Consider the following 72,089-nt stretch of genomic DNA (forward strand, 5'->3'; position numbering starts at 1 on the left):
ATGGGCCATACAATTGAATATCTAAACCTAAAAGTCAAACCCACTACATCATTCATGTGCTCCACGTTAGAAATTTTGGTATAAATTAAAATCTTTGTTACAGAGCGTACAACAAGATTCTCTATAATTCCAACCATTAAAGTATTGGGTTTTTTTCATAAATTTTGCTTAATCATTACATATTTGAGAAAAAGGATGAGGGTTGAACCCTAGAATTTGATACCAAGATTTAACAACTTTATTACTCCAACTCCAGTTGTGATTATTTCCGCAAATGGATTCATTTAGTTGTTAAAAGATAACCATTTTTTTAAAGTGAAATTTCATTCCAATAGAAGTGCATACAAGCCCAGGCCCAAAAAGAAAACCACGAAAAATACAACCAAAAGACCCAAGGGCTCAAAGAGAGGACAAATCCTAGCCTTCACTGACCCACCCAGCCACCGCTGTGAACGATAGAGGAGAGCTAAGGTAGCCCAGGAACCCACCGCCGGTATGCTCCCCACTAACGGAGAGGCTATGCTGTGGGAAAGCCTAAAAACGAAGCTTTTACGCCTCCGTGGACCCAGTGGAAACTCTCGAAAGAGAGCGACCCACTACCACCGAGAACGTCATTAACCACCAAACAACTCAAATCTGGTGCGATGAAATCAGGAACTATCAAGCACAAGCCATCGGAGGTTAAAGCAGCAACGACGCTCCAACAGCGCAAAAGCGCCTTACCCGCAGCGAGAGAGATAAGAAAACAAGACCGAGGCGACCCTCCGTTGGAGAAAGGAGACAAGCTCCAAGGAAAAGGTGAAAAAGATCCATGGTGACGTCGAGAAACCGACCGCCCATCATTTCGTCGTTCAAAGGCCAAAAGGAGATGGGGGATGTTCTCGAGGTTATTATGCCAAAGGACGAAAGGAAATAGAAATAGATAAGTTAGAGCAGTCCGCATTGGTCGCGCCGGAAGCGGACGGAAACCCATCTTTCTTAGAGAGAAGGCAGAGGGAAAAGTTCTTGAGAGATTTGAAAGTAACTCTAAAAATTGCAAAACTTTTACACAAACTATGAAGGCAACATCCAATTCTTCATTCTATGTCATAAAATTTTGTCTAATCCCACCTGAAATTATCGATCTTTCCTTTTGATCTACCCTTAAAACTCTAAGGATGATTTGGACATGGATGAATTCAATTTCAAGCTTCGTGCAACTGAAGACCATATATATATATATATATATATATACTTTTACCGATTATCATGCATGTATGCATGTTATGGCTGTGGAGATACATCGGAGGAGTCAATGGACCTCACGTGTTGCAAAAGAAGGTGAATAAACTGTCATTCAGTTTAAGAGTATTCTATTCTTAATGTTTCTAATCACAAAGGGGAATGATGGGTCACAAATGGTAATGCCGCTAGGCACACACTTGCAGAGTCATATACAAATACAATACATATAAGCCTTAATACATTGGGTCTGGATTGAATTTTACCGATTCCCTATAAATTAGCTCCTTGATGTTTTCTTCAGTAAAAGATGGTTGCTCGAAATCAAAACTGAAAGGCATTGGGCAAACTGGCTCCTCATTGATATCATGAAGTGGTGCCAAGTAAGGGTGGCATAGAGCCTCATCCACTGCAACAAAACAATAAATAGTAGTTAGCAAGTGAACGGACCGATGGATCACAGAATAGCAAGTTGTGGCTAAAACAAAAGTTTAGACTTGTCTGAATCTAATATTTGTCAGAATGTTATTGCTGTGGAGTAGCAGTAAAGAAATTAGCAACCAATTTTACCTGTAATGCGCCTATGGGGATCAAAGATGAGCATCTTTTCTAGCAGATCAATGGCACCAGGTGACATGTTAGGAAATCTAGAAGAGAAATTTTGCCTTGGGTATTGTGGAAGCTGTCTAACATATCTTCGTGCATTGTCACTTCCAAGGAACCCAAGGCTGGAATCATCAGGAGAACCTATAAGCTGTTCCAAGGAGAAAGGGAATTGTTTACAACTTAGCAGGCTTGTTAAACTTCCATCAAGAGGAAAAACTATGTGTTCAGTTTTCGGGAGATAGGAACAATATCGCAGGCATTTTTTAGGAGACGATTGTTCATGAAATACGAGCACTATTAAAAGAACAAGCACATTAAGATCACATACAAATGCAGAACCAATATCAAGTTTACATAATCAAAAACAGCTAAGGTAAAAGATGGATGATAGATGAGGTTAAAAGCAAGTCCTGAGCCAATGGATGATCTCTTCGTTAGAATTCAAGGTTATGCAATTTTGCTGAGAAAGCAAAATACATCAGAAGAGCCTCACCATCCAAGGGCCATAATGTTAACAAATAACGTCAGGTCTACAAGAACAACTAAGGTGTTAAAGAACATCTAAAGGGTTTTCAGGTACTTTTCCTGTGAGAAAAATCTGGATAACGTACCTCTGTGATAAGCCTCAACTGATGCACGTAGTCTTTGCCAGGGAAGAGGGGTTGTCTACTCATGATTTCGCCAAGCATGCAGCCCACCGACCAAATATCAATTGCAGCGGTGTATTCAGAACAATTCAGAAGCAATTCCGGTGCCCGGTACCAACGAGTAACAACATATTCTGTCAAATCAGTTTCAGATATTGTCCTTGCAAGCCCAAAGTCTCCAATTTTAAGGTCACAATTCGCGTTTAAAAATAAATTGCTAGGCTTTAAATCGCGATGCAAAACATTTGCTGAATGTACATATTTGAGCCCTCGAAGAATCTGATATAGAAAGTACTGCAAGAGTAGCACTGCATAATCAACAATAGTTCCAGCACAGAAACAGGAATCATACCATGTTCCTAGCTAAATATGACAACGAACAGTAGGAACATCCCAGTATATTTCATATGAGGGGAAGAATTTGATACCAACCCGACAATGATCATCTGTCAATGGTTGATTGGATCTTATAATTTGATGAAGATCAGTGTCCATCAGTTCATAAACGAGGTAAACATCATTAAAGTTCTCCCACTGTGGAGGCCGTACGATGTCCTTGATGGCAACCACCTGAAGAAAAACAAACAATCAGCATTAACTACTTAGTAATTTGAAGTAGGCATTCCTAGTTAGATTGAAGGTTTACGCACGACATCATAAGATTGGCCCTAGCTTAATGGTTAAAAGTTAGTAGGCTACAAAGATGATCTTTCCCAAGGAACTCAAATAAACTTAAAGGTTAGCCAAATTCCTATAATTAGACAAAATTAGGACAACAAATGTGGGTATTGTTTTTGTCTCCTTTTTTAAGGATGGTCAAAGGCTTACTTGATGGGAAGAAAGGACCTGTTTCATTTCTGCTAATCGTTTAGATGGCAACAGCAACCGGACCCCTGAAGCATGCAAGGAGCCTAACAACTAGGGGGTCTATTGATCTAAACAACATTATCGAAACATCCATCAAAGAGGTGAAAATGCAGAGTGTCGAGCTAGCAGGAACTTACATTCTCGTGATCCATGTGACGAAGAAGCTTGATCTCTCGCAATGTCCTTTTGGCATCGATCCGGTTGTCAAATGCATTACCGATTTTCTTGATAGCAACCTCCTCCTGTGTCTCTGAATTCACAGCAGCACTAACAGAAATGGGGGAGCAAATCATATCTCAGCTTCACATCATGAATAACATAATAAATACACCGGTGAGCCTAATAAACAGAATGGTCACTTTCGTTCAATATCCTCAACCAGGAAGTTCGGCCCGGAGCCATTCACTTCAATTAGACCCTAAAATTGGCAACCTTAATTTCCTTTAAAAGCAATTACACTGCAAAATTCAGCTAAAGATATGCTAAATGAGAGCCACACTAAAAGTGTCACTCTCAATCCTGTCAATCATCAAAATTCACCATGAAAAAGGAAAAAAAAATTATCAATCTACAAATACAAGCCTTAATATTTACTAAAATCCCACAAAAAAGAAACTAAAAAACTGTCATGTAGAACATCGTGATTGGGACAAACCAAAACTGGAAATCAATCAAAACAGGGAGTTTTAAGGGAAACAAAATTCGAAAAAAAAATAAAGGGAGTAAAAAGCGGAAAAAAACTTACCAGACAATACCATAAGCACCTCGGCCGATGGGGCGAAGAGGAGGAACATATTTTGAGGGAACTTCGAAGAGGTTACCATAAACGTTGTACTGAACATAGCGTCCACCATGAGTTGGTATACCTTTGATGCTTTGATCCCCTGACCCCATTGACATGTTTCCTGGATATAACCCGAACCCAACTCAGAACCCGAATTGAAAGAAAGATTTTTCTGGTGTAATGTTAATAACAGCTGAAATTCAGAGACAGGAAAAAGTGAAGAAATGAGGGTTACAATTTGGGAGAGCGCGTGGGTAGGTATGAACTCTTTCTTTATATATATATATTGGAAGATGAGTGTGAACCTTTTGAACTAGAAAAGCTCGAGAGTTCCGTGAAGATTCCCACTTGTTTTGTTCTTTTCTTTTATAAAACTTGGCTTTATTTTTCTATCCTGATGGCTTTTTCCAGGGAAAAAGGGTTTACAGTTCAAAGAAATTGCCTGTCGGAAGTCGTTTCTGGAAAAAAAGGATGACTTTTCTGTTTCATGTAGTCAAAGTTATTGTTATTCTCCTGTCCGTACTGTTGGTTAAGCTTAACCAATCAAGAAGAACTGAGATTTATGTTAGAAACTAGATGAAGAAGATATTTTCCATTTGCGGCTGCAGGCACATTCTCCACTTCTTTCATCTCTCACATTTTAATCTTATACTTATTTCTTAATTTATCATTTTCATTTTATTTTATTTAAAAAATTATTCTTTAACTTAAATGGTAGCTTTTTAATTCAAAAATAATCTGGTCTTTTCTATAAATTAATAACAAAATAAATAAATAAAAATTGATATAATTCAAAGTCTAATTCGAAGACAACTATTGCACTGGGTCCAGTCCCACCGTTTAATCCGGAAGATGGACACGTGATGGCGGCGCCACTAACAGTTGCAGGCATGTGAAGCTAATTGAATCCCAGAACTGCCAATGTACTGTTGAATTCTGATCTTACAGACATTTGGAGATTACCCTGAATTCTAATTTAGATGAATCTTTAAGATCCAATTTGCATTGTGTTTCAAAGTCAAAACTATTATCAAGCTCATCAGAATCATAGTCAGACAAATATTTGTTCAAGTCTTGCAAATCAATAGTCAAACTTCCCTTTTTACATATTTAGTAATACACCAGCACAAACTTATATCAAATTTTAAGTTAATTTTCTTTCCCAATAATGGATTTAAAATTTTATCTAAATTCGGTTCAAATAAAAAATATTAAACCTAAACTTGATTTAGTTAGCCTATATTAAATTTTTTATATAAAAATAAATTTAAAAAATATAATATACCAAACAGACTAAAAATATTGAAATAAATGTTTCCTACAAATGAAAAATATATTTAAACAAAAGTCTTTATACTGAACAATACTAATATAATTGTAACAAAATTAACAATAGAACAAGAGTTATACAATATTCAAACAATAATAATAACTTATTAGCAATATAATAGAGAAATGGTAGTAAAATAATAGCAGAAATAAAAAATTAAACAAATCGAGTCGAGGCCAGGCAAATAATCTTACCTGAGACTTGGCCCATTTAGAAAACGAATTTCTTTTTTTTGTCTAAACCCATTTTTCATATCTATATTTTTATCTAAACACTTTTATCTAAACACTTTCACTTTTTGAGCAGATGTTGGGTTCTAAATAGATGACCATGAATCCTAACATGCTTAGTAATCGAAAGATGCAATTTCTCAGCATTTATGAAGAGTGGATCGAATGTCATTCGGACTCCGAATCTTTTAACTCGAGGCAAATGGCATCTACCCGTTGCATTAAGACAATAACCAACTAGGCAATTTCTATTACGCATCGGGTCATGATTAACCACAAAAAATATCTTCTCGGTTCACCTGCCATAGCCACAATATTTTCTAGATCCAACATTGTTAGCCCAAGTGATAGGATGCTCACCTTCAAATGCCTATATGTTATAGGACATAAGTTTAGTCAAAGTTCACTTATTCAGGCACTCCATTGGATGTTCCCGTTCTATGAAATCGACATCTTTTTAAGCGTTTGAGCTCTTGACAAAAATGAGAAACAAAATCCTCAATCGAAAAATAATATTGAACAAAATGAGTGTCCGATCGCTAACAAACATCATTTGTCAGTTTCAACTTTCAACAAATCTAATAAATTTTGAAATACCAAGGACTTACTGACTATGCAGATGGCAATTCAAGAAATGTAAAAAATGCATATGTAAGAAGAGATGGAGTTCTTATTACTCACCATGTAAACAAATTAATCACAAAACAGCTCTCTGTGGTTGTTAAGACCAGTTTCCTACTATTATGGTTCAGTAATGGAGATAATGCAGGCATGGTAATTGTATAAACAAGTTAAACTCAGTATTGTAACACACCTTACAACTCACAAGACATGTACCGCCATAACCCGAACAAGGTAAAGGTTATGCAAGTCTACTTCTGAGATAACATAAGGTCTCAACCTAAACCATCTGTATAAGACAAGATTAGCTTCAACTTGAATACATTCATGATTCATCTCAGAGCTTGCTCTTCTACTTTTCTTCCTAGCATTGAATTTGGGACACCAACGCTTGTTCTTAGATTACAAAGCAAAGCATAACCCCCAGTCGAAACTATTTTGAAATAACCAGCTACTGCCTTTAAAAGATTATCCAGCCCTTGTGATAGTTCCTCTGCGGTCCTTCTCAAATCCCATACTGAATTCTGGAACCACTCCCCTTCATTAGAACCGAACCCATCTTGGAGCAAAGGATACAATGTCTTGACACATGCATCAACGGCATCCAGTTCTCTTAGACCTGTAAATTTTCCGCAAGAAAACATTTTTCTAACCTCTGAATTCACTGTAGTTTGCACATCGAAAAATACCGATGCCCATGGTAGTGTACTAAGAACAGAAAAATCTAACAAATTTGGGGCAGAACCAGATAAAGCTGCAGCAAAGACGCTACAGATATATACAATAGCCACCTTAGCTCCATACATTGCACGCACCAAAACCTTTCCTTTAGCAGAGTTCTTAACCTTGGGCAAGTTTAAGGATTCCACAAGACTGTGCAGGATTGGGTGACAAGTTTCAAGTCTAGGATTTTTTGTGCCTATATGCTGTCTCCAGCTATCAAGCGAGGAACAGGCCTGCATGAACCGCTCTGGGGAGTGAGATTCCAACTTATGCAAGACACGCTGAAGTAAGAGATGGCTTTGGTTGAGCCTTCTAATCTCGGAGGTAAAAGCAAGACTAATATCAAGCAACTTCACACTTATGTCCAGGTAGACATCTAACCACTTGTCATCCCAATCAGTCAAAGGGATTTCCAGATCAGCTATCAGGTTGTTTATGTCACGGTGAATCTCAGTGACTCCGTCGCTAGTTTCATCCATGACAAGCTTAGGATGTCATCCTTGTCTTTTGGCACAAGTTTTTGCAGCCTCTTTGACAAGTTGACCTCAAATGCGTTCATTAAAGAAAGCAGATTTGGAGACAACTGAGAACCCTTTGGTAAAGGATTTCCAAAATGGAAGAATGGGCGATGTGGTTCCTGAGGACGGCTCATGTTTAAGTATTTACTGCAAAATCCAGAAGCGAAGAACAAAATTCAATCACCATCATCTTGATGGATTATTACAAACAGAAACACCCAGAAAAGCTTTTAAATTCACCATCTCCGTAATAATAGAAAACCATTAACCCCACGACCCACCATCACTCTCATAAGCCATTGAATAAGCTGATTTTCTGGACTTGAACAAATGATTGAAAGCAGTGGAGAACATTTATTCACTCTGAAATCAAGGCAAATACATAGAAAATAAATCAAGGAGTGGCGAAAGAACAGCAATCAAGGTAAAGTAACCGGTACCTCCTTGATTGCATTAATTTCATCTCTGGTTAAACACTCTTACCTCGGTTCTAATTCTACACGGCTCCTCCTTGAACATTATTAGTCCAAGCTAGGCACAGAGAAACAGTCGAATCACTCAAAAGAAACATTTAAACGAATCAAATCTTTAAACACTATATTTAACATCCAAAATCGAGAACAGATAAACTAGAGCCAGATCTGATTAATATGAAGAAACTCTAACACAAAGGCATCTAGAAATATAAAGTTAAGACAAAACCAAAAAGAAAACTTACCCTAATTATAGATCCTTACACCAAACTACTACTGCATAAACAAAAACTCTTCACAGATTGGTTAGGGTTTTGTTAAGACTGATATTAGTGTGAAGTTGCTTGATATTAGTGTTGCTTTAACAACCCTACCAAATTAGCTTGTTCCTCTTGTCAAATATTAGTATAGAAATGGAAAGTGGAAACCATTGGGTTACTCGACACCAAAGTTGTCTGTCTACAAATACGTGTATAAAGAGTAATTCACTGTAAATGAACCCGTACAAAACATTATTTGAGTATACAATACTAATATAAAAGTCTAGTTATACAATGCAAAAGCAAGTTCCAACGTGAACGGAATAAGAAGTCTCCCAATATCATGATATCATTTCATTCAAAATCGAAAACTTCAAAGAAAAATGAATCATTTATGTAAAGAAACATGAACACATTAAGGGGCTAAAAAGAAGTCCTTGCTTGATCTAATTTATTCAAAATCAGTCTCTCTTTTAAATTAAGTAAATCAAATTAAGACTCTTGAAAATTAACTTTATTTGTTTCAATCTCTTCTCCAATTATAATCTAATGAAAAATAAATAAAATATGAAAAGCCCCTAAATAAGGCATAAATGGTGATATCTCATTGCTCGTGATTCATTAATATAATACCCATTCGTATTTAAACTCATCCCAATCTGATGAGCATGAGGATAGTTTAAGTGGTTCTTCAGCTGTTTTTTTCCCTCTTAAAGGCAGTAAGAGGCGAGCTCCATAAGATTTCATAAAGATCTGCAATTCCATGGATGACAACATTTACAAAAAATCATTATCAAATTACACAGCAGATGATAACAAGACACAAAGCTTGTTCTGTTCCTTTTAAATAAGAACAAGCTTGGTCGCTTGGTTTCCATATCTATGCTTTTACTCCACGGGCTGGCCACGGTGTTGGTGGCCGGCTAATCATTTCTCCCAGAATCCATCTACCAAAGTCTCCTCCAAAATCACTTTCAATTACTGACTCCCTGCTGCAATTTATTGTAAGGCATTGGCAAGAAAACAACCAATCACACAGCATAAATGAAAAATAAGTCCTCAGCTTTGGTGAAGGATGGTGCTTGCTACAAAATTTACTCAACATAAGCACAAGTAACTAAAATATTAAATAAGGGGTAACACTAATGACTCATCTCCATCACTATCTTTCTTCTGTCCCATATCTTCCTACTTCTAAGTTTGATGACGTCAATTGCTTGTCTTACTGGACTCTATCCATGGAGATGCATAGTTTCGGAGTAAGCTGATACGCCGGTTGTATAGGATCAATTTCTTCCAGGGTTCACGTTAGCATATCATCTCGATAGCACCAGGTAGAATAGACAACTTCCTAGGAAGAAATCCTAGATGTTCCCCATCAGACTGAATGAAAATGTTTCCACCCCCTGAAATCTCATCTACTTCAATCGTATATACACTGCAACAATAGAAAACAGCTCCAGTTGTAAGCATGCATATATTGAGATACTATGGATAAGAAAACTAAATGACATCATGCTCCAGGTAAAATGCAACAGATGGCATACAGATTCTGCTTTTGGTAACACGATAATTCACAGAAATAAAACATAATCAATAACCACAAGAAGCTTTAAACACCTCGCAAAGATTCAAGGACAACAAGAATTTTGGATGGTTAATAGTTTTTAAAATTTTCATGACAGTGGAAAACCATATAAGAAGAAATGCTGTGTTTAAAGAGTTTAGGGTTATGAGCACTTTTTGCCCCTTTGAAAAAGAAGCCACCTAAATCATTAAAGAAGACAAGAAAACCTACAAAAGGGAGAGGGCAAGCAGAAAGGATACCAAAACAATGCTGCAAGACTAAAAAGAGATGGTGCTTACTTTCTTGAGGTCACATTATTCAGTGACAAATGTGTGCCGTTGTAGAGCTTGTGCAGTTTTAGAATGAAGTCATACCACTTGAAGTCCTGAAGAATGACAACCTGCAAAGTGAAGTGCAAAACTTAAACAAACCATCAGCGCACTTCAGAATTAACAAATACTAGTAATCATGTAGTGAGATGAATAGAGAAACTATTCCACCTCAAGACTTCCACTGTGAGGATCAGCATTTGGTGTAATTTTCATGCCACCACCAAAGTACTTTGCATTTCCAACACAGAGGGCCGTCACTTGAGACAATGTTTGCCACTCACCCTCATTCACCTGCATGTAAAATTACTTTCATGGTCAAAAGTCTAAACACCGTCATGTGAAAATAAGCATGACTAGGGCTAAAGCATAGGCTAATGTACTGGTCAATAAAATAACTTTTAGAAATGGAATACACTGCTAAACCCTAAAAATGCATACCTTGATTCTAAGGTCCTGATTATGGTGGCCAATAAAGGCTTGTAAAGCGCCAATAACATAGCACAAGTTTCCAAATTTCTTGTATCTTGAAGCATAATAACCTGCCTTAGCACTCCTGTAAATTTCCACAAAAGACACTGCAGTGAGGCTTGTGAAATGAGCTTATGTTTTATCAAGATTTAATTCTAAAAATGGCCAAGTAAACCTTACAGATGAATATCAGCAACATTAATGAAATAATGAGATCCTTCCCCTTCTCTGCTAATGACACCGACATCAATTTGTGATCTCACCCCTAGAATACAGCAGCATCAGCAAATCCTAGAATCAAAAGGATCTACATCTTGTATTTACTAAAAGTAACAAGGGAGGCAAGGAACCGGAAAGGGAATAAAATACCTCTAGCAATCCGGTCTATGGCTTCACGGGGATCATTTTTCCTGGGAAAAGCATAACAATAAACACTTGAGAGAAAGCAATAATATCATAAAATCTTATAACAAATGAATCTAGACTGGATTAGCACAAACTAACCAGCCCAATGTTCGGGCAAAATCTGACCCCGTCCCCAAGGGAATGAGCTGCAAGAAGGGCCAACCTTGTTATATATTCCTAGGGGGGGGAAATCAAACAATTCTACTATAGCGCAAGCAAAGACAAATGAGTAAGACGTATATATAAATCCAAGGCTTTCATTCAATCAGAGACTAACAACAATACTTACAAAATGAAAGAGGGGAAGAAAAGAAAGAGCTTGATGGGAATTCTTACACCAAGAGCGGTTGAATGAACTGCCTCTGTATTCCAATTAGCAACAGGTTTCCCATCCCAAAAGAACCCATTAACAACCTGCTTATCACAGTTCAATTTATCATCTGCTCTTCCAAATTCAGAACAGTATTTGATTATATACTGAAAATGAAAATAAGAAAGAAAATTCTGCACCTCGTGAAGCGTTCCATCACCTCCAACTGCAATGACGGCATCAGCACCCTCCCTTATTGCCTGCAAACCATTACCCACTTATAACTTACAAGTACATATAGTCATTCGTAACTTCAAGTTTTCCATAGGCATCTTAGACCAAATTCAGTTTCATTGTCTAAATTGGGAAAAATAAAATAAAATGTAAACGAAGCCCTTAATTCTTACCTCCCTAGTAATGTCAATTGCATGAGAAGGACCCGAAGTCAAAGATTCACATATCTGAGACAAATGCAAGAGATTTTCTTATTAATTGAGCAATGATTAATGGAAAAAAAAAGGGAAAAAAGAACACTCACATTACAATCACTGCCGAGGCGAGATTGAAGATAAGGAAGCAGTTTCTTCCACTCTTTACCGGTTCTCCCGTTAGCACCTGCTCCTCCAAATCCCCTTGTTAAAACAAGGGTAATAAATCCGGGTGGCAAAGACATTTTTAAGAGTAAAAGGGAAGAAAGGAATAAGAACCTCGAGGATTGACGATGAAGACTAGATCACGGCGGCGGATAGGAGAAGAGGAGGATACGCCGCGGAAGACAGAGCGGTCAGAGGAGAGATCAGAAGCCATGGGGTTGTTGGTCTCGGCTCTCAAAACGGAAGGTTTGGCAATCGAAAACCGTACCCAACCAACAGGCGTCAGTAAGTGAGTATAATAGCAAACCATTACCATATTTTGCTTCGAGTGGAGTTAATAATTATATTGGCCGTCTGGGTTTTAAGCATCGAACAAGGAATCTTTTAAACATGCGGGTGTTTCCCTGATTGGAAGCCGCGACTGCAACTGGTGTTAAATTATAATTAGCGGTAACTTTTAAGATGAACAGTTTCTTCGGGTGAAGAGATAAAATAAAAAATGTAGTTGAATGAAACAGGGCCCACTCTCCTTGGTTTCCTCGCTGTAATCCTTAGTCGTTCATTGCTGCTGCAGAGCTCAGAGAGTCCTTACCCGCCGCTAACAAGCGATTCTAATTCAGATGGTTTTAATTCTACTTCTTTAGTAGAATTTACCTCTCACATCAGGCTTTGAATTCATATTATTTTCAAATTTAACACATTTTTATGTTAGATGAATAATTAATGGAATCGAATTACAATTTTATACAAATTTATTAGTTATTGCGGCTACTTTCTCTTTTGGGTAAAAAACATAATATTCAAATTTCTTAGTTTTTTAATAATAAAAAAACGTTAATTACTTATTTAAAAACTAACCGTATGTTTTAAATTTTCATCTTATTTCTCATTCTCTTTCAACTATAACTGTTGCCCAAAAAAAAATGTATCTTTATGAAATTGCAAATTTAAAAATTCATTAATTTATTTTTTTATCATTAGAAGTTTAAAAACCATGTATATTATTTTTCGCATCTTTCGATTTGTTGAATTAAACAATTGGAAACTAAAGAAACAAATAATTACACAAAGATCCTAAAGAAATAAAACATAGGATTATTCTCCATCACTGGAACCCCAGATTTGATATTAACAGCTCTGCAGCTCTGCTATTATAATCCATAATCCATAATACCCCAAAATGATGGATTCAGCTATACGTGATCCAATTTAGTTATAACTTGAAAGAGTAAAACAACCTCGAGAACAATGTTTTTGGTACTGCAGAGCAGTGTACCCACAATGGTGGCAAACAAAAAAAAAAGACACCCGAAACTAACTTTATTACACTATCAAAACCCCAAGAAGGAATTCTGAAAAAAAATATATACAGCCAAAACTCAGAAAAGCAGCACTCAAAACCCTATACACACGGTAGCCTCTAACAGGTTGACTTTTGTATGATATACACACGGTACATAAGAGATGACATCAGTGTATTTACAAGCTATGATATTAAGTTGCCAAGTCCTGGGAACATCATACCTATGTTACACATACATACAAATCTAACCGCAATTAGCAAGTTAACGCGTTCGATTTCTTTTTTATCTGCAACATGTGGCATTCAATCAGGTCATGGAATGAGCAATGAGTCAACGATGAAAAGAAAAGGGAGTGCACTGTTTTGGGAACACTGGATTGTACCTTATCATGCTGTTGGAACTGCACTTGCTGATTTCCGAGTGTGAACATCATTGTATGGACTACCGAGTTTGATACCCTCGGACCCTGCATCATATGTTGAAAGCAACCTTCTCTGCATTGATTTCGTTATTAGTTAGAAAAGAATGAAACCTATATATTGAGGTGATAGATGTTGGGCTTAATCTTTCGGCAATAACCAGTTTCCATTTTCTTTTGCAGAGTATGGCTAAGCCAGAGGTGGCAGTAATGACAACATCCTTGGCTCAAAAAGTGAAGCCAGAATGAGAGAGAAGTCAAACAAGTGTGGATAAGAAATATAACACTCAAGAGGACGATGGTGATTTATGATCAAAATATATCCATAAGAAATGATGTTTTGATAAATTACTTCTGATAAGTCTTGAACTCTTTTGGAATTAAAGTCAGACTTCTGATAAGTCTTGAACTCTTTCGGAATTAATTCAATGAAGTATAGACCTCCAATGTGGAGAAGAACAGAGTAGATATGCAAAACTCTAAAGCAATATCACAGGATGGCATTATAAGAAACTAAAACAAAGATAAGAAATAACAGTAATCAATTCAGATTCAAACATGAAAAATTGAATCATAATATAAAATATAGTATGTATGAGCCAACAGTGGATATAAAAACATGCTCAAGACAAGGAACAAGAATTTACATGATCCTCAAAATCAGGGCTCGCCAAATTGACGGAGAGATTTCTCATTAACAATAATACCTGCAAAGAGGCAAATAAAGCAGCTTGAGTTGACCATAGGATTTTAAGTAAACATATGACACTCCAATCTCCTCCACACACACACCCCAATTGAAATAAAATAAAATTATTAATATCATTTGGATGACATACAGTTTCCAAATTTATTGGGTCCATCTGCTTCAACTTCTGCAAGTGCCCACTTGTACCAGGATCAAAGACACTGCCAATGAAGCTGTACACCTCAGCAAAATCTGGCAAAACTGCACAGTATAGAAAGCACACTTATCATCAATGGGACAAAGGAAACTTAAGGATGTGATGATAGGAACTACTCAAGAAGACACTTATTATCACGTGTTCTTGATAATCCAGTGCTCAATCAACAACAAAAAAAGAAAATAAATAATTCCCATTCAAGCATTTTGCTGTTTAAACTAGGCAATTCAAAGGCCACAAGTAACATGTTTATTTTCAGTACTGTAAATATGGGAAAAACTAAAAACAGCAGCAACAGAATTCAGAATAACCTAGTAGGTCATAACATCATCAACGTTTACAGCAAAAAGAAAAGCAGAAGGGAAGAATACAATCCAAAAAATCCCAGAGTCAAATAAGTTGTTTCTTCATCATAAGGCAGCTAGAATTCTTCATGTAAGCCTATGAGACAAGATGATCATTTTCTTGCAAATGGAGAAACATGAATATTTTTCTAACAATAAACAAACCTTAAATTGATGGGAAAATAAGTAAGTGGATATGTCAAACAAATCAGACTTATCTTTTGATGACAAGCACTTAATTCAGTAATCACAAGTAGGCATTAAAATCCTAGTTGAGGCAAGTCATAGTAGATGATTAAAAATGCTATATGAAGCTTCAGCATAGATGCCATTATTTTTTAGAAATTGCATGAATGAAGAAACATATTTCCTCTGGACATGTGATATGGAAACATGGTCCAATAGTGCTATCATCAAGCTCAAAGTAGAAATAATATGCTAACCTCTAGATTGCTTCCACTGATCTCCTCTATCAATTGTTTCACCAAATGACCAAGTTCTGGGAGTACTTTCACTACTGCTACTGTAACAAGAATTATGCACAATAGTTGGTCCAGCTAACACTGCATCATCTACAAAATACATGACCACATGTTATACTTTTAATATTTGAGAAGAAATATGAGGTAAAAACAGTGCAGAAACAATTAAAAACCTTTAGTCACTTGAGACACAGTGACAGGCGGCACAGAGTTGTAACTCCAGGAAGACAAAGATGCAGTGGCAACTGGATTTCCAGGTGTTGATGATGAATCTCGTCTGTATGTATAACCAGGTTCATGCAAAGCAGATGAAGATTGATATGGTCCAGCAACTTGGGGTACAACAGAAGCTATACAGAAGCAAAAATAACCAAGGGTCAATTCAAGATCAAGAACTACCCAGAAAAAAGATATAGATGATACTGAAATGTTGGCCATACTGACCAGTTTTGGGAGCTTTTTGCGGGTATGGATGAGCTGCTTTCCTTTTTGGTCGAGGGGGAGGTACATGTTCACTTGTCCCATTTTTCTGAACCTTTAGAAAATACTTCTGTGCATGACTACGGATCTGCCAAGAACATCCATTAAACAATCAGAGAAACATGTTGAAGACAACATATAGCCTAGTAGTTACAGAAAGAAATCAAGACATCTTCTAAATTACCTGGATCACTGTCTTTGACCCGACAAAAGCTTCAATCTTTTTCCAATCACGATCAAATCTAAAACGAGTAATGTGAAAAAAAAAAAACACATCAGCACCAAGAGATAAAAAGTAAGCATCTAAAATGTAAAGCAAAAAACTTGCTCAGTGTAAAAGTATCTTGGGGGCTAGTATTAATTTAAATTGTATGCACTCAATTAACTTAATCCCACACACTTGGATTTAAAGATTTTAAATCAATATCCTATTCCAGTTACTTATCAACCAAACAAGATCATTTCTTGCAGGGAAAAAACCAGATGATTTGCAAATGAATAATAGCAGTGCAAACTGGGATATAAATTACGATCATGGACCTATTTACGGTATGGTCACGCCCAGCTAAACTCAAAAAATGTACCATATGATCACTAAAACATTACAAGTAAACATTATAACTACATAGTCACCTTTAATTAACAACTCCCAATTTAAAACCCTAATTCCGAGGTACCTAATAATACAATTAAATCAAATCGAAAAAAAAAAGAATAGACTGTGTCCCCCTTCACTCGATTCAATTTCAAAACCAACCAAAAAGTAGATTAATCAATCACAAAAATCCGTAGGCTTCAGCAAGAAAAATAAAAAATTAAAATTAAAAAAAAAGTAACAAATTTACTTACAATTGAAGAGCTTCGAGAAACTTCTCGTGCTCCTGCTCAGTCCAGCTCTCTCTAGACTTGGTAATAGTGTAAGGCTTTCGGATTTTCTTACTGGGATCCTCCGGATACACTGTAGTATTACCAGCACCGGAGGTGGCAGGAGGAGGTGGAACATGAAGCGGCGGCGCCACCTTATTGGCAGGCGGGGCTGAATTAACACCAGGAAGACCCATATTCATCGGATCGAAGAAGTAAAAACCTTGAGCTGGGTTGGGGTTCACGGACACCATAAGCTTGAAAACTTCCGAAAGAGCAATTCGCAATCTTTAGCTTAGCTTCTCTCTTTGATTTCAATTTGAGTCTTTAGTTTCGAATTTTTGTTTTTGTTTTTCAGTTAGGTTTTTTGGAAAGTCAGACAACAGTGGGAAACGAAATGCGGTGAGGAACTGACAAGCTCGTGGTTTTTTATATATAGGAAAATCAAATCTCTGGATTTTACCTAAAGAAGGGGTGAGAAGTGACCGTACAAATGGAGAAATATTAACCATAGGATTGATGGAAGTGGACAAGTGGCGGATTCTGGCAATTTGTTTATTTTTAATAAAAGAAGGGGTTTTACTGAGTAAGGCAGTTAGGATACTCCACCGCCATTAAAGGGGCAAGTTTTACCGGTTTGGTATTGCCCGTACACCTTGGATTTAGCTGTTTAGGTATTTTCTGACTGAAAAAAGAAAGTGAAATTTGGTACTTGTGTCCTGTACTTGGATTATTAAATAAAGTTAATTTTTTTAAAAACAAATCAATAAAAAATAAAATATATTTTGTCAAATGTAATATAATGAATGATTGGAAATTAAATAAATTGTTTATTATTAGTAATATTTTTCTTATGTTTTATTGATACGAATGTTAGAGTATTTATACATGCTATTATAAGTATAATTACAGCTCATAGTAAGGTCCCACTATTTTGTTTTGATTCTATTGCCTTCGATATTAACATTCTCTGTCCTTAGTACTGACATTTTTTGCAAACCCCAGGTCTGTTGAACACGTGTCTATAAAGTACATGGTCCTTTCTGCTTTGGGGACTGGCGCTCTAGGCGGGGTTCATACTTACTCGACAGATGTCTGGATAGCCTACGGAATATGTAACCCTTTTAGTGAGTTATTTGGGCATATGCGAAGTGAGATTGCGCTCTTCCCTAGGTTCCTGCGACTATAACTTTACCTTGCGAGCTAGATCCATTGGCTAGTCCTATGACCTTGCCCTGTGGGCTCACGCAAGGTTCTCCCGAGCTAGGTCTATAGCCTTGCCTTGCGAGCTGGTTTACCTTGTTGTCTACTCATGGTTGGGTCGTGGGTAGGAGGCTCGGATCTTTTTTAAGACTCGGGTCTCAGGTTATTGACGTATAACAATCTACTCTCCCTCAAGTAGGCCTAAGGGGTGTCATAAAATGGCACTCCTTAGGTCCATCACATCATGATTAAATGCAACTTGTTGGGTACGCTGCAAACTGTGATACATAATGGTTGTTCAACCACGTGCGCAAGTGGTTCTCGCGTATGCGTATCTGATTGTTGAATATTGAATCGTTTACGTTTGTTCGCATCTGGGCTATCATACGAATTGTCTAAAAGGCGGGAATGGGACTTCTTCTTTAAAAGGATATATTTTTGAATCCTAAATCCTCCACTCTTTGCGTTTTCTACAATCAAAACAGAGGTAATTTTTAGAAATTTTACTTTTTCTTTTAAAAATTATGTTTCCTTCTTTTATCGATAGCATGGTGAGGATAAGAGAAGCTGGTAACCGCATTGTCCTAGTCCGTCGGTCTACTCCAACTCTGGTGACAGAGAAATCTTATGCATGCACCACTAAACAGGATGAGCTAGAACGAGTCCTGTCGGTGCGAAGAATAAAACTTCCCAATTTCGCGTATGAGTTTTCCTTTCCAAATGGGTCACATTGGCTGTGTGAGGCCACCAATGATAGCTAGGATTAGTCGGATGAATAGTTATAAACTTTCCTTTGGAAATGAGCTATCCGGCGAACATTGGAGGTTAGGTTTCATTTAACGTTGCACTCTTTCTTCTATAGCCTTCTAAATGACTACAACATTGCTCTCGGCCAACTTTCAGGCTTTTCCTGGTGGCTTGCCATAACGTATTTCCTTGACTGTAGTCAGTGTGGCGAGATACCTATACTCGCTGTTTTTCAGCATTTGTATCAATTGAAGGGTCATGGTTCGAAGGATTTATTAGGGTTCTACTATTTTTCTCCTCGTAAGAGAGTGCAAACAATTATTCGAAATCATTTTTCTAACCTTCATCTGAACCAAAGAAAGTACGTCCGAGTTCGCAATATACTTGGCAAGGACTTTGGATTTCTTATAAGATAATCCTCACCTAGTAAGGATATGTGTACATTTCAACGAAGCCTTACTACAGATGAAGTTGTTACCCAGTTTCGGAAGTTTCACATTGGTAGCTCGCGGACTCTAGAGACTCTCATTACTGTGAGGGATCTCTTTAGATATTGTTTGGAGGGTTTTAGCCCTAGCAGATGAAGGCCTGGTGATAAACAAGAGGTCGCTCAGTCAATTGGCGCGTTGCCTGAGAGGGTTACCTGGCCTCATGACTTTTTCGATCAATTGACCCAGATACTGTTACGTCACATGGCAAAGCCCTTTAACTTCATCTACCACTTTTGTTAGATGAAGCTTCGTCCGTTTACTTTTACTAAGTTTACCTAAGTTTACGCAAAAGGGGTTGTTGGGTCAGATATTAATTTATTAATTGCTCCCACTGATCACAAGGTTATTGTTGGTGCAAGAATTGATCAAGGGTCCAAATATACTTCAAGTGGGACTGATAGCCTTTCTCTTGAACTTGACGAGGTAATGGACATCGATTCCTTAGTCGGTGATACTTGCAAGAAGCATAAGACCACCTCAGGGGCTATGCGTATTAGCTATGCAAGTAAAGAGGAAAGGAATATTGCACAACTAGAGCGTCGTAGTAAAAAAAAGAACAGATCTTGTTGGGGTTATTGAAGAAGCTTTGAGTCCTAAACGTTTTCTACCGGTAAACTTACCATCTTTTACTCCCCCCATTAGTTCACTGATTATTGATGCTGATGTTACCCCTTCACCTACTGCTCGTATTTCTCCTCTTATGCACGTCGTTAGAGGAACGCCAATTAGGGGTAATGAAGGTTCATTTCCTTGGCATGGGGACTTGAGCGCGCATGAGTACCCTTATAACCTTGATGTAGCAGCCCTCAGATGGCAAGCCTCAATTCTAAAAGCTATTAGGCCAAGCAATACGCAACTACCTTCAGCCTCAAGCCTATGTTCCTTTCTACATTTTTTACTTTCTGAGGCCAATGTGGTTGGACTAAGGTATGAAGAAGCCCATCAAAAAGAGCTCGCGAATTTTAAGACAGAGTCAACGAAAGTTAGCAAGCAGCATCGTAAGATGATGAAGGAAAATAAAGTCATCCTTAAGCAAAACGAATATCTCACAGAGTGTCTGGCCATAGTAGAGACTAAAGCAAATAGGTTAGAGCGTGAGGTGGTTGTTGGAAAGAAAAGTAAAGAGGCTCTACAAGCTGAGTTGGACAGGCTTACAAAAGAGCATGTAGCCGAAACGGATAGGATTATTTGTGAGTGTCAAGATCAAGTGGAAGGCACAATCAGGGAACATTGATGTGTCTCACGTGACTAACTAAAAATACAACAAAAGCAAGTGTACCTATCGATAAATAGTATAGCTATGGTGAGTAAAGATATCGTATCCATGAAGACTAAAAGTATTAGTAATTACTATTTTTCTATTATTAGTCAACAATTTAGAGTGATGGGTTTTAAACTAAAATTACTAAACTAATTTAACTAAGAACTCAATAGAGAATAAATCAGAAAAATAATCGAATTATAACCAATGAGAGAGACAGTACCTAATAAAAATCCACCTAGACTTCATATATTATTATGAATCTAAATTAAACGATTTATTCTGTTGGTATCTTGATCCGTAGAAATCCCTAAATTATGCTAATATCTCTTTTGAGAACAAAAGCAACTGACTCTAAGTTGATTAATTGAAATCTCTTTCTAATTAAAACCCCTATCATCGCATTAACTCGATTTATGGATTCCCTTATTAGATTTGACTCTAATCTGGTAGATTTATGTCGTCCTATTTCTAGGATTGCATGCAACTCCACTCAATTATGCTAGATCTACTCTTAAATAAGGAATTTTCTTCCATTGAATTAAGCACATTAAACATGAATTAATATCCCAAAAATATTAAAATAAGAAATAAGCACACATAATTGAGAACAAAAATCAAGTATTTATTGCATAAAATAGAAATCAAATATTAGAATTCATTATAGGTTTCATCTTTCCTATGTATCAAAGGAATTAGTTCATAATTCTGAATAAAACATCTCAAAGTAAAAAAAACCACAAGAAACAAAGAAACTAAAAAAACTTCAAAAGAAATTAAAAGGAGGTGTTCGATCTTGATTGGGATCTACTTCAGAGTTAGCTCCAATGGTGTTCTTCAAGTTGTTTTTTTTCAATATTCTCTGATGGCTCCCTTATTTTTTTCTTCTATTTGGTATTTATAGACTTTAAAATGCTCAAAAAGCCTAAAAATTGTGTCATTTGGCGTGTTTGGGAAGCGAGTTACAAAATCGGCACGGGTTAACACGTGGCCATATGTCTAGCCCATGTAGAAAGGCCTAGCTCGTGTGGCTCTTGAAATCAGCTCTATTTGTTTGATTTTGGCTCACTTTTTGCTCCCAAATACTCTTTTAAGTATAGAAACATAAATTTAAAGGATTAAGAGCATCAAAAATCACTAATTTGTATAATTAATCATCCAAAAACGCATTAAGAACGAGATTAAAATATATTACTTTTATAATTTATCAAACATCTTTGGGTCTTTGAGAATTTTAAGAAAAAGACAGTTGAGAATGTCTTAAGTTCTATTTCGAAGTTGAAGATAAACATTCTTCTCCACGCCGCAGTCGTTGCTGGTCCCTTTGATGTTTGCAAGATGGATTTTGATGCTCTCGAAGAGGTGGATATAAGCTCGCTGGGCTTTGATGTGTTATGTCCCTCAGGTGTCGTATGAGACTCTTTTGTGTCAACTTGGAGGAGTTTTCTAGATTTTTATATTGAGGAGGATCCTGTTAAAGATGTGGTTCCCTCTGCTGCGAACAATGATGTTACTCCTTATAATACTGTCTGTCGAGGCGTAGATAGGGATAACATGCCTTGATTTTTTGAATACTCTATACTTTGTTTATTTTCTAATGAGAACATGTTTTATTTTGTAGTCATTGTTTTTGTGCCTTTGCAACTTTAATTATTTTTATCGCACAATTTTTTCAGTATTTATGAAGAACCTTCGAAGATCGTTAATTATGACCTTTAACAATAATTTTGAAAGTTAACATAGCTGGGGGTGTGAATCCACGAGCTGTTTTATACTTAAGAAAATTTTGAAAGATAACAAACTGAGAGTTTTGCTATTGTTAACTGTCTTGGAGGTTACGACTCTTCGTCTGCGAACCTTAATATTATAGCTAGGAGATTTGCTCTTGCTAACTATTTTGGAGGTTACGGCTCTTTGCCTGCGAACCTTAATGTTACAATTGGGAGCTTTGCTCTCACTAATTGTTTTGAAGGTTGTAGCTCTTCGCTTGCGAACCTTAATACGATAGTTGGAGCTTTGCTCTCGCTAACTGTTTGGAGGTTGCGGCTCTTCGCCTGCAAACCTTAATATTACAGCTGGGAGCTTTGCTCTCACTAATTGTTTTGGAGGTTGCGACTCTTCACCTGCAAACCTTAATGTTACAATTAGGAGCTTTGCTCTCGCTAACTGTTTTAGAGGTTGCGGCTCCTTGCCTACGAACCTTAATATCATACGAACATTGTTGGGGAAATTTTTTCATTCATAGGGTAAGGAGTTATACATAGTATTTTTTGATATGTCAGGCATTCCAAGTTCACGCTACAGCTGTGCCTTCTATTCTTGCTAGTTTATACGCTTCGTAACTTATTTTTTTCTATCACTTTATATGGCCCTTCTCATTTTAGGGTCATTTTTCCTCGTTAAGAAGTAGGTAGGCTCTCAGTATTTCTTAAGACAAGGTCGTCCACTTGAAACTGTTTGTTTCTGACCTTGGAATTATAGTAGTGAGCTACCTGTTGGGCACACGTTGTGTTTCTAACTTCAATTGCGTCTCCAAGTTCATCAATCAGGTTGAGGTTAAGTTTGAGAGCCTCCTGATTAGCTTCTTCATTGAAGTGTTATATTCTATGCGACCTTAGACCAACTTTTGCAGGGATTACAGCTTCCACACCGTAGACCAGAGAGAAAGTTGTTTCTAATGTTACAGTGTGGACTGTAGTTCATAGAGCCCATAAAATTCTCGATAACTCTTTTAACCAAGAGTTCTTAGCCTCACCCGTTTTTTTCTTGAGGGCCGTTAGAATTTTTTTGTTTATTGCTTCCATTTATTTGTTGGTTTGTGGCATTTTTATTGAGCTTTAAGGCAAAACTATTTGGAGGTCAGTATAGAATATTTTGAATTTTCCCTAAAATTATATGCCATGGTCCGTGATGATCGTACGAGGTATCTTGAAGACTCCATTTGTTTTTATGTGATGGTTGCCCAGCTTCTGTTTCAATTCATTTGGTGAAGTAGTCTACAGCCACTACTATGAATTTTTCTGTGTTATGGCTACAGGGAATAGACCAAGGATATCAACCCTCAAGTTGCGAATGGCCATGAACTTGTCATAACTTAGAGGGGCTCCGCTAGTTGTTGCTGGACTTTGGCATTCCTTTGGCAGGAATCGCACGTATGAACTAACTTGTGGCCATTCTCATAGACTTCAGGCCAATAATCTACCTCCTAAGTGATCGCCACAAATTCCTTCATAGATTTCTCTCATAACATAATCTTCTTCAGATGGCAATAAACACCGCAATAATGGATGCGAAAACCCTTTTCTATACAGTACACCCTCCAAAAGGGTGCATCTATTAATCGTAAGATAAAACATGCTGTCTTAATTCATCACATAATAAGCTTGCAGCATTCAAATATGCAATTCATATATTAGGAGTTTAGCAAATATTTATGGTTTGTGATGATGGCATACCTCGCAACCTTGCAAGGTAATTTTGTAAGTTCTTTCATGTCTTGGTTGTCTTGCTTGCTTTAGAGTGTACAGATTATTGGTGTCATCCAGGTCTTCTTCTGAGCCATGCAAAGTACTTAAGGTGCGTCACAACTTGAGGTTTCCCTATGCCCTAGCAGGATTTTTCCTCTTTGTTCGATGATGATAGAGAATGCTAATTTCAACAAAGCATCAGCACGTGTGTTGTCATTTCTCGGAAGATGCTTAATTTGGGCTCTGTTGAATCCTTTGAACAGCTGAGTTGCCATTTTATAATATTTTTTCAGCACTGCTTCATTCACGTCGTATTCTCCATTCATCTGCTTTGCCACAAATTGTGAATTTTTGTGGACAATTAGATCATTTGCTCCTAGTTGGCATGCTAATTGCAATCTTGATACCAATGCCTCATACTTAGTAAGTTATTCGAGGTTTGCAACCTAAATGACAATCCATACTGCCACTAGTTGCCATTGGGGTCGATTATCAGTATTCCTACCCCTGATCCTATTTTGGTTGCGGAACCATCAATGTAAACTAGCTAACATTTTGGATTTTCAGTTGCTTGTGTACTTTCTGATGAGTGGTTAGTTATTAAACGACTTTCAACAAATGAAAGAGCAATTATAGTATAAAATGTGAAACATGTGATGCCTCATCATAAAATATAACTCATTGAATCATTAGCATGTCATGCTTTGTTATAAATGCAATAGATCAAGTTGTTAACATTCATCAAAGTTCACATAGTTTACAATTTTTACAAGGCATATATTATCTAGAATATCAAATCTTAACCCACGTTACCTACGGCTTCGACAGTTCTTCCAAAGAAATACTTTACTATGAAATCAGCCAGCACTTGTCCTTTTATTGTGGTTCACGGGGTGAAGTCAATTTCATATTTAGCGAGCTCAGTACTCCATTTTGTTACATTTCCTGAAGTATCTGCCTTAGATAGTGTAACAACCTGATTTAGACCCTAGTCGGAATAGTGGGTTTGGGACCACAATCCAACATTGAAAAATTTATTTTATTATTATTTTAATATTTACAGTATGATATTAGAATTGTGTGAAAATTTCATGAAGAAATTTTACCGTTTAAATGGTTAATTCGGTAAAAAGAACTAAATCGCGTAAAGCGTAAAAGTTGCATGCTATTAGTTAAAGGTGTTAATTGGCCTTGGATTTTTAATATGATGGCTTTAATTGGTAAATAGCCCATTTATGAGATATTGGAGGTTAGTGGAGTGGCATTTGGTGTATTTATTAATGTTTTTAAAGGGTAAAAAAGGTAAATAGGTTATTAAAGTTAGAAATAAATAAAATAAAAGCTAAAATCATGTTATATTCTTTCATCTTCCACCGAATGAAATGAAAAGAAACAGCCATGAAAGCATTTGAGGGTTCGGCCCTTGTTTTTTTAAATTGAGGTATGTTTCGAGCTGGGTTTTTGATGATTTTTATATTTTTGTGATCGTTACTTCGTGTTCTAGCTAGCCCGTACTCTAATTTTTGTATTTTTTGATGAATTTGTGAGTTTCCATTGATGAATATTCATGTTTTTTTGATGATTGATGATGAAATATGGAAGTTAGATGATAGTTTTACATATTTTACAAAGTGATTTTAAGTAAAAATGCAAATTATGGGCTAATTTGTGAAATTATGAAATTATGTGGTTAAAAGTATGAATAAAGTGAAAAGTATGGCTGATTTGAGATTGGGTAAAATTCGGCCAAGCATGGCTGTAGTCAAATTTTGATTATTTTTGTGTTTTGTGAAATAGGGACTAAATTGCAAAAATGTAAAATATCAGGGGTAAAAGTGTAATTACCCCATTTATGTGTTTTTGGATGAATTTGAGTAAATATGTTATTAAATAAGTTAAATTTTTATTGAATTAGATTAAAAAATGAGGAAATTGGATTTGGATCAGAAAAAGTGAAAAATTATCGAATAGTCATTTCGGTCCGTTCGTGTTAGTACGAGGTAAGTTCATAAGTAAATAATTATTGTTAAATTAAAATATATGTGCATTATATGTGCTGAATTGAGTTGCTAAGAAATATAATTGTGAAGTTGAAATATGTAAAATGTGAATTGAATTTGAGGCACTGAGTGTGCGATAAATGAAATAGCTACGGCTATTAAAATGGCACTGAGTGTGCAAGATTATAACAGCATTGGTTAAGAAAAGGGCACTATGTGTGTGATACCGATGTAAGTTCGGTTTAATGTATTGGCACTAAGTGTGCGATACAATTATAGTTTCAGCTAATTAATTGGCACTAAGTGTGCGAGTTCGTTGAATGTTCAAGGACGATCGAATGAATTAGTGTTTCAAGCATTGGAGTGATAAATGTGATAGATAAGAACATAATGGTACATGTATGTACGGAACCTATGTGGTTGATGATGTTAAGTATGAAGTAGATGAAAAATTATGTAAATGAATGATGAAATGAGTTGGATTTGATAGCATTATTAATGCTATTTAAAAGATTATAGATGTGGAATAAAAGTAAGACATGGCTTTGATGTATGAATGCTTGGTTCGAAAACTTGGACAGATAATGAAATCAAAATGGTTGAGTTGACTATATGAGTCATGTATGTAAATTTGGTTTATGTGAATAAGAAAATTATGGATTTTCGAGTTTGGAAGTGTTTATAAAGAAGTTGGTATAACTTTATGTATGATTTGTAATAAATGACCATGGTTTGGTCGGCGATGAAATGAATATGTGTGAGTTTGATTTATATGAATGAGCTAACAGTTGTTAGTCGAGTTTGAAAGTGGGGGTATACATTCATTATTAAATCAGTTAAGTGAATTATTTAATGTGGTTTCATGAATTTAAGAGTACAATGAATGTATATTTGATTGAGATTTGTTAATTTCGGTTTAGCGATATTGGTCTATAAATATCATTGAAATGATTTAATTGCTTATGACTTACTAAGCTTTCAAAGCTTACTCTGTGTATTATCCTATGTCTATAGAGTTTCAGAGACTTGCTCGGTTTGAAAGTTGGAGGAGACATCATCACACTATTCGATTATCGCTTCGGTAAATAAAAGCTTTAAGTTTTGGTAATGTGGCATGTATAGGCTAGTTTTGAGATGGTTCATTTTGACTTGTGTATTTATAGGTAGCCATACGAAAATGGCTTGCTAAAGATGTTAATGTTTGTGTATATTTGGGCATGATATGAGTTCATTTTGGGAAGTATGTTTTATGGTATGTATGTATGGTATAATCTTGGTATAAGATTAATATGGTAATTTGATATGTTGATCATGTATGAGTAAATGAATTTGGCATGTGATATTGGTATGTTTTGGTATAGAAAGTGAACATGAAATTGATTGATGATATTATGGATTGATTGATACATGTTTAGAGTTGAACTTGACTGAAAATGTAGTATATTGATGCTTGAATGATGCTTGTAGGGAAGACTTAAATTGAGTGGCAAATTGGCTTTTCAAATGGCCTATTTTTGTCTATACGGGCAGAGATACGGGCGTGTGTCTCAGCCGTGTACGGCACACAGTCATGTTACATGGCCATGTGTCCCCTTGGGTAGTCCTACAATTTAAAGTCAGTCTTAAGCACGGGCTTGATACACAGACGTGTGGTCAATCGTGTGACTTAAGTCAATTTCGACCACGGCCAAGGCATACGAGCGTGTCTTGTGGCCGTGTGGACAAGTTAGTATGTATGCCTTGTTTCACCACGGCTTAGACACATGGACGTGTTTAATGCCGTGTGAGGCACACAGCCTATTCACACGGGCGTATGACCTTTGAAAAGTTGAAAATTTTTCTAAGTTCAGAAACTTTCATATGTTACTAATTTGGTTCTAAATACCTTGTATGCTCGATTTAAATTCATATTGAATATAAATGACTTATAATTATTGAAATTAGATGATATTTGGTTTATGACAGTTCTGATCTGAGTTACAAGTCCGGTAATGCCCTTTAACATATTCGGACGATGGTTACGGGTTAGGGGTGTTACAGATAGTACTTCTTTCATAGGCTGATTGGTGACCACAAGAACTGGATGAGCTTGAAAGTAAGGTCGTAATTTGCAAGCTACAACAACCAGAGCATAGATGCAATCTTCTATTTTTAGTACATTAGTTCGCCATTTTGGAGTACTTAGCTAACATAGTATACCGGGAACTGGTGGACACTTTCTGACTTAACCAATACGACTGCAGTTGTCTCTTCTGAGGTAACTAAGTATAGGTATAGTGTTTCTCTTATCTGAGACGATTTCAATAGTAGAGGGGAGTGAGGTATAGTTGTAGTTACTCGAAGGCTGCTTGGCACTCTTCTGTCCATGAGAAAGAGGTTATTAAAGTTTTGAATAATGGGAGGCACTTGTCTGCCATTCTCGAGATAAATTGTTCAGTGCTACTACTATTCTCGTAAGACATTGTATATCTTTTATTATCTGCGGAAGGGATATTTCCATGATTTCTTGGATTTTCTCTAGGTTTACCTCTATTCCCTTTTCTGAAATCATAAAGCCTAAGAACCTACCAGCTCGCACCCTAAAAGTAAACTTCATCGAATTCGATTTCATGCCATGAGTTCTTAGGATTGGGAATGTTTCTTATAAGATTCGCACATGCTCGCTCATGAACATGCTTTTCAATAACATATGTATGTTCATGATTGCACTATGGGCCCTAAATCTTCCCAAGAACATTTGACCTAACTGTGAGAAGTTTCAGATCGAACCTTGTAGAAGGGAGAAGTACCAGTCTTTGACACTTCTTTTAATTGTTGTGGAAAAAGATTTACACTTCGCTGTGTCCGATGCTCCTAGCATGTTCATATAGTCGTTGTACTGCATCAGATGAGCTCAAAGGTCTTTTCTTCCCTTGAACATATCTTTCGGGACACTGAAGTTGCGTAATAAGCCTATTGCCACGATTTTAGTGGCCAGTGAGTTATTAAAACAGAATAACCAGTCCATGTCTTGTGATTCAGTATGTAACATTTGCATGTCCCTCCTCAGCTCATCCATCTTGCTTCGCCATTATTTCGCTGGGGCTTTGTCCTATGTGTTTACATTGCCCCGGGGATCGGAGTTATCAATATGCATATTTCTTTGCAACTCTTTGTTCTGTTTCAACAACTCTTACTAGAAGGCCTGTTACTCTATGAATTGTGCCTCCTGAAAGACCACCTATTCCCTCATGAGCCTTACTTGCTCCTAGATGGCAAGAACTGTTGGGGGTGCCTCTTAGATGAGAGGAAATGGCGGCCCTTGGCTGATAGAAAGGTTCAAATCCAAAGGTATGGAGGTTTCTTGATAAATTGCATTATCAAAGTTTTTCGGTCTGTTAGCGAACTAACTGACGAATAAGTTTGTTTCGTCATGCTAAGTACCGGAACCTAACGCTCTGGCCTGTCTTAATAATGAATTGATAAGGGGATTTTCATTCGGGTGAGTCATTTGTTTCTAGAAATGAAGAAACTTAATCAAATTCGAAAAAATCTGATGATCAGAAATCTGTCTAAGTTTACCGCACCAATTGTTGAGTAATATTTTTCTTATGTCTTGATAGGAATGTTGAAGTATTTATATATACGGTTATAAGTATTATTACAGCTCATATCAGGGCTTCACTACCTTGTCTTGATTATATTTTGATAGCATGTTAATTTGCATGACATTTTGTGTTTAATTCGATTTATTTTTTGGATTGATCCTTGATAAATTAGTGTTTTTATGTTTTAATCTTGTTAGGGATGCAATTGAGATGCTAAAAGACAAAAACGAGCAGAAAATGACCAAATTGAAACACAATCAATGAAATGAGGCTGAATAAAAAATGTGGAGAAAGCCAATGACTCATCAGATTTTTTTTTACTTTGTAAAAGCCAAAAATAGAAAAAAGAATCTTATTTTATTTTTATTTAATTTTATGTTAAAGTGATTAAGGCCAAAATTAGTAAATTCTATGTATATAAATAGGGCCTTAATACACTTAGGAAAGACACATCTAATTCTACATTCTGATTTCAATTTGGAATTGAATAGAATTATTTTCTTTTTTCTTTCGAATTGGACGTGAATATCTTGTTGTTTCCATTGACATTTCTTTGTTCTTTCAAAATTGGTCTAATTGATTTCCAAGTACCTTTCTTTCCCATTATTCACCATCATCATCAAATCACATTTCAAAATCTATAAAGCATGAATAATTTCATGCTTCACTAAATTCCATCTTAGTTTTAGGCTGGTGTTCTCTCCGGTCGGAAATCGTGAGATACTTATTCGTGCTAAAAATTCTTCTAATCTGTATTCACATTTTTCATAAGTATCGGGATTGACAACTCATCCTTTAAAGTTAACTCGATTTCAAGTTAAAAAGTGCATGTTAGGTTGGAGTCGTGTTTGCTGACAGTTGGAGAAACAAGTTGGTTGTGCTGTATTCAGATCTCCGAGAACAAATCAAGGAAAAAGTGATCGGGTTTAAACGACCCACGCGAATGAGACCGTTAATTCGAGTTGGGTTCTTTAGAGCGCAAGGCTGCCAGAATCTTGAATCGGGAACATATGTATCCCGATAAGATAATCGGTAATGATTGGTTTGCAGCTACAAGAGGAAGAATTGGTGGTTAAGATGTTCTTAACTGCTATAACCAGCTTATCGTTTGGAGGAGAAGATTAATTTTTGAGGATCGATTCTTAATCCGGAATCTACTAAGTCTAAGTTTAAGGCTTATTATCTCTGTTTACAAAAACCCAAATTTATTTCCCGATTTAAATTTATTTCCAATATTATTTATTTATTTATTTACGCTAATTCGATTATTTACTTTCTAAACATTTTCAAAACTCCCTGATTTATTTGTTTATTTTTTTGTGCAAGTCCGTTTGGAGTCGTGGGCACGACTTTTGACACGACAAAAATTTTGGTTACAAGTTAAACACGAAAGTTGATTATAACATCTAATTCCTGTGGACTCGACCCTACTACCACTATTTACTACTATTTAGAGTTATTTTGTAGGAATTATTTTTGGTGGTTTTGACGCCCATCATATTTCCTCTGGTATTGACATTCTTTGCGAACCCCAGGTTTGGGCACGTATCTACTGAGTACGCGATCTTTTCTGCTTTTGGGACTGGCGCTCTGGGCAAACTTCATACTTACTGGACACAAGTCTGGATGGCCTACGACATACGTGGCCCTTTCAGTGAGTCCTTTGGGCGTATGCGAAGTGAGACTGCCATCTTCCCTAGGTTCCTGCGAGCTGGGTTTGCAACTTTACCTTGCGAGCTGGATCCGCGGACTAATGTTACGAGCTTCCGCAAGGTTCTCGTTAGGTGGGTCTATAGCCTTGTCTTGAAAGCTGGTTCACCTTATTATTTACTCGTGGTCGGGTCGTGGATTGGAGGCTCGGATTCTTTCTAGAACCCGAGCCTCTAGTTATTGACGTATAACATTTATAAATGTCAATAAAAAGATGAAATTAATTAGAAATTATTTAATAAAAAAGTAATAGAAAATTAAAGCACGATATTCCGAGTCAAAGTAAAAAATTAAAAACCCCAACCAATTAAATTCTGAATCCGCATCGCAAATTATTATTTATGATTGTTTTATTCGTCAATTGAACGGCGGCGGTAGTACATAGATGCCATATGTGCCGCAAATGTCGCCAAAGGTAAAATTACAGCTGCACCCTTCCTAGTATGCACCAAATAAACAGCCAAAAGCATACTTACTTTTCTTCTTCTATAAAAAAAAGTTAAAATTTGTTGTTACTCTTTCTATTTTAATATTTAAAAAGTTAGGTTTTTAATTTTTTTTTAATTTAAAAATTTCGGCCTAATTATTAATAATATTAATATTTTCCGTCAAAATTTACTAAATTGATAAATTTGACAGAAAATTCAATAATGATGATGAGTATAGGGACTAAATTAATAATATTAATTTTTTTTAACTTTTCATGTAGAGGGACTAAATCTTAAAATTAATACAAGTATAGGGACTAATAGCACAATTTACCCCCGAAAAATGAAAATTTAATAGACACGCATGCGATAGGTTAGAAGTCAGAACTGAAACAGCGTGATCTTATCCTCCACGTTCCCATTTTTCTTTTCTGATTGTTTGCTTAAACCCTAGACCCAGATTTCTACGAACCAAATATGTATGCTCAAAACAATTGATAACGACGCCGATTTACCTTTAAACATTGCCAACCCGACAGTAACAAGTAATTGCTTCGTGTAATTCAAGGTTGAATTCAATCCTATTAAAAGTCAACAAACAAAATAAAATACCAATTTAATGTATGCTTTATTTTATATTTTCAACATGTGTGATCCACATGGCAGCTAGCTTGCTTGATGTAAAAGGTATAAGATGTGATTGAAAGGAAAAAATGATGATGGAATAGAAAATAAGTGGGCATTGTTGTAAAAGAATGGTTTCGTTGATGTAAAGCATGGACAAATTGCTCCGATAGGTCAGAAAATTGAAATGGAAGTTCCTTTTTAGTATGGAAATAAAGTCACGTGAGTGAATGGGCTTTCACAATTGTACAGTGTACTCCAAACGCCAACTAACTTAACTTAGAGATGGAGGACCACTGAGGCACGTTTCATGCGCATCATCTCCCAAGACCCTACTAATACAATAAGAACTGACACTCACAGGTGCTTTTGGTTTTGGAGTAGAACCAAGGAAACCTCTAGCGTAAACCACATTTCATTACATCATTAGCCTCAACAAACCACCTTTAACATTATGATTCTAAATATCCCAACCCCCCAAAATGAATATAATAATCATAATAAACAAATAAAAACAATGCTTTACACACTGTTCAAATTGGCAAAAAGGCAAACTCAGATGATTAAAACCCACAAACACAAGCAAGACCATAAAAAAGTAAACCCCCCCCCCCAAAAAAAAAAGAAAAAATATATATGTGTTCATAATCTAATCGAGCCAGCGAGTCACCCCATCATCCTCCCCTATAGCCGCCAGAATCTCTATGCGTATATCCAAAACCGCCTGCCATTCAATCAAATTAAAATGAGACAAGATAATAGAGCAATGGAAACAAAGGGGAACAAAATCTATAGAGAGAAATGCCTGTACCGAAGATTAAGGTCAGACTATACTATATAGTCCGACATAATAGGGAACTTACTGAAGGATTTCTGCAATTGACCAGCCTACATTCCTCCAAAGGACCTTGCAATGTCCAACTCTCCCAAACATCGAAGCTGTGACTAGCAAATACAAATTCCATTCTTCTGTTGATCTGCCATCACAGCACAAAACAGTGAGTCATCAAAAAGCATAAACTTGATAAAAAATTAGAACAAATGAGAGGGGAGGGGGAGGGGGGGAAGACTTTCTCACTAGTCACTACACCAACTGCTCTAGCAGCATTCTTATTCAGTTCCTCCACAATACAAGAATTTTTTTTTTTAATAAACTGCAACTGAAATCTGTTACTTTGACCTAATGATATGGCAATTTCAATGTATTTAAAGTAAACGTCAGAATTGTCTTTTGGGGCCAAAAACAAGTCCACCATCATTTCTAGGCTAATGATGTCATAGGACTTGCATTATTCTTAAGAGTAACTACTCCTCGTAAGAAGTAACAAAAGTAGAGGAACAACTCAGAGAGAAACCCTGTTTCAGTTTTAGAGAATATGTTAACCAACTACAGCAGAATAAATTAGAGAATTCATAGTTAGGTTTACTGAGAGAAAAAGCAATCCTTTGACGAACAATGTAATAATTAGTAAAGTTACCTGCAGCAATTTCCCACCAGCAGCACAAGATCGTAGACCAATTGTCTCCTGAAAAATATGCAAAAAAAATTTCAGCTACGCTGGCCCAAAGGCTCAGAACTGTAGTTAATTAATTCAAAATACATCCATCATAGTAATTTTAAGTAAAGGCAGAAAGTAAGGACCAATTGCAAATGTCACAAGTTCCTGCCAACAAACCTTGTTTCTGTAGACAACAAGGAACTGTGCTGCAGGATCTCTTTTGGTTACATTAGACATGGTGTCTAGGAACCAACCACCACCTTTAACTCTTTGTCTGGACACGTGGAGTGCAGGACGATCTCTTGCATACAAAGCTATAATATATCCATCTTTCAGACTATCACCAGACACTTCACTTAGCTTCTTGCTAGTTTTAAGAAGCTGGTCAGAAGTTGACACTTGCATTAATTCTATAGGGGTTTTCCTACTTCTTGAGCCTTCTGGAGACTGAGAACCAGAACTTAGTGCTTGATCAGTGCCACTCATAGCAGTGTCATCTTCTCTTTGTGAAGTACTTTCTTTTTCTAATATCAAGGGCTCATCTGATTTTTGTAGGGTTTTTTGACGGGCCTGCCTCTTTTTGGCCTTTTTACCCAATCTGCTGCGTCTCCCCTCTGATTTGGCAGCAATGTTATGAGGTAAACCAGGACTTGGGTTCTGATTAGACTGCTTAGATTGATTGGAATCCTTTTTAAGGGAGCTTTCAGGACTTTGTTGAATCTCATTGATCAACTGTTCAGCACTAGAACCCTGCAAAGCACTTTCTTTGTCTTGTATGCTAAATTGTCCTTTTTCATCAACTATTTCACTTTCTTCCTCATCCTCATCAGAGATGGCATCCTTTGGAATGACCCCATCAAAGAAAAATGATTGCAACATAGAGATAGCCTTCTCCCTTATCTCCATCCATGCTTCTTCACTATAATCTGCACTTCGTGGAAGTATCAGTACATTGGGCATCTCCTTCACCTGAAGCAAAGATGTTATCATAATTTGATTAGCGACTACCTTCCTAAGGAAACAGCATACCACAGCAACACTTGAATTCATAGCCTAAGATATGTTTCATACCCATGCTTCCATCCACTGCGGCCCTTCAGCTCCATCCAGAGCACACCCAGCTAAGGTGCCATCAATGAGAAGTTGTTTTAATGCACAATCATCCAAGAGCTGGCTGCTGCCAGTGTTCACAATAAAAGCCCCTGAATGAAACAACCCCAAAGGGGAACAAATTTAGACAAAAGAAAGGGATGAAATAAAAAATAAAGAAAATGAAATAGAGATCTCAAAATATGAAGCAAATGTACCAGGTTTTACATGCTGCAAACATTCAGAATTTATAATCTGAACAGTTTCATTCGTCAAAGCACAATGAAGCGATATAAGGTCACTTGCAGCTAGTAAATCGTTAAGAGTATCCATTCTGCGGGCAGCTGGCGGAAACCTTATAGAAGATCTTCTTACTTTTCCATTTTCCTGAAAACATGAATCACAGGAGATTTATTCCAACATAAAAATGTGAAGATCATTTTCTTTTAAATACATTTAACAAATACCAGTTAATTTTTTTAAAATTTAGCCAATAACATGATAAGAGAAAGACTATAACTTTAAGATCCTTAGATCCATCTCAAAATGAGTATAGCAAATTAGCAATTCAGCTATATTATGCTAACAGTTGAACAAAAATTTGCTTAAACTTTTCAAATGGTGTGCATTTTAAGTTCTACTCCTAATGAGAAATTCTATACTACTTTCCAGAAGTACCCAGACAAAGTAGATAAAAGAATAGAGATTTAGCTTTCCTAAATTCCAAAAACATGCAAGCACAAAATTGCTAGGATTCGACAAGAATTTGCTAAATTAATTTGTTTCACCTAATTATCAAAATTTAATTGATTAATAGCAAATGATAATCTCAACAATGAAGCAGATTCTAGTTGTTAAAAATCCAATTGGTGAAGAAATAAAGACGTAAACTTTCTGGAATTTGTTTCCTTTACCTCCACAACATCAAAATAAAGCACACTCATTCTGAAGGCTAAGCTACGGGATGCCAGAGACCGGGCCGACGCAGATCTGCCAACTATTCCCAACACTAGACCTCGGCACCGCCTCATTCCCCTGCAAAGCGGCTGAACCGAGCCAAGCCAGCCGGAAGCCGAAAGTGCGTGGCGGGAGAGCAAGTGCGTCCGACGGAGCAAGCCAAGAAACAGCGCCATGACAGTGTCAGCGATCTCCTCCGCTCGCGAGACATCGACATGGACAAGGCGTAGTCCAAGGTCAGCGGCTAAGGCAGAGTCGACGGCGCGGTCAGAGGAGCCGAGACAGAGGATGAGCTGGCAAGGACGGAGGCGACGCTGGGCAGCTCGAGGGAGGTAGGCAAGAGAGTGAAGGAGGACAGCCGCGGCGGCCTCGATCTTCCCATCGGCTAAGCGGCTAAGAGGGACGTGCTCGAAGAGCGAGACGCCGGCCAATGATTCTTGTTCGAGGACGCAATCTTCAACGCAGTTGAGGGAAACGACCAAAGGGAGAGGCGTAGGGTTGTTACGGCGAGGCATCGTGGCAGAGGATCTGAGCCCAGACGACGTCGTTGGGATGAATGTATTCATCCTCGGATCCCACGCTATTGTTTCCAATGAATCACTGAGCAAGGGAGTGGGGTAGTAAAAGTATTTCTCGGGTGGTGGTTAATTGAGGTTAGGGTTTATGGGTGTAAATTTAGGCATTTGCAGGGGCTAAATATCAAATGATGGAGATTGTAAGGTCGACTGAAAACGCATCTCGTATCTGATTGAAAAAGATCTCATCTTGGCATTGTTTAGAATTTCAAAAATCCCAGTTTTGTCCCAGTTTTTGGCGATTAGCGAGAGACCCTTTTCCATGTACGTAGGGAACAGAATATGCGTATAAAGGGCATGAGCAGTCTTTTAAGAAAGATCAAATCAAACTTCCCAAAAAACCTTCATTCAAATTTACTTAAAACTGAACACTTTTTGTTCTCTCATCCAGGATACAACTATAATACATTACAAATTGAAAACAACTCGCGGCTTTTGTAACTAATGAATTGGAATGATAGATATATACATATACACTCTCACATTACACCTACTGTTGAACAACTCTATATGGCAGCACATTCTTCTTATTTGTCCTTCATCTTTAGTCTTCTTTTTCTATATAAACAAGTATGTTCGCAGTTCACGGTCAAGGTAAGGGATGCTTTAGAAACTTCTATCCACTTTCTATAACAACCTACCAGGCCTATAAGTTTGAGGTGCTATCTTGAGCTTTTGGATAGTTTTTGGCCTGCAACACTGATATCTTCCAGGCTGCCACAAAAATCCTGAATTTCTTTTTCCATTCAACTTCTTCATAATTAAAAGAGGACATCGTCACACTGCAAAGTGATGGGATCTATCTTAGAAAAACCTTCTCCTAAAGTTCCGGGTAGTTGCTTGATATGATCGCATTAGCAGTCCAACTCCAATTCCAACCCCAAGGCACATCCCAAGGCCAATTCCAACCCCAACTCTAACACCAGCATTAAACCATGAAAGCTGACCATCCTCGTCAGCATACACGTCTTCAGAGTAGTAGCTGTGTCCGATTTTTCCATCAAACTCATAATCTTCAAGTCCGGATTCAGTAATCTACATGGTAAAAAAAAGAACAGCATGTGAGGACAAGAAATCCAATTCTGGACAAATTGAGAAGTATGAAAAGCCCAAAGAAGTTTCTAAGAATCTGCCAAAACACTTGATGAACACATTTCAGTATCCCCATTATTATTTTGAAGCTTATTGTTATAGTAAAGGTACAAACTTATAATGCACCTATGATAAACAGAAAAAGGAACATCAAAGCAACAGTCACCCTACATTTTAAGACCTTGCTATGTTGTTCATTGTCATAACAGGCAGCTGTTGTTGTTATGCTCCCAGAACTTGAAAAAAATTACATTTCCCCCAAAAGAACCTCAAAGTTGAATCTAGGAGACGAATTGAAAAAGTTTACTAAGAACGGCTGATGAATACCCTAAACCACTCAGCGTGCTTAACAAGCAGAAAACAAGCTGTGGCAAGGACTGGGAGTTACAAATGAAGAATCCAATATCATTATACCGACCGAAGCAGACAACAGAATGCTTTTATAACGAAACAGGTAAAGCAACAACATTGTATACGCCTACTCTCTAAGACCAGAATAAACCTCCCATCATGTATAGACAACAAAAAGGCAGCAACATTTCAATTTCAACTCAGCATACTTATAAATAAAAGCAATAACAGTATTCATATGCTAATGCCATAAAGTAACATCTTAAACTCTGTTATAAGATTCTAAAAGCAATCAAGGGTTCTCACGCAATAATGCCAATTCCCTTAACATGATGGAATCTAAATCTACATTATTAATTTATGATCAGTTACAATGCCAATTTTACCTGCAAATTCCGGTGTCTAATCAATCCATTACTACCCTTGTTATTCCCTTTGCCAATCTCTTCATCCTCAGGAATCGCATCCAATGTCGAACTAAGCCTCGACCCATTTTTCCTCCAAGGACTCACTGTTATCGTCTTCGTCAATATCACAGGCACACCCGCGGAACACCCCGCAATGTAAACTTCAATGCCCGGCGCTGAAACCCCCTTTTTCCGTTGGAAAAACGAAGAATACCCAGGCTCCTTAACCGCTGCCGCCATATAACAATCCATGCTCCATTCCCCTTCCATCCTTTCCAAAGAGCCACACAACATCATCTTTTCATTCTCGTACACCTCGAATTCAAACCCTCCGGTGACGCGAACGCTATCGGTGCTCAAATAAGTGACCTCCGACGACTCCCGGTCGAGACGGTCGCGGCGGAGCGTGAACGAAGCGGAATCGGAAGCCGGGACACGAGAGCCGTTGACTTCGAGGAGAAACCGATTTCGCGGCGGAGGTAGCAGAGGGTGAGGTGGTCCGGCGCGCTATCGATTACGCAGGGCGCTATCCGAACGTAAAAGAGACGGATTTCAAGCCATAAGGAGGAATTGTTTATGATACTGTAGGGATTCGAGGCTTTCGGGATTGAAATTTGCAAGGGATCAAGCTGTTGAAGATCCATGTGTTAAGAAAACTGCAGGGTCAACAACAAAACTAGGTATCGTTAGAGAAAACAATAAAATTGGGGTTTCTGGAAGATTAGGAATGATGGGCATAAATAAACAATCATGATAAAAAGCGATTCCATGGTTCTTTTGAAAAAAGAAAGGAGAGATTGGCTGTAAATTTTAGTAAATTTTTAAGTGATGGCAATTGGCCAATGGGTAAAACAACAGATAGACCGTGTCAAAACGAAACCCCCACCTGAAACTGGAAGAAGATGGAAAAGGGCAATTGTTAAAACCGAATGAATAACTATAAAAGACACAGTGGAGTGTGGATATGTTGGCATAATCAACGCCATGGCCCAATCATTGATTTCTTAAGCCCTCGAAGTCGGTGGTTAGTGGCTCATTCCAGCCATCAATTTGTTGGGCTTTTGCTTTTATGGAATCAAGCCCTGAACATAAATTTATTAAGGCCTCGTTGGGATGAATGGCAAGATTCAATGTTGAGGGAACCCAATGTAAAGGTGAATATAACATATGGTACTCAAATTTGATTTTAATGTTTAATTTTATCCCTGAGTTTGATTTTAATATTTAATTTGGCATCTAGACTTAATGACATCGCATAACCCAATAAATATTTGACATTTGTGCTTTAGTAAAAAATATATATATACTTAATTTTGGATAAAAAAGAAACTCAAGTATCAAATTGAATATTGAAGCCAAATTTAAGTACTTAACTAGGACAAAAATACTCAAGCATCAAATGGGAAAAGATTAGCTACCAAACTGAATATTGAAATCAAAATCAAGTATCAAATTGAGACAAAAAAATTCATGTCTTAAACTGAATATTAGAGACAAACTCAAATACCAAATAATATATTAACTCGAATGAAAATATTAGATCAAAATGTGTGATGTAGATATATAAATATAAAATAATTGTATGGTGATAATAATACAAGATATTTCCACCAGCAGACTATTAGAAGGAGACAGGGGAATAAGGTGATTCATTTAAAAAACGGGTGTAGGAAGTGGATTGATAATAACGTCCCCTAACCCTATACCGTCACCGGAATAGGGTTACGAGACATTACCAGTCAGTACAGCCCAATTCTGGTCATTAATTAAAATAAATATTCACACACATCCTAGTTTTAAGATGTCGTCCCTTTAATGGGCCCTTGCGGTCCAATATGAACAGTAAATTCAATTCGGGACTAATTTAGAATCACTACGAATTTTTAGTAAATTTCAAAATTCATACTACATACCGTTGCCAACCATAATTTACTCATTTCATCAATACTTCTACAACCTAAATGACTCTCATTAAACATCCTGGGTACATGTCACTATCAATACTCAACATACTTTACCTTAATGAATTCAGGATCATGATGGGATGCTGATTCAACGTACTATCTTTACTTAACCTGCGCACGGAAACAAACCGTACGCTGAGAATGGTATACTCAGTGGTATTTCTATAATCCGAACAATTTATAATATAACAAATACTTAAGATCATAATAACAATTACAATTATTCAATTATTTATTCATAGATAAATTTCAACTACTTACCATATAAATTTTATACAAATCATATAATAAACACAATAACATAATTGTTCAATTCTTAATTAAATCCATTATTATTTACTCCATTCTTTCACTTACTATTCGGTATAGCTTTCCTTAATTTATTCACAATTCAATATCATTAAACTATATTCAACTATACACTTATCAATCATATTCCATTTTAATTCATTTCAATAACAATCAATTTCATTTATATCATATCAGCTTACTATCCCTGATAGCTTTCACTATAAACATACGATTCATATATCTCAAATCACATTTCAATTCATCAAGTGACATCATATATCATCAATTCGAACTCCAATCATTTCATGAACCTTTGGTTCATATTTTCAATTTCATATAAATTTTCAATTCTCAATTCAATTTCTCGTTTCATTTCAGTAGCTTGATCAATCAAATTTATTCGATTTATCTTTTACTTATTTACTCCTATTAACAAACCCGGACTTTGACGGATACACGGATTCCAACCCAAGAACACCAGTACGGCACATTGTGCCTAAAACGGTACATAGTACCTGATCAGAGTACGACACATAAAGTGCCTAAAACGACACACGAGGTGCCTGAAATATGACACATAAAGTGCCTGATCGGTAAAGCCAGCAAATCCCGTACACTTCCAGATCCTATGGCATGCCAATTATATCCGACTCAGCCCGACTAGTTAATAGGGTATTTCATTCACTTTCTCAATTTAATAATTCTTTCATCAATATACCATTCTGATAATCACATATATTCACCCATTTTCACAATTCATACAATTTCATTCAATTCAACAATATATTTCAATTATTCACATTAATTCATAATTCAATACAATTCAATTCACTTTTCAATATCAAATATTCAAATATCACAATCTCATATATTCATATCAATTTCCTCATATTTCCAATCAATATATTTTTCAATATAACATTCATTCAATATTCAAATTTCTACATAAATCATGTATATTATATAATTCAATCAATATAAATTCAATCAAAACAATTTCAATCACTATAAATTCAATAAATTCATCGCATACCAAAATCAATCCATTCCAATTGTAAAACATCATAATTCTAACACTAACAATTGCCATATGTATATAAATATAACAAATAATAACTAAGTTCGGATTATAGAAATACAAACCGTAATTTTCGAGCTAACTCCCGTTGACTTTGTCTTGTCCTTTCTTAGCCGAGATTTCCGGTACCACATTGACTACGAAATTAATACAATTCATAATCATTAATACATTACTAATTCATATCTTGAGTTACAGAATTCTAAATTAAGATCCGCTAATTTTTCCTAAAACTAGACTCACAAATCTTATTACAATAAAATTTTCAGAATTTTTGGTTAAGTCATTAAATACAGTTTATTCTTTAAATTCACCCCTATTCTGCTGTCTGACAGTTTCGTCCCTTCTTCACTAAAAATTAATTATCTCACAGTACAGAACTCGGATAATATTCCCGTTGATTTCTCCTGAAAATAGACTCATTATGGATTCTAAACACATAACTTTAAGCCTCTAATTATTTTTCTTAAATTTTTGGTGATTTTCCAAAGTCGGAACAGGGAAACCCGAATTCATTCTGACCTTATCTCACAAAATTCATTATATCTCATAATTTACAACTCAATTGCTTATACCATTTCTTCTATAAGAAACTAGACTCAATAAGCTTTAATTTCATATTTTATTCATTCTCTAATTCAATTTTTAAAATTTTTGGTGATTTTTCAAACTTAGACTACTGCTGCTGTCCAAAATAGTCTTAGTACAAAATATTGATTTACTTTAATTTCAATTTAATCCTAACTAAATTCACTTACTTTTCTATCTTAATTCATACTTTATTTCTACTCAATTTTTAACCAAACTTAGACATAATTATCTATTTTTCATCATAAAACCATAATTTTGAAATTCTTTCAATTTAGTCCTTAAAGCATAAAACTTATGAATCACTTTACAATTCAATCCTTATATCATTTCTAACTTGAATTTCTATCAATTTAGCCCTTAATTCATCATTTTATTTAACATGGACAATATCTAGAAATCTAATAACTTTCAAAATATCAACTTAATTTCATCAAAACTTTGTTCTAAAACTTCTAAAACATCAAAATTAAGTAAAAAGGGCTTGATTGACTTACCTATTAAAGCTTAAAGCTTCAAACCTTTAATTTTCCCTTTTCTCCCCTTCTTTCTTTCTTTTTCTCCCCTGCTCTCTGTTTCGTTCCATTTTGTTTCTATTTCCTTTCATTTGCTTCTTTAGTTTATATATATAATATAATATAATATAATATAATATAATATAATATAATATAATATAATTAAAACATAAAGTATCTTTATTATATAATAATATAATAATATAATAATATACTAAACATAAAAAAATCTTAGATTTTTTTCACGGTATACCGCCTCAATTTATACTTTTTGTATAATTTCCTTTTTAGTCCTTTTTATTTTCTTTTAATCTATAATTTAACTTTTACCCCTTATTCAATTTAGTCTTTTTTTCTTAATTACTCTTAATTAAATTAAATTCACTTAATTAAACTCTAATTAACCACTCATTTTACTTCGTAAATATTTTTAATAAATATTTACGAATCCATTTTCAGAAACGGAGACCCGAAAATACACTTTTTCGGTAACGGTAAAATTCGGGTCATTACAGAAGAAGTCTATAACTGTTGAACAAAATGAGGATCTTGTCAAAATGGTGACTATTGATGAGATTAAAAATGTTCTGTTTCAGTTGGGAGGGTTGAAAGCCCCAGGGCCCGATGGATATTGTGGGTTTTTTTATCAAAAATTTTGGTCTGATGAAGGAGGATGTTGTGAAGTATGTGCAAAGTTTCTTTTCATAATGGGTAAATGTTGAAGGAAATGAAAAAGACTGAGATTGTGCTTATTCCAAAGGTGAAAAGGCTTGAGTTGGTATCTCAATTTAGGTCTATAAGTCTTTTTAATTTTGTTATAAAATAATCTCAAGAATGGTGGTTAACAAATTGAGATCATTGATGGGAGGATTGGTTACATGCAACCAAAGTGATTTTATTGAGGGTAGGATGGCTCGAGACAATGTTGTGATTGTTGGTAAGGTTTTTCACTGCTTGAAATTGAAGAAAAGAGGTGGAAAGTATGAGGTGGGTATAAAGTTGGACATGACCATGTTGGAATGGGGATTCCTAGAGGCAATCATAACCAAAATTGGGTTTGATAAACAATAGATAACATGGATTATGGAGTGTGTAACCTCTGTGTCTTACTCTTTGGTCATTAATGGTAAAAATAGTGAGGTCATTAGACCAACTAAGGGTCTTAGGCAAAGGAGACCGATTATCTCTTTTTTTTTTGTTTCTATTTGTTGTTGATGTTCACTTAAGAATGATTTCTAAGGCAATAGAGTCTAGATCCCTCCTATTTGAATTAGTAGGTCAAGTTCTATTATTTCTCACATTCTTTTTACAGATGATTCTCTATTTTTCTTAAAGCCTGATGGGAAGAATTGTAGGTAGTTTACCAAGATAATTGATGAGTACGGTAAAGAATCTAATAAAAAAGTTAATTTGGAGAAGTCTAGTGTTGTTTTCGGTATGAATGTGAATGAGGAAAAAAAGAGAGGGCTTAGTGACCTTCTATGTATAAAGAAAGTTGACAATCCTAGAACTTACTTAGGTGCTTCTTCCTTGTAAGGTAGAACGAATTATGAGGTTATGAAAACTTTAAAAGAGAAATTTTATACTAAATTGGAAAGTTGGCAGCGTAATTTATTATCCCAAAGTGGAAGAGAAGTGCTTTCTAAAACTGTGGTGAGTGACATTCTTGTTTATCTTATTACTTGCTTATTGGTGATATAGATGTTTTCATTGGAAAACAATATCAACGGAGGAATAGGAATTAGAATTCTACATTTATTTAATTTCTTTAGGAGTTTTAGTTTTACTAGGTTTTTTATTTCCTTATAAATTTTAAATTAGGAACTCTATTAGGACTTTAAATTAGGAATTAGATTAGGATATTCCTTTGTAATTAACAGCCTATAAAAAGGTTGCCAATATGAAATAAAAGGGGAGTTTATTTTTTATCACAAACGTTAGTTTGGGAAGGGGGTTCAGTCAAAGACGAATCTGCCTTTGAGTAACCATAAGTCGAAGCAAGGATACTTTCTCGTCTAGACCTGTGACTAGATCTTACGCCAAGGCGCATAATAACTTAGTATCGGAGCCAGCTGTCATGGGTGACGAAAAAACTTTGACAGCCAAGCTGGAGGCATTTATGGAACAAATGGCTACAAGGCAACAAGTATTAGAGGAGCAGATGACGATTTTATCTCTTTCGGTCCAAAAGACAACGAAAGAGAATTTAGAAAAAAATAATAAAGAACAAGGCAGCAGTGGAGGCAAGAAAAGAAATTCAGATTCACAACACGGTGGGGGCATGGTGCCAAGATACTCCAAGATGGAATTTCCCACTTATGATGGTGTTGTTGATCCTTTAGAATGGTTAAAAAGATGCAAAAAAAATTTTGGCAATTAGCGGACCAACGAAGAAGATAAAGTCAGCTTAGTTTCATTCCATCTCTTAGGAGAAGCACAATTGTGGTTTGATCAAATCGAGGAAGAGGAGGCAAATCTTGATTGGGAGCGCTTTAGAGAGTGTTGTCATGTCAGGTGTGGGCCACCTATGAGTAATAACCCCTTGGGGGAACTTGCAAACTTGAGACAAACTGGGACGGTAGAAGAATATCAACGTCAATTTCAATCACTACTGGCTAGGACTACTGATCTTAAACCTCGACAACAAGTAAACCTTTTTACTGCCGGATTAGTAGAGGAACTTAGAATTGATATCGAGATGCAACAACCGGGAAACCTTGGAGTTGCAATGAATATAGCTCGAGCTTTGGAACGGAAACAAAAAGTCTTTTCCAAGATGTTATCTCAAACCAATTTAAACTGGTCAGCTTCCCAAAACACTGGCAGCAATTCCATTATTCCAACAACTAAGAGCTTTGCAAAGGGAGGAGGACAAACAATGAAACCAATGGGGAATAATAGCAAAATAGGTTCTTCCGCACCATTTATCAAAAGATTGACACGAGCAGAGATGGCGGAGAGAAGGGCTAAGGGATTGTGTTATAATTGTGACGAGTCTTACTCCATGGGGCACAAATGTAAAAGGCTATTTTGGATAGAAGTACCAGATATTGAAGATGAGTAAGATGATGAGGTAGATGATCTTGAAATTTCCTTACATGCCATTAGAAGAACTTGCAATTCATCTACTATGCAACTACCAGCAAAGGTGTCAGGAAAAACAGTGTTAGTTCTCGTTGATTCAGGCAGTACACATAACTTTCTACGCGAAGGTCTAGTGCCAAGATTGGGACTGAAAATACAAAAGAAAAGGGGGTTGCAAGTATGTGTGGCAAACGGAGAACGGGTTCCTAGCATTGGCATTTGTAAATCAATACAGTTTGTTGTGGCCAATGACAACTTTCAAGCTGATTTTTATACAATACCATTAGAAGGGTTTGATATGATTTTGGGGGTTAAATGGTTGTGTACCATTGGTCCAATTTTATGGGATTTCAGCTTCTTAATTATGCAATTTGCAATAAACAAGAAGAAGATACTCTGGCAAGGGCAGCACCCAGAGGAAATTCCACGACTCAGCTTGATACAGGGACAGGATTTAACTAATATAGTATTAGATAAGTTACTGGTAGAATTTGCGCATTTATTCCAAGAACCATCTGGGTTACCTCCTAACCGCAAATGTAACCATTGTATAACTCTCAAACCAGGAACGGGACCAATTGTAGTCAGACCTTATCGATATCCACATTTTCAAAAGGATGAGATTGAGAAGCAGTGTGACCAAATGTTACAACAAGGAATCATTCGACCCAGTAGATCACCATTCTCTTCTCCAGTACTATTAGTAAATAAGCATGACGGGTCATGGCTTTTTTGCATCGATTAATGCTTGCACTGTTAAAGAAAAATATCCGATTCCTGTCGTGGATGAATTGTTGGACGAACTTCATGGGGCAAAATATTTTACAAAATTGGATTTACGATCGGGATATTTTCAAATTAGAATGGCAACTACTGATGTGGAAAAGACAGCCTTCCGAACCCACCATGGACACTTTGAGTTTCTTGTCATGCCATTCGGGCTTACCAATGCCCCTTCCACATTTCAGAGTTTGATGAATGACATTTTTCGCCCTTACTTGTGTAAGTTTGTTTTAGTCTTCTTTGATGACATATTAATTTATAGCAAAACATGGACTGAACATATGCATCATGTAAGATTAGTTTTTGAACTCTTGCGGGATGATATGTTGTTCTTAAAGAAATCCATGTGTTTCTTTGGAGAGTCTCAGGTAACCTACCTCGGTCATGTCATCCATGGTGAAGGGGTCGAGGTTGATCACACTAAAATTAAAGATGTCACTGATTAGCCAACTCCTAAAACTACCAAGGCTCTACGAGGCTTTCTTGGGTTGGAAGGATATTACAGAAAATTCATCAAGAATTATGGACAAGTGGCTGTACCCTTAACATATCTTCTAAAGAAAAATGTCTTCAACTGGACTAAGGAAGCTGATGTTGCTTTCACCCAATTAAAAACTTCTCTTTCAGCAGCCCCAGTTTTGCAATTACCCAACTTTGCAGAGGAATTTGTGGTTGAATGTGATGCTTTGGACAGCGGGTTTGGAGCTGTACTACAGCAAAAGGGACACCCCATTGCCTTTTTCAGTTGCAAGATTGCAGATCGACACCTTAAGTTGGCTGCCTACGAACGTGAATTAATTGGTTTGGCAAAGGCAGTGACTCATTGGTGACCTTATCTTTGGGGAAGGCATTTCCTCATCCGTACTGATCACTTCAGTCTTAAGTATTTGCTAGACCAACGACTTACGACATCCCCACAACAACATTGGATCAGCAAGCTAATGGGGTTTGATTTTCGAGTGGAATATAAAACAGGGAAGTTGAACAGGGCTGCAGATGCTTTATCTAGAAAAGACGAAGACTTACCATACCTCATGACTGTTTCATTCCCTCAAGTTGAAATTCTTAAAGCCATCAGACGAGAAATAGAAGCTTCCCCAGAATTATCACAACTCCAGCAAAGAATTCTACAATGAGAGTTGGGGTCCGATTGGGTTGCACAAGATGGGTTGATTTTCTTTAAATGGAGGTTGTACCTTTTACCTACCTCACCAATTATTCCCATTCTTATCTCCTCTATACGTGCTATGGCACATGAAGGGGAATTGAAAACATTGCATCGTCTTCGCCAAGATTTTTTTTGGAAAGGAATGAAGCTTGCAACCTCAGAATTTGTGCAACATTGTTTAGTATGCCAACACCACAAATGGAAAAATTTACAGCCCGCAGGTTTACTTCAACCTCTTCCAATACCATAACATGTTTGGGCTGACATTTCTATGGATTTCGTGGAGGGTCTAGCCAAAGTAAAAGGGAAATTGGTACTTATGGTGGTTGTGGAAGGACTGTCGAAGTTCGCTCATTTTTTACCTTTGTCCCATCTATTTACTGCTATATCTGTTGCTACCGTCTTCTTTGCAGAGGTATTCTGACTTCATGGCTTGTCGGAATCTATAGTTTCAGACCGTGATAAAGTTTTCCTCAGCCTGTTTTGAAAGGAATTATTTTGTCAAAGTGGTTCTAAGCTCACTTTTTCCTCAGCATACCATCCCCAATCTGATGGTCAGACAGAGGTAGTTAACCGAACAATAGAAATGTACCTACGATGCCTCTCTAGTGATCGTCCACGACAGTGGGTTGATTGGGTTCCATGGGCTGAGTATTGCTACAACACCTCATATCACACTGCCCTAAAGGCCATTCCCTTCCAATTAGTATACGGTAGGGATCCACCTTGACTTCTCTCCTATTCAGCTGGTTCTACAATGATTGAAGCTGTGGATAAGGCTCTACAAGATAGGGATGCACTTTTACACAATGCTCGGGATAGACTCTTGCAAGCTTAGCAACGAATGAAAGCCACTTATGATTTGGGGTACAGAGAGTTGAATTTTAAAGTCGGGGATTGGGTTTGGTTACGGCTTCAACAGTATCGACAATTGACGATAACTAAACAGAAGCATCACAAGTGACGATAACACTTGTCGTTATTAAACAACTCATTAATAACTACAATCGCTACCAAGCCAACTTGAGTTTGACCTCTATTGTGCCAGAACATCCACTCTCCGCCTGAGAGCCCTCTTGTTTCCACCTCGGTGTCAGCCTTTAGATAAGAATGAAAGGTTAAAGATACTGACTATTTGGAAATAGAGTAAAAAATTATGTTTATTACACCAAAAATCCCTCCGTTTTTCCCTATGATTATGACCACAATATTATCTATGGTGTATATATAATGTATCATTTGCGGGTATCCAAGAAGCTTGAACTCGTGACCGCATAACAACCGTCAACTGGCCTTCGATTATAATTGATCTCGTGATCATATTACGACCATCGACTAGGACCTCCACCTATACTTCGACTCGTGACTATATCAAGCACTGTCACCTCAACCCCTCAAATCTGACTTTCCCAATATGGGCTTTTGAGATAATGGTCTTATTTCGCCATGACATATGAAATGTATGTGTTTTGAGGCACATTATCACATCCCCAACCCCTCAAATCTACCTATAAACTTTTACGATTTCACCCGTAGTCCTAAACCCTTAAAAAACCTAAACCTAACATAATTAAGAAAACCCTAACCCTCTCTAAGCACACTTTTCTTTTCTCTCTCCAAAAAATATCCTATTTCCCTAAACCTTAAACCCTAAACCCTAAAAAGCCAAATAAGAAATGACATATGTAGTTAATTTAGCCTGGGCTTTTTTATAAAAGTAATACAAAAAAATTAATTAAGGAAATAATATTATTTTTAGATTAATTACGAAAATAGATCATTTTCTACCGTAAAGTTGGGTGCCACTTGACTAGTTGGTGACACCACCCTTTTTTCCCAAATCATTAAGTTTAAAAAAACGAGTTTTTATTGGTGCCACCTAACACATTAGCAACACCAGACTGAAATGTGATAAACCAAAACATAAAAGGACTTGAAATGAAACTTTCCCTTTTAGATTAACTATTGTATATAAAAAAAAAAACCTTAGTGTTGCATGATAGTGTGGCGGCACCAAATATGTTTTGGGGCATAATTGTTTCATAAACCCTTCCTTGCTTATTATTTTCTTTTTAAGGTACTTCTATTTTTTAAAATAACCACTTTAGTCCCTTTCATTATATGAAACTTGTTCTTTTTCTTTTTTTCTTTTACATGAAAAGATGGTCGTTAAATTTTAGTTTTAATCCCTATATTCTTTTGAGATTATATAATAATGGATAATTTTTAGTTTTCATCCTTATATTTGGTTCAAATTTGAAATTTAATCTCTATTTTATTTTTGACATAATTTAATATCTCAACTCTTATAATGCCAATACTTTATTCTTTTTAAAATATTGAAGTGAATTTTTAAGAAATATTAGCCAACCTAAAACGCAACCTAAAGGTTTTTTTTTTTACAATATTCAATCTAAAAGGGAAAATTTTCAAGTCTTTAAACGTTTTGATATATCACACTTTAGTCTGGTGTCGCCAATGTGTCATTCAGCAATAATAAAAATTCATTTGATTGCATTATAATTTAGAAAAAAATAAAAGTGGTACAATCAACTAATCAGAGAACACCTAATTTTCTGCAAAAAATGACCTATTTTCATAATTAATTTAAAAAAATATTATTTTGATATTTATTTATTTATTATTTTTATGAAAACCCGCACATAACCCTTTAAAACTTACCCATCCATGTTTATAATTGAGAAAAATAGGTCTGGACCATACTATAAGTTTATGGTTAAGTTTTGATAGACAATATATTTATTTGCGCTTAATTTAAAAATATTAATAATAACAAAATTAAATATTATAATATAAAATAAAAAAATAAGACGCATTTTTACTGCATCCTATTACCTATTCAAACCCATTTTGTGTTTTTAATTGTGTTTTTCGATTAAAACTTAAAAGCCTCGTCGAGACAAAGAGCCTTGCCCGCTAGTTTTCACTTCCTTCATTACAACACTTCACTCTCTTTCTCTGTGTTCTGTTACTCTCTGTTCTCATCGTTTGCCCACCTTTTTCCTTTTTTTGTTTCTCTCTCCTATTCTGCATTTCTTGTTTTCATTCGGATTTTCTTTTCTTTTCCTTTACAATTATCTGTCCAAATCTTTCTCTTCTTTGTACCCCTTTTTTTTCAAACCCCTCCATTATTATCTCTTGTTTTCAACACCCCCCCTCTTTTTCCTTCTTATCTCACTTTCCTTTCCTCCAAAAAAAGCATCTCTGCAATTCCCTCAAAAAAAAAGGGGTTTCAAGTGCCACACAAATGAAGGTCTGCTTCCTACTTTGGGATCTCTTCTTCTTTTCCTTGATTGGGTTCCGATTCTTTATTTGCTTTTTCTTTTAATTTTTTTATTGTAATATTTGTCGTGGGGATTTAAAGAGAATCATAAGGCCTTGTTCTTGAATTGGGTTTTGATTCTTGTCATTTTTTCAGCTCAAAAGAATCCGTACAGTCTTTGGTTTTTGTCATCTTATTTGATGTGCTAAGTAATGGAAAAGGATGAAAAAAAATTGAGTAATTTGATTTATGTTCATGTTTAAAATGTAACTTGAATGCATTTATATATTTACATATCGATTTACCAAGATGCTTACACAAAAGATACTGAAACAGATCTCTTTTATTTTCTCTTATTTTAATTGCAGAAGATTGTGCTGAAGTTGGATTTGCATGATGATAAAGCCAAGCACAAGGCTCTAAAAACAGTCTCGACTCTTTCAGGTACATGCACAATCTTTATTATAAAGTGTTGCTTACTTAGGTATCTGTCCAAATGTTTCTTATATTAAATTACAGAAAATGATGTGACTGCTTCATATTACGTATATATATATATATATTCTCTAACATCTTTCGATATTATTGTTGTTTCGAATATCAGATTTCGATGCAACATACATTGGTTATTTATATATGTATTTGAACTTTAGCTTGGATTGTTAAAACCCCTTTTTATCTATGACTAAGGGATCTTGATGACAACAATATCTTCGTGCTAACAGTGATTTGTTCTTATATTTTCTGAGATTTCTTCATGTTATATTGTTGTTGTTCTTTTGGAGCTGGCCATGGAAAAAGTAATGGTTTCTTTTTATTGATTATAGCTTTGTCTTTTTCGGCTTTGAAAATTTTGATAGGAATTGATTCCATTGCCATGGATATGAAAGCACAGCAATTGACAGTGATTGGAACGGTTGATCCTGTGAATGTGGTGAGCAAATTGCGCAAGAACTGGTCGACCACTATAGTATCGGTAGGGCCAGCAAAACCGCCGGAGAAGAAGGAGGAGCCGAAGAAGGAAGAACCCAAGAAAGAGGAGCCCAAGAAGGAGGAGGAGCCGAAGAAAGAAGAACCCAAGAAGGAAGAGGAGCCAAAGAAAGAAGAACCCAAGAAGGAAGAGGAACCCAAGAAGGAAGAGGAGCCAAAGAAAGAAGAAGAGAAACAACCACAGCCACCAGCACAGCAGCAGCCACAGCTGCTGCCACCACCGGACCCTGTCTTGGAGCTTGTGAAGGCTTACAGAGCATACAATCCTCAAATGACCACTTATTACTATGTTCAAAGCATGGAAGAGAATCCAAATGCTTGTGTTATCTGCTAATTAGGGTGCGGGGGAAAGTCAAGTGGTGATGGATTTGAATGTGATGATTGAAGAACAGGAGGCAACAAACCAAAGAAAACAAACTTCCTTAGTGTATAGATATGGTGATGTTTTTCATTAATCCTTTTTGGTTTTAATGTACTAGTTAAGGTGTTGTAGAAGAAAGTAGAGTGAATAACAAATGGGAATTTGGAAAAATCCATCCACCATTTTTCCATGAATCATGAATGGATGTAATTTTATATTAGTCTTGTAATCTAATGTATTTGCTTATTCTGCCGTCTCTTCTTATTCTCCATTTTTTCTTCCAACGAAAAAGAAGAGTGCTATACGGTAAGGATATGACAATACAAAAGCAGTTGGCAAAGTAGCTAGAAGAAACCAAAAGTTTAAGCGGGAAAAGAAGAATGCAGTAAGCGCATACCCTTCTAGATCACAAGACATAGATTACTCACGAGTGAAATTTTCGAATTAAGTAGACAAGTTTTATTTTTATTATGCTAATTCGATTTGAATTTTTTTTCTTGAATCAAGTTCATTGAAATTAAATTTGAGTTGAGTTCAATCGATACTTAGGTCAGTGTATGCCTTTTGAAGCTGAACTCCAGTAAATGATACGAAAGAGCCACAATTCAATTTGACACTATAAAAGTGATCAAAGTCTTGGCTGATAATAGATTGGAATACTCAAGCATTACAGTCCTTAGAAGAGTACAACTACCCTTGAGAGCTGAAGGACAATGGTAGTTGAGATATATACTTAGAGAAAATAACATAATTGTGGATCACTTGACCAAGTTGGGTCTTACATGGCAATCGAGTTTACAAATTTGTGATGTTATCCCTAATTAAGTCTTGCATACTTTCCAACAAGACAAAGCAAGAGGCGTTTTTGATCTTTTTAATCTAATGTAATTGTGTTATTTATTTATTCACAAATAAATAAATAAATTCGAGTTAAATTAAAAATAAATTAAACCAATCCTAAATCTTCTTAGCAATATCACTAAATTACAAATTTAAAAACATAAATGACATGTATATTTAAAAACTGTTTTAAAACAAAGAGAAGAACAATGATAAACTATATTTGCCTCAAATTTATCATTATGGAATTTTTAAATATATATAATTTAGCATTTTATATAGTTGAAATATTTTTTAGTAATATTTTGAATATATATTTATAAAATTTTGGAAAAAAGATATTTTTATAAATATTTTGAATTATTGAAGATTATTTTGAATTCTTTGTAATTTTTTTAGAGGACCAATTGCACATATTTAAAACTATCAGGGACCCAAAGAGTATTTACATCAATTTGTTATTTAAGTTATTTGAATTATTTGAGCTGTAAAATTTAAATCGGCTCGAACTCAAAAATTTGAATTACATATTCATGTTAATTCTAAAAAATCTATTAACTCAGAATAGCTCGATTTAATTAATTCAAAATTAAAAAAAATTAATTTTTTTAAATCGAATTGAGTTTTATTCACTCCTTCGAAATTAAATACTGCAATAGTGAATTTAAAATCAATGGTGATTGCAACAATTTTTTTTTTTACAAATTAAGGACATTATTTATAAGATGTAAATACATAACAAAAAACTGTACAAATTAAGGGAATACGAGCATTTGTGCTTAGCAGGTCAGGTTTTAAACCTATAATCTTATATTCTTGTAATTAATAAATACGAGTTCTTAAATCATAGTATACATTATTATTTATAAATTCATTTCAACATAATATACTTTCTTATTAATGTATAAATTGTAATAATTTATCATAATGTTATGAAAATTGAGACTAAAAAATATTAAAAGATCTAAACTTGTTAAAAGAATAAATTCTACAACAAAAATAAATGAGTAAAATATGCTTTTAAGTAATCTTATATTCTGTAATTCAATCAGCCAAATAAATTAAATAAAACAACCTCATATATTCCACCTGTAATTTTACTACGGAATTTAGCCCTTATTGGTCATCTACTAACCCACATTAGGACTAAGTCCAATCCATATATCATCTCTGAGGCAGACATTGTTGAAAAACAATTTAAAATGCCAAAAAAAAGTTATTATTATAACAATGAACCTGTCCATTTATATATATATGATATATCAAGCTAATTCACCCTTTGCTACCATATAACAAAAACAGGATAATGTGTTTGTGTTTAATAATAATAATTATATTTTGGAGATTAATATTAATAACGGTAAAAACCTCATTACCTTTTCTAAATAAAATTTTTATTCAAATAATTGCATTATTATCTAATTCCGCAAATTATTATTCCAATTGGAATATAAATTAAATTTTATTATCTATCAAATATATGAATCTGCAAAAAAAAAAACTATTTCAAAATCAAAATTCAAATTCGTTAAAATTCTTTTTATTTATATATAAAATAGAATTTATAAGGTGAATTTAAATATATAAATCCGCATTTATTATCTAAATAAGCAATACAATTTCAGATAATAGTTTTAAAATTTAAATTCAAATATTATTTAAATATAAAAAAATAAATCTACAATCCAACTTAAAATTTGTCCCATTAATTGCGAATTAGAAGAGAATTATAAAATATATATTTATTTTGTTCAGATTATTATAAAGTTATATAAAAATTTTTGTTTCTTGTCCATATTAAAAATATTTGATATTTTATATGTTAATGACTCGTTTTATGTTGTTGCTCATTCCATCTCATATCTAACATAATAAAGATTTAAGGATGTTTGGTAAATAGAATTTTGAGTTTTTTTTAAATTCATTTGAGCATAAATAGAGGTTTGGATGGTCAAATTCTTTAATTATAGTATTTGGTAAATCGAGATTTGCAAGAGTTTGTTAAGCTAAAACTTCCAAAATCAAAAAACGCAGGGATGAACAATTTTTTTCACAGTTGATTGGGAATGAGATATATGAAATGGCATATCCGGCCATACTTGCTAAAAAATTACTTCATTTGCCACATGTATCTATTTCTTGAATATTTATGTCCTCTTAATTTATTTTCAATTTACTTGTGTAAAATAATTTCTTATGCAACTTTATATTAATTGAAATATATTATTTAACAAATTTATTCAAAGTGTGACATAATTATCACTAATTTACATACTAAGAATATGACATAATTATCACTAAGAATATAGTTTACAATTATATTGATACACTATTAATATTTATCAATTTCCACAAGGTTAACATTTACAAATAAGAAACTTAATAAATTTGTTTATTTAAATTTTCAAAAATATTCACTAACTAATTTCTATAAAGGATGTTTTAATTCCTTGGTAATAATGTTTTATTTCAATAATTTCACTTTATAATGATTAAAGTATTATAAAATAAATACTTAACAATAAAATGTGGCACGCTCTTATTTATCATTTTACACTTATTATCTTTCAGCTATCAGCTAAGTTTTATCCAACACTTTTAAATAAACAGTTAATAGAATCAGTTGATCAAATTAGTTAATAGAATTAGCTAGTCAAACCACCCACTGCAATCAACAATCAGCAATCAACTATCACCTATAAACCTGTTAAATATGACTCCTATTTTCAGTCAAATTTGAAAAATAATCTTTCAGTTAAACTCTGTTTACTTGTTTCAATCAAACACTGATTAGTTTAGATTATTTTATTATTATTTGATCTATGAATTTAGCCTATAAATAGGCTCCTTTACAACCTTAGAAAATATACCCATTAGAGGTTAGAACTCATAACACATTTAGAGAATTTTGTGTTTACGTTTTGTGGGCTCTTTGTTTTCGGGTTTTCGAGGTTTAGTTTTTATCTCCATCTTTTGTACTCTTTGTTCTTTTGTCATTATAGTAAAATTATCTTTGCTTGTGATTTTTTATCCTCTTTGGAGGGGTTTTTTCACGTTAAATTTGTGTGTTCAATTTCTCAATTTATTCCGCTATTTTCTTATTCGTTGCTTAATCTGGTCGAAATCCTAACAAAACTAATTGCCAAACAGGGCCTTAATTTAAAGAAAGATATGTCTTTATAATTTTTGTGTTACTTCTTTTTGCATGTTTAAAGTTGTATAAATTTATGTAAATTTTTATAGGCTCCTAATACATTTTATGTAAATTGTAGCATGTTCATACATTGTGTTATAATGTTACTTTTGTGACAATTTTATTTGTTTGAATAAATATATCTGTAATATATTTATATAAATAGGGTAAACTATTTAATTGATCATTCAAATAAAAAAATTAATTCGGCTACTGGCATTATAATTATTTATTATGTTAACCACCCTTTTGTTAAATCACTAACGACAGTTGATTATGTACACTATGTCATCATTTTTTACTCTTTTTTTACCCCATTACTGTTCATCATCTTCCTTCTATGCCATATTCTTGCTTCCACCATTCTTTTTCTTCTTCTCCCTTTCTTTTTTCTAAACAAACTTCCCATTTATTTGCCTAGGAGCTTCTTAGTTGTTACCCATTCTTCATGGTTAGACAATCCAAGCTAGCAGCAACCTAGTGAAAAATTACTTTTTATTAACTATTTAGTAAATCATGCATATAGTACCTCATATATAGATAAATCAGAATTAATTAATATACATTTTTAAACGCTGATTTTCCAAATAAAATCTCACAAAATCAAATTCCATTTCTCAATTTCCATAAATATTGCCAGAAACAAGGGGAAAAAGAACTTACAGGCAAGGCAGTTCAAAGATGACAACTTTCTTGCCCTGAAATGAAAATTTCAAAAAAAAAAAACATAATTAAATTGTTATATAATACTTCACAAATCTAGAATTTGATCCATCCAGGTGATTTGGAGCTTAACTCAATCAAGGAAGGGATGTCATCCAACTCGCCACATTCGCTAGCTCGCCACTCCACTCCCAGCTCGCCACCTTCGCTAGCTCGTCATTCCGCTTCCAGCTTGCCACATTCATTAGTTCACCATTCCGCTAGCTCACAATCAACGTTTCACCTCACCACCTCGCGAGTTGCACCCTCTACCATGATACTTCTCTATCTAAAAAAAGACGTTTAAGGGTACATGTTGAGTCTAAAGGTGGAACGTGTCATATGCATGGAACCTAATTATCCCCTATTATATCACATAAGGAAATCATGCCTTATAAATGTGGAAGAATTGCCGTTAATAGGGGCCGAGAAAAAAACTATCAATAATTGGTACGATAAGCATGGACACACTTCCGGCTTTCAGATTGAACACAGATTTATATGGCTCACCCAAACGAGAGATCCCCCAACACACCTTTTTCAAGCCAGAATGTTAGAGGAGAGGTTAGTAATCATCCCGATAAACTTGACCTATTTGCGAAATGGTTCGCGAACCTGCCAAAAACTTGGACAACTCAGATCAGCAGGAAACACATTGTAATTTCAACCTTAATTTTTCGTCAAATCAAGAGATTTCCAACCCATCTAACCAGGAGACTTTGAAACAGCAGCTTGTAAGCCTACAAGAGTAGGTACGCATTTTGAAGGAGCAGATGGTACTGTAGAATGTTAGACATGAAGAGCAACAACTTTTTCATCAAGAATAGCTTAGACAAAATGACAAGATGATGCGAAAGATGTAGTCAAACCATTTTGGTCATCATGATAACAACATGCCCTTATAGGAGGAGGGCTATAAAGTATATGCAAGTGTAACACCCCCTACCTGTATCCATTGTCGGAATAGGGTACGAGGCATTACCGGAGTTTACTAAATATTTTCAGATAATTTCTAAGTCATTTATTATTAATATTTTAAAAATAATCATAATGTCTCTCTACTGGGCCCTCGAAGCCCAAAACATACATTAAAAATCAACCGAAATAAAATCGGGATCATAGAAAAAATTTTCCCAAAATCTTAAATTATATTTTCTTCTAAGTATTTACCATTTCAATGCTCTTTATAATTAAACATGTTACCATTCAGTCAATAGCTTGATACTTGTCTAAACGTCAAACAACAACATTGTTAGTATTCTTGCACATATTTCATATAAATTCAACATTGATATACCTATTTTCTCAACATATCACACTTGAGTTTAATAATATTCTCAACTTGCATAATTTCCTTGTATTAACATATCAAAGATAATTATATATGTACATGTTAGAAAATATATTATTCTCTTACTGTTTCTTCATAAGCATATATTATTTATTTCATTATATCAATAGTTCATGCACCATCATTTCCTTATATTCTATGTATATTTATTTCGGTAATAGTTCGTATTAAACTCAACATAAATTAAATTCCATGTACCTATACTTATTTCATTTATCTATCTTCTTAATTATTTCATACAACTATTTTGTACATATATTTCCATATGACCAATTCCTGTAAACATTTCACACAACCATTTTGTATAACCAATTCATATAACCATTTGTCATCTGGTACATATTACCTGAATATAAGTTGATCAATAGATATCTTGGCGTCTCTCTTCCACAATCTTGTTTATCTTCGACATGATGCCATAGTATCTTTCAACTATGGTCTTACTCGTTTTCTGTCATGTTGCCATGGTATCTTTCAACCATGGTCTTATTCATTTCATGTCACATTGCCATGGTATCTTTCAACCATGGTCTTACACATTTCATATCAGGTTGCCATGGTATCTTTCAACCATGGTCTTACATATTTCATTTCAGAGAGCACACTCCTGCGAACCTCATCCTTACAGTGTGATTACCAGTCCAGGCTAAATCCCCTGTAATATAAACTCATAGAGTATTGTCGGGATTACCAGTCCAGGCTAAATCCCCTGCAACGACAATTACTCTAATGAGCTTGGATCTGAATTACCAGTCCAGGCTAAATTCAGACCCTAATTCGAATTACCCGTCCGGGCTAAATCCATTTTACACATATTCTTCGGGAGGGCTATATCAGGATAGGATCACCCGTCCGGGCTAGATCCTTTTTACTGTCTCGAGACTATTTAACGGAGAGCTCATAAAGAGCTATATCGGGAAGCTAATCCAGGCTATAACGGGAAACTCAATAAAGCTGAAATCAGGTAGTTCACAAAGAACCATATCGTGAAGCTCACGAAGAGCCTATCGGGAAGCTTCAGATAGCCATATATCGGGAAGTTCAAGCGAGCACTATCAGAAGGCTCACAAAGAGCCTATCGGGAAGCTCACGAAGAGCTGTATTTCGGGACGCTCTTAAGAGCTACTGTGTGTCCACAACACATGCGGATCACAACCTATCAAGACGCTCCGAAGAGCTATAACGGGAAGCTCGCAAGAACCATATAACGGGGAGCTTGAGAGGGCTAATATTGGGACGCTCTTTCGAGCTATGGTGTGTCTGCAACATATGCAGAACTACAACCAAATCGGGAAACTTATATCCATTGATTTTCCTTTGTTCAACGGGATGTATAATTTTATCGGGTATTATCAAATATATCCATATCAATTTCATATGCATGACAAAAATACAATTCACAAGTATGATATTTAATTCAAGCTTATAATTATGCATAATTCTGTTACACGAACTTACCTGACTAAATTACAAAAATACCAAGATTCAAGGGCATTTTGATAATTTTTTTTCATTTTCCTCGATTTTTCACCTGATCTTAAATTGACAATTTCATTCAATTTATTAATTTAGCTAATAAAACAATTCATTCACTTCAATCTGGTCATTTTTTATATTTTTACAAAATTACCCCCTGAAGTTTTACTTTTATTCAATTTAGTCCTTAAGCCTAGAACATACAAACTAGTCATGCTAGCTGAATATTCATATATATTTTCCTCCTCCTCTTCTCCATTCCACATCCTTATAGTATATAACACACTTGTAAGTAACATCATCTATAATTTTTATTATTTATTTTTATGAATATTCAAGCTGTCCATCTGTGTCATAGTCACTAAATTATTTATATCTAGAGCTATAGAACTCCAAATTAAGATCCGTTAATTTTTTCTGAAACTAGACTCATATATATTCTTACAATAAAATTTTCAGAATTTTTTGTTTAGCAAATAAGTACAGTTTATTCTTTAAATTACCCCTGTTCTGCTGTCTGAAAATTATAACCCTTCTTCACTAAAATTAATTATCTCCTCGTACAGAATTCGAATGATATTCCATTTATTTCTCTTAAAACTAGACTCATTCAGGATTCTAAACATATAAATTTAAGCCCCTAATTATTTTTATCCAATTTTTTATGATTTTCCAAAGTCAGAACAGGGGAACCCGAATTCATTCTAACATTGTTTCACAAAATTCATTATATCTCATTATTTACAAATTCATTATTTACACCGTTTCTTCTATGAGAAACTAGATTCAATAAGCTTTAATTTCATATTTTTTTCATCTTCTAATTCAATTTATAAAATTTATGGTGATTTTTCAAAGTTAGTCTACTGCTGCTGTCTAATATTGTTTTAGTGTAAGTTGTTTATTACCATTCTTCCCCCGAACTTTAATAAATAACAATTTCATCCCTAATCAATTAGCCTCTCAATTGAGCTGATTTTTCTCAATTAATACTTTATTCTATCACCTTAAACTACTTTACAACTTTTGGAAATCATAATTTCGACACTAGACTTTAATTCCAAACATTTTCACAATTAGGTCCTAAAATCAATTTCTGTCAATTTTACTTAATAAAATTATCTTATATCAAAATTAAAGCTTCAATTCTATGTTTATTCATCATATGCTTCCAGCACTCATCCATAATAACTTTAAAAATTAGCCCTTCAACATAAAACTTATGAATTACTTTACAATTCAATCCTTATTTCATTTCTAATTTGAATTTTTATCAATTAAACCCTTATTTCATCATTTTACTCAACATAAACATTATCTAGAAATCTAATAACTTTCAAAATATCAACTTAATTTTATCAAAATCTTGTTCCAAAGCTTCTAAAACATCAAAATTAAGTAAAAAGGGCTAAATTGACTTACCTACTAAACTTCCAAGCTTCACGCCTTAAATTTTCCCTTTTCTTCTTTCTTTTCTCATTTTCTTTCTTTCTTTCCTCTGCTCTCTGTTTCGTTTGCTTTGTTTCTTCCCTTCTATTCTTTCTTCTTTTATATATATATATATATATATACACACATGTAATTATATTTAAATAGTAAATATTTTTTATTTATTCATGTGTATATTATTAGTACATTTGTATCCATTTATAACCATACATTTGTCCTTATTTAATATATTTATCATATAAAATCTTATAATATAATTATTTAATTAATAAGTATCTTTTATAAAATAATAAATATCTATTTAATATCTAATGCATATTTTACAAATGTATGTATTTTTATCCATACACTTGTATACTTTATTTACTATACATTTGTCTTTGTACTAATTTATTTATCATATAAATATCTTATAATATAATTATAATAAATTAATTTAATATCATTTATTAATAAATATATATATTTTATAATTTGAAATCTAAGTTTATATGCCGCCTCACTTATGCTAAATGGCTTAATTGCCATTTTGGTCCTTTTTATTTTCTTTTAATCTATAATTAAATTTTCACACTTTATTCAATTTAACCCTTTTATCAATTACCCTTAATTAAGCTAAATTCACTTAATTAAACTCTAATTAATCACTCAATTAACTTTTTAAATATTTTTGATAATTATTTACGGATCCATTTTTCAGTAACGGAGACTCGAAAATACACTTTTTCTGATAACCGTAAAATTTGGGTTATTACAGCAAGGCCATGACAACAGAAAATGGATGCCTTGTGCCGAGACATATAGGCGCTACATCCTGACATCGAGGACATGGATTGAGTCTTTTGTTCTAACAATTTTTTAGCCATAGAAATTGTAGTGGTGGGTTTACCTTCAGAGTTTAAAGTGCCAAAAGAGATTTTCGAAGGAAGAAGGGACCCACGACCACAATCTGATGCAGTACAACGACTACATGAATTTTCTGGGAGCCTCGGATGTTTCAAAGTGTAAGGTTTTCTCCATGACCTTGAAGGGAAGCGCTAAGGATTAATATTTTTATTTCTCATAGAGTTCTGTTAGAAGTCTCATACAGTTTAGGTTAGTTGTTTCTAGGAAGATTTCGCGCCTACAGAACAATCTTGAGTACTTCAATAGGCTTAATATTGGTCAATCAGAAGGAAGATGAGTCTTTGCAAGAGTATATAAAACGTTTTCATGTGGCATCCTTGAATATAAAAAACTTGGAAAATCAATAGACCATTGATGCTTTCATCATGAGGCTGTTGAGTGAGCATGTTCAGTATTTGTTCATAGGTAGCAAACTGTAAAACCCAGTAGACCTTTATGAAAGAGCTCACAAGCTCGCGGAAGTAGAGGAAATCAAAAGGTCAACTCATTTTTTTCACCGAGAATATAGGCAAGCTAGGCAGCGGTCAAATACTCATGGGCAACCAGTATACACCCCGTAGAGTTTGTGGATACAAAGTGGGGGATAACACAAGAACTATTCGCCAGGTGGTTATCTGCTAAGCTTTCAAAGACCCAGCACGAGTCTATGAGAAATTACATCTTCGTAACTTGATTTAATATATCATGCTTGTTTTTTTATTATTATAATTTCATGTTTTTAGTAGATAATAGCCTATTGTGTTATGGGCTAGAATGTGAAGTGGTGAATTGTGAAATAATGAGTTAACGAGGAGTGTTAGTAAGTAGCGAGGAGAGTTATCGAAACTATTTTGGGGTTTTTCTCTCTTTTATTTTGGCAGCTTTGTTAGTAGAATGGTTAAGAATGAAATTGGCACGATTTTCTCCTTCCTTCAATTCGCTCCACGATTTTATTCTTCCATAAATTCGCTACTTACAAGATTTTTCGAATATTGTGTCTTGCCAATTTAAGATCGCAACCCGACTCGCCGATTTAAAATCATAGCCTTATACTTTTAAGATTTTCTGAATCTTGTGGCTCATCAATTTAAGATCACAGCCTTATAAGATTTTTTGAATCTTGTAACTCACCGATTTAATATCGTAGCCTTATACTTAAAAGATTTTTCAAATATTAGATTTTCCAATTTAAGATTCAAGATTTAAGATTGTTCGAATCTTGCGGCTCGTCGATTTAAGATCTCAGCCTTATACTTATAAGATTTCCAAAATCTTACACTTGTTGATTTAATATCGCAACTTTCTCATGCAGTTGATTTCAATTTTAAAGTTGCAAAATCTTCAGAAAATTTATGTAGTTTTTAAGTACAGTTCGCAGTATTTTTACAGTTTAGTCCACAGTATTTTTCAACACTGTTCGCATTATTTTTACAATACAGTTTGCAATATTTTGACAAAATAGCTCGCAGTATTTTACAGTACTAATTGCACTATTTTTAAAGCATAACTCGTTGAATTTTCATTGTATAGCTCGCTGAATTTTTGTTGTATAGCTTGTCTAATTTTTCTATATACTGCAGGTATTTTCTCCATACAGTTCGTCGTATTTTTGCTATGCTGGTCACCGTACACATTACTGTTATCCCTAATGTTACATGCTAAATTAAGTGGTAGTTTTATTATTATGAAAAAACATCAAAACCTAAATCAGTATCACTAGCACTATTCAATGAAACAAAGTTTACATGTCGTTGACACGCAACAAAGTTTATTCAGTAAGTTTCAATTAAAACTTACATAACAAACCCTCAATTACCCGAAATCTAATCCACTCAGGTGATCTAGAATCAAAACCGATAAAGGAAAGGATGTCATCTAGCTTGCCACTTCGCTCATAGCTCGCCATCTTTGCTAGCTTACCACTCTGCTAGCTCTCCACTCATGCAAACTGTGCACTTGACGAGTTATATATCAGACGAGCCTTACATGTGAGCTGGACATTTCCCGCACACCACCAATGTCTCGCCCACCTTGCTAGCTATACGTGTAGGGTGCACACCGGCAACGTCTAACAAGCTAGCAATGCCTCGCCCATCTCGCAAGCCATACAAGCGGGTTGCACGTCATCGACATTTCTCCTCACCACCTCGTGAGCTGCACTTTCTACGATGATACTTCTTTACCCAAAAAGACATGTTTAAGGGTACGTGTCGAGTATAAAGGGGGAACATGTCATATGCATGGCGCCTAACTATCCCCTGGTATGTCACATCAAAAAATCGTGCCTTGTAAATATGGAAGAATTGCTCCCAAGGGGGACCGAGAAAAAAGCCATCAACATAAATAAGTTTGATAGAGGAACAAACCTTGAAAATATCATTGACAGAAGTAGTGGAGAAATTGAAGGAAATGCCTTCATCCCAACTTTGCTTTTTGGAGACTAACATGGGATACGACTGACAAAATGTCAGTTCCCACCGCAACAGAATCATCACATCATAGATATCTAGAGCAATCCTCATATATGGTAGTCATTTGCTATTTACAACATTTAGCCTTGTTCTGTTGCCAACAATTTGGACCTCTTTTTTCTTCTAACAAGCAAAAGTTTGGACTTTACATTAAACCTGCTTATTTCACATTTATTACTTTTAATTGGAACAATGTGCTTAGATAATAGAAAAGATTCACCCAAAATTTCTCAACAAGGTAGCTTTGTTTAAAAAAAAAAGCAGGGGTGGTGTGGAGGGAAAAAATGAGTTGAAGAAGAAGAAGATGAATAGTAACAATGTTAAAAAAAAGTAAAAAAAAATGATGACATGGCATGCACAATCAACTAATGGTTGAGTGACCAAAACAATAAATTATTGTAACGTTAATGACCAAATTACATTTGGGTGACCAAAAAAAAAAGGTCCAAAAAATTAGGTGACCAACTAAATAATTTACCCATATAAATATCATGTTTAAAACTTTAATCTAATTTTTCAAAATAAGGGTCATATTTCAATTATGCCTCTTTCAATATATCATGATATATTTGCCTCCAAGATTACTTAAAAAACTTCAAAGTTTTTTTAGTGGTTGCGGAAGTAAGCAATCGATTAGTTTAGTTTAATCAATTTAATTTAAAATATTAAAAATTAATTTATTTCATCATAACTCAAGAATCTCCACAATAAATTTGATGTGCACCACCGATGTTAATTTAAATTAAATTTATAATTGTTGAGAAGAGGTCGGTTTCTTGTGGAAAAATCTTTAAAGTGTCATATGTTAGGAGTTTGTTAACTCCTTAACGAGTTAGTATTATTTTTTATCGAGGTTTTTTCTTTTGATTCTACGAAGAGCTTGAGTGCGTAAAGTTTCCTAAACAAACAACAAATTCAACCGAGCAAAAACACTTCGCCAAAATGAACTGTACGTAGCGCACGATAACCTACCAAGTGAATATAAGCATTTACGCTTAGCAGGTCAAGTTTTAAACACATACCCATTTATTCTTGTAATCAATAAATACGAGTTCTTCATAATTTGTGAAAGAACTTTTGGCATTTCTAACATTTCTTTTCTAGAGTTCTCTCGACTATTCCTTTATTCAGCCTCATTCTCAACTACATTTAGTCTTTTCAATCATACAAACCATCATCATCTGTTACTACACTCAACGTTACAGATTCTACTTCAATCTTCCTTATCATATTTCGATACATCCAGTTTCACTTATTTATGGAGTTATTTTCTCTCCACCAATGGGAATAAAGGAGAACATTAATGAAGAACAACTTCCTCAAAGGCTTTCCTACCTCAAGTTCATGAATGACAAGTGATACGATGAAAATTGCATATAAAAAGGGAATAATATATCCTGATTAGCCATTGATTGACATCTGGGGCTATATATATTTGGCATTGCTTCCTAGTTTGTGGTGTTGTATGCTTTGCAACCCCTTATTATTTTTCTCCTCTAGTGTGCCACCTTCCCCCACCCACTACTCAACTGTTTTCCCTCCTATCTTTTTCTTCTCATAGATTTGATGCTAAGGGCAAAACAAAAAGTATGGTAGGGGGCTGGATAATTCCCAATTTCCTCGTCCTCTCAAAGTGCTAGAATGTTTGAAAAAAAGTTAAAACCCCACATACATTGGGACCATGGAATTGTGAACCTTGTTTGAGTTGTAGCCATCCATCATGTGCTACCCCTAATCTTTTTCAATGTCTTAATCATGTAATCTCAACTAAATATATAAAAGTTAATAAACTCGATATCTTTTAAACAATTACTCGAATTTGAATTTAGAATATAATCCAATTCAATTATAAATTTAATCTAAACATTACAACTCTACAAAACAAAACCCAATATTTCAAAAAAAAAAGGTGTGGTTAAGGTAATGGAGGTGGAGAGGGGTACATGAACTTCTGGAAATGCTTGAATCTATGTAATTATCATGAAAACCCACTTTGTTGTGATTTTCTTTTTTGCGTTGCTGCAAAATTCAAAAGGTAGTAATAAAATAATTATTAAGGATGTACCATTTTTGATTTGATGAATATGATGGTTGGGGGCCCAGTTGGTTTTTTCTTTTCAAACTACAACCTATGAGAATAAAAACTCCAATTCTTTCAAATATATATTTTGGTAATATAATTATCTTGAAAAATAATTTTAAAAATTAAGTAAAAGTCTTTGGATTATATTTTACCCTGTATTAAATAAAAAAAAGTAAATTGATCTTGTTCTTTTCGGTAAAAATTCTCTCAATTTTTTCTATTAAGTATTAATGGGGTTGATGGAACAATCAGATAGTACCACTTAGCATAATGACGTAGAAAGATTGGATGTAATTTTTAACATTGAGAGACTAATTCAAAAAACTATTATTAATATACCTTGCATTTGAGTTATAAAACCAACTTTTCTAAAAGAGGTACTTCATTTTCTTTTTCCATTAAAAAAAAAAGGAAGTCAGAAAGTACAATATTAATCCAGAGAAAACATCCATGTAGGAGAGTAACATAAATAAATTATTTTATTTTATTTTTTTTCATTTATTAAAAATTTCATGACATAGGTTCAAAAATAAGCAAAGCTTTAATTTCATCAACAACAATTACTTAATATTATTTATTTGATTTGTTGAAAAAATATTTTTATTTAATTTAGAATAAAAAATATATGCTAGTAATTATCACATGATGGGTAGAAAAAATTGAACAACTAATAAAAATAAAAGATAATGAGTGCTAACCTTTTAAAACAATACTGTGAGAAACGTGTGTTGTTCTTAAATTGCTAGTTGCCACCATTATCACTTTCGTCTCACAATAATACACCCAACGTGCCCGCCTTCACTTTCATACCCATCCTTTGCAGGCCCGATTGAAGCTCCATTATATATTTATTTTATTATTTTAAAATTTAACAATATTTGTAATTATTAATATTAATTTAAAATATATTTTTTAAAATTTTTTTATCATTGGTAAACAATAAAATAAATTAAATGGATCGGCCTGAAATTAACAATCAAATGGACCAGTGATGAATGGAAGATATACTAGGTCTGCTACCCTAGCACTTTTCTGTCTGCCGCCCCTGGCAAGAGCTTTAGGTTTTTCTTGTTCTTTTCTCTTTTGTCCTTTGAAATCTAGGTCTCACGCAAGTCTATCTTCTCTCAACATAAAGTACGATTCACAAGTGAGTGATTTATACTTGGAAAAATGGAGAATGAATTAGCCCAATTATCAATTAATGAAGAATAAGAGGAGGCTATTCAAATTCAAATAGATCCAGGCTCGGGAAGAAGGGATGAGATTTTTCAACTAGTGGGTTGTTTTCTCACAGCCAGTATAAATTCACTTTCCAGCCATGAAAAGTATCATGACGAATCTGTGGCATCCAGTTTGAGGCGTTCGAATTTGAGATTTGAGGGAAAAAAAGGTATTTGTTTCAATTCTTTCATGCTATGGATATGGAAAGGGTTTTAAAGGTTCTCCTTGGACCTTTAATAATCATTTGCTGATGCTTTACAAATTGCAATGGGGGGAGGATTCGTTACAGGTCCCTCTAGTCTTGACACATTTCGGGGTTCATATACATGATGTTCCTATTGGTCTGTTTTCTGAAAACCTAGCAATGCAATTAGGTAATTTTTGGGGGAATTTTTTAGAATACGAAGTTTCCAATTTGGGGAAAGAGAATAGAAATTTTATGCGAATAAAGGCCCAAATTGATATAAGGCATCCTTTGAAAAGAAAGAAGCAAATTTTATTTGGTGGGAGATGTTCATATGTTACTTTTAAATATGAGTGATTATCACTTTTCTATTTTTATTGTGGAAGATTGGGAAATAGGAATTCATTCTGTGAAGCGAAAATGAACCTTGGAGTGGAAATTACTGAAATGGATTGGGACTTATCTATACGAGTACAATCTCGAAGGGCTTTGACCATGAATAGTGTCTGGTTACGTAAGGAAGGTGATGGGGATATGGGAGGAATTGGTGAGGAAAATAGAGGATTTGGAATAGGCCAGTGGAAGGTGGGATACAAAGTAAAATATGGGAAGCCTGTGGATCTAGTTCTTGGTTTTAACTTAAAAGGAGGTTCATCATCTGACGACCAAGGAGAGGAGAATCTACTGACAGAACAAGCTTTAGATGTGATGAATCATGATCTAGAGGATGCAATCCGTGTAGAGAATGAGGGGAAGAAGAGATCTAGAGAGGAGCTTGATGATTTTACAGAAAAAGAAGAGATAGGTAATATAATGGCAAGAAGTAGGAGAATGGTGGATCTTAATCACTTATCATCGGCGGCTGCCAAGTGGCAAGCCGACCGGGAGCAATGAAAATCTTAAGTTGGAATGTCAGTGGATTGAGGAGTCCACGGACAATACGAAGACTTCAGCACTCACTATGGACTTATGATTCCCAAATAGTCTTCTTTATGGAGACTAAACTTGGTAAAATCCAGATGGAAAAAGTTTGACGGAGATGTTGTTTTGTGAATGGTATTGAAGTAGATTCAGAGGGCACTAGAGGATGTTTGTGTTTGGCATAGAGAAATGATGTTAACATCAAGCTTCAAAGCTTTTCTAAAAGATATATTGATGTGATAGTGGCTGATAATGAAAGAGATGTTAAATGGTGATTTACAGGATTTTATGGAGCCTGTATGCACAAGATAGAGAAGATTCATGGGCAGTCCTGAAAAATATTTACAAAGACGAAGACTTTCCTTGGTTTGTTTGTAGAGACTTCAATGAAATCATGTATGGCTTTGAAAAAAAAGGGGGCTTGCCTAGAGATGAAAGAAGAATGGAGATGTTCTGAGAAGCTTTGAAATTTTGTCAACTAATTGACGTTGGATATTTTGGTAGATGGTTTACTTGGGAGAGAGGTAATTTACCTGAAACAAACATACAAGAACATCTGGACAGGGGTGTTGCAAATGAGAATTGGATTTCTTTGTTTCCTGAGGTAAAAGTTCAGCATCTAGTGCATTCTTTTTCTGATCATAGTCCCCTTTTAATTGACACAAAAAAGGAAGACATACAGAAGATAGAAAATCACTTCAAATTTGAAGCTTGGTGGATTTTGGAAAACTCCTTTGTTGACGAAGCTAAACACATGGGAGTTTGGCATTAGGGGATTTTCTGAAAAAGCTTGAAGCTTTCAAAAATGGCCTAGAAAATTGGGCAAGACAAATGCAAAGAAATAAAAAATGGAGAAAAGAATTTTTAACAGCAAAGTTATCAAAAGTGCTTGCAGCTGATAGGGATGACAATAACTTGGCTGAGATGATTGATGCAAAGATTCAACTAAACTTTGAAATCGAAAAAGATGAAAGATATTGGGAACAAAGGGCCAAACTGAATTGGCTGAAACTTGGTGACAAAAATACAACATTTTTTCATGGCCAAGCAACGCAAAGGCAGAGGAAGAATCTGATTAACAAGCTGCAAAATGATAATGGATGCGAAACAGGAGACCTTCAGGAAATGGAGAGTATTGCACGATCCTACTTTCAGACTTTATTCACTTTAGGGAATCAGAGAAACTATGACTGTTTGCTTTCAGGTACTGATAGATGTGTTTTTGAGGAGGATAACAGAAAGCTTACGGTGCAATATACAAAAGAATAGGTTCGAGAGGCGTTGTTTGAAATGAAACCCTCAAAGGCACCTGGCGAAGATGGATTTCTAGCTCTTTTTTTTTATCAAAAATGCTGGCACTTTAGTGGAGAGAAAGTCGCTGCTTTTTGTTTACAAATTTTGAATGGAAAAATAGAGTTCAGTTCAGTTAATTCAACTCATATTGTGCTAATTCCAAAAATTAATAATCCTTCTAATATGACACATTTTCGGCCTATTAGTTTATGCAATATTATTTATAAAATAATGGCTAAAGTTATAACAAACAGATTCAAAGGTGTTATTGATAAATGAATTGACAGTGCGCAAAGTGCCTTTGTGCTAGGAAGATTAATCTCTGACAATGTACTGCTAGCTTATGAATTATTGCATACACTAAAACAGGAGAGGATGGGAAAAAGGGTTATATGGCGGTAAAATAGGACATGAGTAAAGCTTATGATAGGTTGCATGGAAATTTGTTAGGGAGATAATGCTGCGAATGGGATTTGTTCAAAAATGGGTTGATGCTATTATGAACGGCATGTCTATTGTTTCTTATCAAGTTGTGCTCAATGGAAGTATTGGAGAAACTTTTCGTTCAACCAGGGGGCTTCGACAAGGTGATCCATTGAGTCCGTTTCTTTTTTTTAATATGTGGAGATGGATTATCTAGTATCATGAGAATAGCTACAAAAGAAGGAATTTTAAAAGAAGTCAAAGTAAGCAGAAGCGGCCCACAGGTTTTACACTTATTATTTGCAGACGACTGCATTTTATTCAGAGAGGCGTCAAGAAAAGGAGCTTTACTATTTAAGGAGATTCTAAATGAGTATAAAAGTTGTTTGAGTCAATGTGTAAATTTTGATAAATTTACAGTCTTTTTTAGCAAAAACACGAAGGAGGAAGAAAGACAGTTAGTTGTCAACCTGTTGGGAGTTCAGTGTTCTGATGAGCCAAAACGATATTTAGGTTTACCGAACATGGTTGGTCGAAGAAATAAAGAGTCTTTCCAAGCTCTAAAAGATAGACTTAAGCAGCGTATTGAGAATTGGAGTATTAGATTACTATCGCAAGGTGGAAAAGAGGTATTCATTAAGGCTGTCTTACAAGCCATATCGACATATTCTATGTCTTTCTTTTTACTCCCAAAATCACTATGCAATGAAATGGAGGGCATTGTTGCAAAATATTGGTGGAAAAAAGGTCGTGGAAAGGGGGAATTCACTGGTGTATTTGGAAAAATCTTTTCATTTTGAAAGAAAACGGAGGTTTGGGATTTCGAAATCTTAGCCAGTTCAACATTGCGTTGTTAGCCAAACAGGGCTGGCATCTTTTTAATTACCCAAAGTCTCTTTTAGCCAGAGTTCTTAAAGAAAAATATTATCTGCGCTCAAACTTTCTAAATGCATAGTTGGGAAACTCATCTTCTCTTACTTAGAAGAGCATTTGGGCAACGAAGGGCCTCCTTCTCAAAGGACTAAGCTGGAGAGTTGGTAGGGGAAATGCAAACTTAATTTGGAATGACCGATGGATACCAGGGATCGAGCCTGAGATATTGCAGAACAGAGGAGACAATGGCTAGCTGGAATTAGTATTTGATATAATCGACAGTACAAATAAAACGTGGAAAACGGAGTTAATTACAACTACCTTTCAAATGGATATTGCTCAAAGAATTTTGCAGATTCCTCTTGGATAGCAGACTGTG

At 35.0% G+C, this 72,089-nt stretch overlaps 5 protein-coding genes and 2 pseudogenes across 9 annotated transcripts; 1 reads left to right on the plus strand and 6 right to left on the minus strand.

The window, feature by feature from the left end:
* Positions 1–1,308: 1,308 nt before the first annotated feature.
* Positions 1,309–5,289, minus strand: LOC107940395 (mitogen-activated protein kinase homolog MMK2). Of its 4 annotated transcripts, none has more exons than XM_016873816.2 (7): positions 4,431–4,804; positions 4,087–4,318; positions 3,479–3,608; positions 2,907–3,044; positions 2,439–2,768; positions 1,792–1,975; positions 1,309–1,630 (listed from the first exon to the last, which is right to left on the minus strand). In XM_016873816.2, the coding sequence occupies exons 2-7, from the start codon at positions 4,239–4,241 to the stop codon at positions 1,458–1,460; spliced, it is 1,110 nt and encodes a 369-aa protein (XP_016729305.1). In that variant the 5' UTR covers positions 4,242–4,318; positions 4,431–4,804; the 3' UTR covers positions 1,309–1,457. The 4 variants fall into 4 exon arrangements, with proteins under 4 accessions (XP_016729305.1, XP_016729307.1, XP_016729306.1 ...); XM_016873818.2 differs by having other exon boundaries at positions 4,087–4,246; positions 4,361–4,762; XM_016873817.2 differs by having other exon boundaries at positions 4,087–4,246; positions 4,431–4,756.
* A 1,046-nt stretch (positions 5,290–6,335) lies between these two features.
* Positions 6,336–7,904, minus strand: LOC107940392 (protein BPS1, chloroplastic-like; annotated as a pseudogene).
* Positions 7,905–9,325: 1,421 nt separating this feature from the next.
* LOC107940390 (sphingoid long-chain bases kinase 2, mitochondrial) lies at positions 9,326–12,595 on the minus strand. Its single transcript, XM_041074294.1, has 12 exons — positions 12,070–12,595; positions 11,901–11,977; positions 11,770–11,823; positions 11,563–11,622; positions 11,389–11,466; positions 11,152–11,198; positions 11,017–11,057; positions 10,828–10,912; positions 10,618–10,732; positions 10,348–10,470; positions 10,147–10,247; positions 9,326–9,718 (listed from the first exon to the last, which is right to left on the minus strand). Exons 1-12 carry the CDS (start codon positions 12,269–12,271, stop codon positions 9,589–9,591), a joined length of 1,113 nt encoding a protein of 370 aa, XP_040930228.1. The 5' UTR covers positions 12,272–12,595; the 3' UTR covers positions 9,326–9,588.
* A 1,046-nt stretch (positions 12,596–13,641) lies between these two features.
* Positions 13,642–17,164, minus strand: LOC107940393 (protein REVEILLE 5). Its single transcript, XM_016873814.2, has 8 exons — positions 16,738–17,164; positions 16,073–16,130; positions 15,853–15,976; positions 15,582–15,758; positions 15,370–15,498; positions 14,517–14,626; positions 14,325–14,384; positions 13,642–13,753 (listed from the first exon to the last, which is right to left on the minus strand). Exons 1-8 carry the CDS (start codon positions 17,004–17,006, stop codon positions 13,646–13,648), a joined length of 1,035 nt encoding a protein of 344 aa, XP_016729303.1. The 5' UTR covers positions 17,007–17,164; the 3' UTR covers positions 13,642–13,645.
* A 15,288-nt stretch (positions 17,165–32,452) lies between these two features.
* LOC107940388 (C-terminal binding protein AN) lies at positions 32,453–36,393 on the minus strand. Its single transcript, XM_016873810.2, has 7 exons — positions 35,773–36,393; positions 35,077–35,245; positions 34,841–34,971; positions 33,947–34,738; positions 33,749–33,796; positions 33,134–33,247; positions 32,453–32,994 (listed from the first exon to the last, which is right to left on the minus strand). Exons 1-7 carry the CDS (start codon positions 36,379–36,381, stop codon positions 32,920–32,922), a joined length of 1,938 nt encoding a protein of 645 aa, XP_016729299.1. The 5' UTR covers positions 36,382–36,393; the 3' UTR covers positions 32,453–32,919.
* Positions 36,394–36,720: 327 nt separating this feature from the next.
* LOC107940389 (uncharacterized protein At1g01500-like) lies at positions 36,721–39,185 on the minus strand (annotated as a pseudogene).
* An 11,430-nt stretch (positions 39,186–50,615) lies between these two features.
* On the plus strand, positions 50,616–52,591 carry LOC121204467 (heavy metal-associated isoprenylated plant protein 39). Of its 2 annotated transcripts, none has more exons than XM_041074296.1 (3): positions 50,616–50,985; positions 51,366–51,438; positions 51,855–52,591. In XM_041074296.1, the coding sequence occupies exons 1-3, from the start codon at positions 50,980–50,982 to the stop codon at positions 52,316–52,318; spliced, it is 543 nt and encodes a 180-aa protein (XP_040930230.1). In that variant the 5' UTR covers positions 50,616–50,979; the 3' UTR covers positions 52,319–52,591. The 2 variants fall into 2 exon arrangements, with proteins under 2 accessions (XP_040930230.1, XP_040930229.1); XM_041074295.1 differs by having other exon boundaries at positions 50,629–50,985; positions 51,363–51,438.
* Positions 52,592–72,089: the final 19,498 nt, after the last annotated feature.

Source organism: Gossypium hirsutum, chromosome A08 (genome assembly GCF_007990345.1).
Source record: "Gossypium hirsutum isolate 1008001.06 chromosome A08, Gossypium_hirsutum_v2.1, whole genome shotgun sequence".
Lineage (NCBI taxonomy): Eukaryota > Viridiplantae > Streptophyta > Magnoliopsida > Malvales > Malvaceae > Gossypium > Gossypium hirsutum.

Bases quoted from the DNA above. Each gene is read 5' to 3' on its own strand.
- LOC107940395 (XM_041074293.1), bottom strand. From the start codon at position 4,241: ATGTCAATGGGGTCAGGGGATCAAAGCATCAAAGGTATACCAACTCAT. The intron at 3,045-3,478 runs GTAAGTTCCTGC...GTTTTTCTTCAG, and splicing joins GTCACATGGATCACGAGAAT to GTGGTTGCCATCAAGGACAT. The intron at 2,769-2,906 runs GTTGGTATCAAA...CTACTCTTGCAG, and splicing joins TGACAGATGATCATTGTCGG to TACTTTCTATATCAGATTCT.
- LOC107940390 (XM_041074294.1), bottom strand. From the start codon at position 12,271: ATGGTAATGGTTTGCTATTATACTCACTTACTGACGCCTGTTGGTTGG. The intron at 10,471-10,617 runs GTATGCATTTTT...TTTTACATGCAG, and splicing joins ATCAGGACCTTAGAATCAAG to GTGAATGAGGGTGAGTGGCA. The intron at 9,719-10,146 runs GTAAGCACCATC...CTATTGTTGCAG, and splicing joins AATAATGTGACCTCAAGAAA to TGTATATACGATTGAAGTAG.
- LOC107940393 (XM_016873814.2), bottom strand. From the start codon at position 17,006: ATGGTGTCCGTGAACCCCAACCCAGCTCAAGGTTTTTACTTCTTCGAT. The intron at 14,385-14,516 runs GTATGTCATCCA...GCCTCTTTGCAG, and splicing joins ACCCAATAAATTTGGAAACT to GTATTATTGTTAATGAGAAA. The intron at 13,754-14,324 runs GTAAATTCTTGT...AAATCAATGCAG, and splicing joins GCCCTGATTTTGAGGATCAT to AGAAGGTTGCTTTCAACATA.
- LOC107940388 (XM_016873810.2), bottom strand. From the start codon at position 36,381: ATGAATACATTCATCCCAACGACGTCGTCTGGGCTCAGATCCTCTGCC. The intron at 34,972-35,076 runs GTACATTTGCTT...TGTTTCATTCAG, and splicing joins TTTGCAGCATGTAAAACCTG to GGGCTTTTATTGTGAACACT. The intron at 33,248-33,748 runs GTAACTTTACTA...CTGTGATGGCAG, and splicing joins CTGGTGGGAAATTGCTGCAG to ATCAACAGAAGAATGGAATT.
- LOC121204467 (XM_041074295.1), top strand. The intron at 51,439-51,854 runs GTACATGCACAA...AAATTTTGATAG, and splicing joins AACAGTCTCGACTCTTTCAG to GAATTGATTCCATTGCCATG.